At 46.4% G+C, this 55,892-nt stretch overlaps 1 protein-coding gene across 1 annotated transcript; it reads left to right on the top strand.

Annotated features, from left to right (window-relative positions):
* Positions 1-2,777: 2,777 nt before the first annotated feature.
* GPAT4 (glycerol-3-phosphate acyltransferase 4) lies at positions 2,778-53,386 on the top strand. The gene is made up of 14 exons (XM_056116817.1): positions 2,778-2,878; positions 28,349-28,873; positions 29,010-29,301; positions 39,583-39,652; positions 39,823-40,123; positions 40,737-40,811; positions 41,568-41,657; positions 41,831-41,924; positions 42,534-42,649; positions 43,558-43,613; positions 44,079-44,164; positions 47,544-47,672; positions 47,750-47,829; positions 49,485-53,386. Exons 3-14 carry the CDS (start codon positions 29,137-29,139, stop codon positions 49,591-49,593), a joined length of 1,371 nt encoding a protein of 456 aa, XP_055972792.1. The 5' UTR covers positions 2,778-2,878; positions 28,349-28,873; positions 29,010-29,136; the 3' UTR covers positions 49,594-53,386.
* Positions 53,387-55,892: the final 2,506 nt, after the last annotated feature.

Here is a 55,892-nt window from a genome sequence, read left to right as displayed (position 1 = left end):
CTTAGCTGCTTGGCATGCATCTCCTCAGATATTCTGTCGTGAATCGGTACAACAGGGACAGTGAGTCAACATGGTGGAGCCTGTGAAAGCAATTTTTTTTAAAAAATACACCTTTGCTTTATCCTATTCTTGGAAATAAATACTGTTGCTTCTGGTTGTGTGGCAAACAGCTGTGGCTCCTTTTCTGTAGTGGTGGTGGCAGGGGGATGACACACTACTTAAAAAATGACTCCATTTGGCATGGTTCTGGCATCTATGGGGTGTGTGGGGGGAGGGGGCGTGACAGCTGTTGCAGTTGTTGAGGGGGTCAAATACTGGCAGAGAAGGTTGTGAATACTCAAGACAATGTGGAGGGGTCTTGGGGACTGAACTCTGGGCTTTACACATCACACACAGCTTTTGTTTTGGCCCCAGGGGTTGCACACTTTGTTGCTCTATGGAAATCCCACTTGCTCTCATACTGAAGATCTTACATTCAGTGATGTGAGTGGTATAAGGGATCAAAGTTGACCTCATTGGTTCAGGTATGTGCTTGTCACTGTGTGCGACTTAGGACCAAGGTGCCATTTCTGAATGTCAAAGGTTTTATATATGGAAGAGGTGACTGTGTGTTACAGTGTGTATGTGGAATTATTCTACATGGTATCTTCCCAGCTCATGGCACTATGTGTTACAGCATGTATGTGAAATCATACTACAGAGTGTCTTCTCACCTCATGGCACTGTGTTATATAGCATTTGTGTGGTATTCTACAGGGTGTCTTCCCAGCTCATGGAACTGTGTGTTATATACACAGCAACCATTGTAGAGATGCACTTTGGAAAATAAACCCAAGGTTAGGATAGGAGGGGGAACTGGTTTATTTCTCATTGCCACAAACACAGTGGTTCTTCATTTTAATAATACATTCTTTACCGTGTTTGTATTTGTTTTGGAGCCACACCCAGCTATGCTCACACTCTCCTGGCTGTGTGTTCAGGGCTCTATGCTAGAGGTTTAGAAAACCATATGTGATGCTGGGGATCAACCCTGGGTCAGTAGCCTGTAAGGTAATATGACAGATAATTAGTTAAGGTAACAACCTGCTGACCAATCTCTCTGGCCTTTTATCTTTTCTTATAGCTGACTTGTATTCAGTTGTGCATATATGCTACAATTTCTGTATCCACTCATCTGTGTTTTTTTTTTTTTTTTTTTTTTTTTGCTTTTTGGGTCACACCCGGCGATGCTCAGGGGTTACTCCTGGCTCATGCACTCAGAAATTGCTCCTGGCGGTGCTCGGGGGACCATATGGGATGCTGGGAATTGAACCTGTGTCGGCCATGTTGGCTGCGTGCAAGGCAAACGCCCTACCTGCTGTGCCATTGCTCCAGCCCCATGTATCCACTCATCTGTTGTTACAAGTTTGTGTTATTTCCAGGTCTTGGCCATTGCATATAGACTTGCAGTGTACACAGATGCACATACATGTGCCATGATACATAACAGCTAACTCTACTATTGGTCACTAAAAAGTCAACACCATTTCTGTTGATTTTCTAAATGTATAAAACTCTGTAAGAGAGCCCGGCAAGCTACCGAGAGTATTCGATATGCCAGACACAGTAACAACAAAGTCTCCAATGGAGACGTTACTGGGCCCGCTCGAGCAAATCGACGATCAACGGGAGGGCCTTTACCTTTATATAGAAAGAACCGGAATAGATGGTAAGAACTCTAGAAAATGTAAATATGGATACAGACAGTAGAGCAGGTGGATGAACTGCTGACTGGTTCTGTGACAGAGAACTCACAGAGTGTTTATGACAGCCATGGGCTCTTTCAATCTCCACCCCCACTCTGGGTACAACACAGAAATAGATGCTGTCCAGTTTTCTTTTGAAGGTTAAGCATGGCCATGCATTATTCAACTTTATATTACTGGGAAACTAGCAAAAAACTTGGCTTTATTGTAAAGACTCAATGACTATTTGTTAAATGAATGGATAAATGATTGGGTTAATAAATATGTGACTGGTGTTGGAGTGATGGAGTCGGTAAGGCACTTGTATTGCACATGGTGGACCTGAGTTCGATTTCCTGGCACCCTATAGGGTCCCCCTGGACACCTCCAGGAGGGATCCCTGAGTGCAGAAACAGGAGTAAGCCCTGAGCACAGCTGGATGTGGCCCCCCAACAAAAACAATGTGATAAATACCAAATGAATATGCTAATTTGGCGATGAGTGTTTTGGAGCAGTGTCAACACTCTGTTTTTGTTTTTGTGCCATATCCGGCAGTGCTCATAGCTTATACCTGGTTATGCACTCAAGAATCACTCTCGGCAGGGCTTGGGATACCACATCGGGTGCCGGGACTGAACTCGGGTCAGCAGTGTGCAAGGCTGACCTCACCCACTGCGCTTCCTCTGCAGCCCCAGTGCTATCATTCTCACAGTCCTGATCTGAAGTCTAAGGACATAACCGTGACCCTGCTGACCTGTACTATTCACATGGCTTCATATTATTCACATGGCTTCACTAGTAGGCAAGTAAGACTCCAGGGTGGCGGCGGCGACGATGCTGGTGACAGTGGGGGTGGCTGGGTCGTGATTTGGAAATGCTGGTGGCACCGGGGGTGGCGACGTCCGTGAACATTCCTTGCGCTTGCTCGAGCCCGGGCTGAGAACTGCACCTCGCTGCAGCCTCGCCAGGTCCCAGGCAGGCCGCCGGGGCCCCAGGCGCCCGGGGTCGCCGCCTCCGGGAGGCGCCGTACGGGGGGCGCGGGGCGGGGCCGCGGCGTCAGACAAAGGCGGGCGCGCGCACGTCCTGACGCACGCGGGGCCGGGCCGGCGCGGACGGACGGACGGACGGACGGACTCGGAGCCGCGCGCCGGGCGGTGAGTAGGCGGGGGTCGCGCGGGGCGCCGGGCGGGGGTCGCGCCGGGCGCGGTGAGTCGGCGGGGGTCGGCCCGGGCGCCTCCCCGGACCCCAGACACGCTCCCCGCGGCGCCCCGGCCCCGAGACCGCGACACCGCGGCCGGGAGCCCGGCCCGACTCGCGCCCCGCCCGGACCCGCCGCGCCGCCTCCACCCGGCCGGTCCCGCGCTCGCCGCGCCTCCTCCCGCCCCTCCCGGCCCGCGCCCGCGCCCGCGCCCGCGCCCCGGCCAGTCGGCCCGCCGCGCCGCCACCCGCGCCCCTCCCCACGCCCCCTCCTCGCGCCCGGCCCCGCGCCGCTCCCCGGCCCCTCGATCCGCGCCCCGCGCCCGCCCCGCGCTCTCCCCGGCCCAGCGGCTCCTCCCGGGCCCAGCGGCTCCTCCCCGGCCCCGCGCCCCCAGCCCCGCGCCGCCTCCACCCGGGCCGGCCAGCTGCTCCGCGACCCCGGCGCCGGCTACCCGACTCCCCGGGGGCAGCCCTGCGGATCGCGAGAGGGCCCCGTTCACCTGTGTCATCTGCTTCTGCTCTTTGGCTTCTCAGAGATATGTCTATTGTTCCTTGCTTCTTTTTTCCCAAGAAACCCCATTTTAGAGAATATTCCCCTCCCTCCAAAGGGCGCGGTCCCGTGCCTGTCCGCCTCATCCCACGCCCTAAACACGGGGCGCCCTTTGTGGCGGAGGGCTCGTCTCCCTGCTCCGTCCAGCACATTGGGGTTTCCAAGTTAGTGACCCTAAGGACCTGCGAGGAGCTCTTGGGAGCAGACTGAGTGACTCCTCCGGAGCCAGGGAGCTGAGGTCTTCTCAAGGATTTCCTTTCTGGTTCATCTTCCTTCGTTTTGGCTGAACTTAGAGTACCTTTACTGAGTTGGTGCATGTTTTGTAGATTTTATCTCAACTCCCGGGAAATGGTGTGAGAAACGTTTATACTATGCCAAAGACTGCAGGGAAGAGGACTGGGATGGTCCCAGTCTGGAATCCTCTCACTGCTGTGGTGCCTTTTCAGCGTGGCATTATGGAGCATTCAGATGAGAGCAGGAGAGTGAACCGGCCTAGCCCGACTCAGCAGCTCCCTGTGGCAGAACCTGCCCCATACCCCCCTCTCCCACGGATCTCTGGGATGAACATTTGGTGTCAAAACTTGACATTCAAAATATAATCTTATAAAGCAGCAGAGATCTCCAAATTTATTTGGTCCCCTTTCAGGAGAAAAAAAAATCCAGCTCTCCCCCTGGAAATCTACCGCCTTTAGGTGAACAAATAGGTCCCCCAAGGCCCCCCAAGAGGCTGCTGTGCAGAAACTGGTATGGTGGTGCTCAGGGGTTCCCAGCCGCACTCCCAGCTTGCTGAACTGGACCTTTGAATGTGTAGGGACCACCAGAGCCACACCTACTGGGAGTGTGAGGGGGCTGTGGGAATCCGTGCAGGCGCGTGTCCTGATCTGTTTGCCCAGCCAGGCTGTGAGGTGATTCTAATGACACAGTGTGCTCTGTGTTTGGGGGCCACACCTGGCGGTGCTTAGGGCTCTGGCTCTGCACTCAGGCAGCACCCCTGGCAGGCTTGGGGGACCGCATGTGGTGCTAGGAATCAGACCTCGGTTGGGCACATGCAAGCCAAGTTCCTGAGCCTCTTGTCCTGTGGCTTCCGCCGCCAGTGGACTGTTAAAGGGACCATCTGGGAGAGCCACCCCAGCTTCATAGGACCACAGTGGGACGTCTAAAATGACCCAGTGGCTAGAAGACAGGGTAAAACCATCTGGACAAGAATGTCTAGGTTTTGTTTTGTTTTGTTTTGTTTTGGGTCTTTATACATCTTTGTTTTGTTTTGGTTTGTGTTTGGGTCACACCTGGCGATGCTCAGGGCTTACTCTTGGCTGGGCACTTGTGGAGTGCTCATGGGACCATATGGGATGCAGGAGATCGAACCTGGGGTCAGCTGCGTGTAAGGCAAATGTCCTTCCCTCTTGACTATCTCTCCAGGTTATCTTGTCTAACTTTTTAATTTATTTGCTGGGGGAGACCTAATGGTGCTCAGAGGACTGGAAGGCCGCTGCTGGCGACTCTTGGCCAACCAGGCCGTCATTTCAGTGTAGGCACCCTGAGGATATGTTGCTCCAAGGGCCCTGTGATGCAGGGCACCTAGTGATGCTTTAGGGACCCTGTGGTGGGAGAGATTGGAGCTTGAGTCACTCCCAGGGGGCTGCCAGGGATCAAATACAAATCAGCCCAGTGTAAGGCAAGCATCCTGTCTGCTTTACAATGGCTCCAGCCCCGCCTGTTTCATTTTTGATTAACTCAGTATTGAGAGTTTGGATGACTTGTCCACAGGTAGAGGGTATTAGGCGCTTAGCAAAGTTAGCACTCATATAGCCATCAGGCTTTCTGTCCTGTCTCCTGCTGCCTGCCTTTTGGAGTGCAGTTGTGTACAAAGAGAAATTGTGGAAAGCCTGGGACTGGGAAATTACTTTGGAGGGTTTGAATGGTTCACTAAGATATTTTTACCAAATTCCAAAATAATAAAACTCGGGATATCTTAATAACTTCAGTTTTTAAGCTGGGTTTGGGAAAATGAGAAGATATTATCATAGCTTTTAGAAAACCTGGAGAAGATCAGACCTTTGGAATAAGGATGAGAAGGGTAGGGTGATGGTTCAAAGGGTTGGAGCACTTGCTTTGCATACAGGAGCCCTGTGCGTAATCTCTGGTGCCCCAAGGGGAGCCCTCTGGGCACTGCCAGGTGTAGACACCTTCCCCCACCTTCCCCCCACCCACAGTCTAGCCACTGAGGGGAGATTGCAAGATTTGGAGTGTATCTCTCATGTTTCGCTCCACAGCAGTATAGTAATGCCTAGCAGCCACCCCTAAAAAAAAAATTATTTCTTGTAATAAACAGGTAAAAGTTCTAAGTTTATCTTGTAATAAACAGGAAATTATCTTGTAATTATCTTGTAATAAACAGGTAAAAGTTAAATCATAGTATGCAGCCGTATACTACCAAGTTCCCTTTTCTCAAGGAAGACGTGTAATATTAAATACAAACATTTAATATATGTACTTAAGCTCCAAATTCCTTCCCCTGAATCGGGGAGATCCCATACCCAGGGAAGGGGAGATCCATCTCCAGGGAAGGGGGAGATCCCATCGCTAGGGAAGGGAAGATCCATCTCCAGAGAATGCTGGTAGCAGGAACCCTTGATTCTGTGAGTTTCCTTCTATGTTTATTATAATGTAGCATAATTGTTGGTAAATTGATTTTCAGGATGAGATTTGTTTTGTCTTGGAGTCACACCCATCATGCTCAAGGCTTCCCTGAGTTTATGACTTAAACACTACAGTTGTCATGAACATCAAAGTGACTTCCAGAGATTTATTTATTTTTCGGTTACTGTGTTTTGAACCATCCCTGGTGGGGTTCAGGACTTATTCCTGGCTTTGCACTCAGGGATCTCTCCTAGTGGTATTCAGGGACCATTGGGGGTGCTAGGGATTGAACCCCAGTCAGCTGTGTGCAACGGAAGGGCCCTACCCACTACATTCTATCTCCAGACCCGTGAAGTCTTGTTTAAATTACATAGACCTGAGAGTAACAGAGTTGTACTTCAGAAAGACTTCTAAATTATGATTCCAGAGAGATAGTACAGCAGCTTGCCCTGCACAGTGCAACCCGGGTTGGATCCCTGGCACCCCATATGGACCCCTGATCACTGCTAGGTATGGCCCTAGCCCAAAACGGAACAACAACAACAAAAAAAACTCAATTCTTTCTGGACTTACTCCACTGCACCTCTCTCCTGTTTGAGAGGATTAGGAAGGGGAAAAGTACTCTGTAAGTCTTTTTCCTTAAGGGGCATAATTGTTTGTTTAGAGTCATATCAACAGTGGTCGGGGCTTGCTCTTGCTCTCCAAGGGGTCATTTTCTTCTGGCTGTGTTTGGGGGAAACCATGCAGTGCTGACCGCAGGTCAGCCACACCCTATGCACGATCTCTCCAGCCTGAGAAACGTTACTTTCAGCCGAGACAGGCTACTTTTCATGATATTGATCAGTGCTATCCAGTAGAAATATAAGCTGGATACATTATCATTGTGGGAAGATCCCCAGATCTCTTTGTGCTCTGATCAGACATAGCAGGTCCTGGCTGTATGTGGTGTTAGTGATCCAGCCTGGATTGGCCAATGCGTGGTAGGCATCTTATTCACTGGATTATCTTGCTGTCTGTATATAATTTTATATTTTGTGGCAGTCACTTAAAAAAAGGTCAAAATAATTATAACTTATTTAATCCAGATTATTCAACATGTAATCAATATGCATTATGAATAAGATGTTTAATTTTTTTTTCATACTGAGTTATTGAAGTACACCGTGTATTTTACACCTACTGCACCTTTCCACTTGAACTCACCACATTTCAGGTGCTCGTGGGTCACATGTGGTTAGTGGCTGCTGTGGCGGACCACACAGTATCACTGTTAGCTGATGAAGGCTTTTTTTTTTTGGTCTTTTTGGATCACACCCGACCTTTTTTAGGGGTTACTCTTGTCTCTGCACTTTGGAATCACTCCTGGCAGTGCTGGGGGACCATAGGGGATGCTGGGGATTGAACCCAGGTCAGTCACGTACAAGGCAAACATCCTACTCGCTGTACTATTGCTTTGGCCTGGAAGGAACATTTCATATTGCTTAGTGGTACTCATTTCTGAGGTTAAAAGTTTTGGGTTATTTTTTCTCGTTCATTTCTTTTTTCTTTTTACTATTTTTTTTTAATGAATCACTGTGAGATATAATTACAAAGCTCTTATGATTGAGTTTCAGTCATACAGTGATCAAACACCCATCCTTCCACCAGTGTACATTTTCTACCATCAATGACCCCAGTGTCCCTCATGCCACCACCACCACCTCACCCCATTCCCTGTTTCTATGGCAAATTTCTTTCTTACTCTCTCTCTGTACTTTTGGGCGTTATGGTTTGCAATACAGATACTGAGACGCCATCATGTTTGGTCCTTTATGTACTTTGAGCACACATCTCCCATCCTGAATGATTGCTCCAACCATCATTGACTTAGTGATCCCTTCTCTATTCCAGCTGCCTTCTCCCCCAGCTCATGAGGCAGGCTTCCAACTATGGAGAAGTATTCCTGGTTCTTGTCTCTACTGTCCTCAGGTGTTAGTCTCATGATATTTTATATTCCAGAAATGAGTGGAGTTATTCTGTGTCTGTTCCTCTCTTTCTGACTCATTTCACTTAGCATGAGACTCTCCATGACCATTCACTTATAAAAAAATTTCATGACTTCATCTTTCCTAACAGCTGCATAGTATTTCATTGTGTAGATGTACCAAAGTTTGAAGTTGGGGAAGGTGATGCCGCCCATCCTCTTTTCCCCAAGGATTGCTTTAGCTATTCCTGGGGGTTTATGAATTTCAGGAGTGTTTTTTCTATTTCTTTGAAGAATGTCATGAGTATCCTAATAGGAACCACATTGTATAATGCCAATGGGAGTATTGCCATTTTGACAGTGTTAATTCTCCCTATCGATGAGCAGGGGATATTTCTCCATTTCTTCTTGTACACTTTTATTTATTTCTTGAAGTAGTGTTTTGTAATTTTCTTTGTATAGGCCCTTTACTTCTTTGAGTCCAAGGTACTTGATTTTCTGAGGCACTGTTGTGAATGGGATTTTTTTTTTAAATCTTCTATTTCACTATTTGTATATAGGAAAACCATGAACTTTGGGGGTTGACTTTGTAGCCTGCCACTTTATTATATAAACCTATTTTTTTTTCCCTTTTTGGATCACATTTGGCGATGCACAGGGGTTAATCCTGGTTCATGCACTCAGGAATTGCTTCTGGTGGTGCTTGGAGGACTGTGTGGGACATATGGGATGTTAGGAATCGAACCTGGGTCTGCTGCATGCAAGGCAAATGCCCTACCACTGTACTATGGCTCCAGCCCCTCCAAACCTATTGTTTCTAGAAGCTTTTTTGTTTGAGTCTGTAGGATTTTCTAAGTATAGCGATAACTTGACCTCTTCCCATCCTATCTGGATCCCTTGATATCTTTTTGTTGCCTAACTGCTATGTCCAAAACTTCTAGTACTATATTGAATAGGAGTGGCGAGAGTGGGAAACCTTGTCTTATGCCTGATCTTAGAGGGAAGGCTTTCAGTTTCTCCCCACTGAAAATAATACTTGCTGTGGGCTTGTAGTACTTGGCTTTGACGATACTGAGGAAAGCTCCTTCATTTCTCATTTTGTTGATCTTGTCAGATGCTTTCTTTATCTATTGATATTATATGATTTTTATCTTTTATTGATATGATAGATTATGTTGATTGACTTGCGAATGTTAAAGCATCCTTGCATCCCCAGGATGAATCCTGCTTGGTCATGGTGTATGATCTTTTTGATGAGTCCTTGAGTTCTTTTTGCTAGGATTTTGTTGAGGATCTTTGCATCTATGTTCATCAGGGATATCGGCCTGTTATTCTCTTTCTTTGTGGTATCTCTGCTTTAGATATCAGGGTGATATTTGCCTCATAGAAATGGCTTGAAAGTGTTTCTGATGATTCAGTTTCCTGGAGAAGCTTGAAAAGGATTGGGAGTAAGTCCTCTTTAAAGATTTGGAAGAATTCACTAGTGAATCCATCTGGGCCAGGGCTTATGTTTTGGAGAGACTTTTTGTTACCATTTTAATTTCCTCGATGGTGATAGGTTTGTTCAGGCACTCCAGGTCCTCTTGGTTCAACCTTGAGAGGCTATAGGAATCCAGGAACTTATCCATTTCCTTGAGGTTTTCTTGTTTCATGGCATAAAAATTCTCGAAGTAATCTCTGATGATCCTTTGAATTTCTGTAGTTTCTGTTGTGATGTCCCCCTTTTCATTTCTGATTCTGTTTAGTAAGTTTTTTTCTCACTCTCTTTGTGAGTCTTGCTAGAGGTTTATCGATCTTACTTATTTTCTCAAAGAACAAGCTCTTGGTTTCATTGATCTTTTGGGTTTTGGGGGGAACTTCCAGCTTGTTAATTTCTGCTCTAAGTTTTGTTATTTCCTTCCTCCTGCCTGGTTTGATTGCCCATTTACTATTGTTTTGAATTTGTTGCTAGATGAACAAAGATATTTCATACTTTCATTTTAATTTTGGACCACATCTGCGATGCTCAGGGGTTACTCCTGCTTCTGTACTCAGGAATCACTCCTGGCAGGTTCAGGGGACCACATGGGATACAAAAGATCGAATCTGGGATGACCATCTGCAAGTTAAGCACCTTACCCTGCTGTACTATCCCTTAGTCCCCAATTTCACACATTTTTGTGTCTTTGTGATGAAAGGCTCCTCCTCTCATAGGATCAGTCTCATTGTTTCAAACTGCTTAATTATTTTAATTGCCCAATTTAGCAGTATAGTGCTTTCTCATTTTATGTTATGACTCTTCATTCATTGGTAGGGAAAGGGTTTGATTTTTAAAAAAGGGCTGATGGGACTGCCAGGAGTGGTCCCTACGTGCAGAGCGAGGAGTTGAGCACCACTGGGTTTGACTCCCAAACCAAAACTAAGTAAATAAATAAAAGCTTTTTTAGAAAAAGGCTGGTGAGGCCAGAGAGGTAGAACAGAGGTGAAGGCTCTCGTGTTGAATGACCCAAATCCCCAACACCACATAGAGCAACCCCCAACCACAGAGCCAGGAGGAGCCCCCAAGCATTGCCAGGTGGGACCCCAAAAAACCCAGAACAAAGCAAAACGTAGTAGCATGGTTGGAGATATGGCTCATGTGATAGTGCACACGTGCTTTGCATGTTTGACTCTCTGAGTTCCATCCCTGGATGCCGTGCCCCTCATTCCCTGGCACCATTGAATGTGGTCTTGGGAAGGAAAATGACTGATGACAAAACTCAGTAATAAAATAATGAAATAGAAGTAGGCAGAAACATCTAACAGTTCAGCAGAGAAGTCACACAGATGGAGAGGAAAATGAAAGATACATGAAGAAGTAGGACACATGTCATTGGAAATGCCAGTTAGCACAGAGCTAGCTCTTACTCATTAGCATGACTAAGATGATAAGGACTGGATTACGATTACACCAAGTGCTGGGTGAGCATGCAGAATTAATGAAGTTTTTCATACAGGGACGCAATCCAAAGTAGAACAATTAGTGATTTAAAAATGAGCAACTTTGAAGGTTTTTGAGAAGTTGAACATACCTCTTTTCTTGGGCGTTCTTACATATTTTCCTCAGAGAAATGGAAGTAGCTGCCTATAAAAAGACTTGTAAGTTGCAGCTTTATTTATAACAGTTCCAAGCTGGTAAAGCATGGTGTTGCAGGGGTTTGCTAATTGTGGAACTTGAATGCACTGTATATATTGAAACCATACAGTGGAATACAACTTAGCAGTTAAAAGGAGATCTTGACACTTGCAGCAACATTAGTAATTCTCAAAATGTTTTCGTTGGGGGAAGAAAACCAGACAAAAAGGTTTTTTGGTTTTTGTTTTCATTTTTTCTAGTTTTGGTTTTTGGGCCGTCCCCGGCCATACTCAGGCCTTACTCCTGGATCTGCTTTCAGGGATCACTCCTGGTGATGGTGGGGCTGCCATATGGGGTGCTGGAGATCTGTCCTGAGGCAGTAGCACGCAAGGCAAGTGCGCTGTTTACTATATCATCTCTCTGGCCCCACAAAAAGGATTTATTTTTAAAAATAAATTTATTTATTGAGGGGCTGGAGCAATAGCACAGCAGGTAGGGCAATTGCCTTGCACGCGGCCGACCCAGCTTCGATTCCCAGCATCCCGTATGGTCCCCTGAGCACTGCCAGGAGTGATTCCTGAGTGCAGAGGAATCAGTAACTCCTGTGCAATGCCAGGTGTGACCTAAAAATAAAAAAAAATTATTTATTGAATCACTGTGAGAACAGTTACAAAGCTTTCAGGTTTAACTCTTGGTCATATAATGATGAAACACCGTCTCTTCACCAATGCACATTTTCCACCATCGAAAACCCCAGTATACCCCCATCCCTCCCCCTCCTCCACCAGATGATTTCCACATTACTTTCTCTCTACTTTGAGTATATTCAGTATTTTGACACAAGACCCACCATTATTATTTGGATTCCCCCCTCAGACCTGCCGAAAAGGCAACATTATACAATTTGTTTTCTGCTGCTGATTTTTGAATAGCATATGATGTCACATGGCTGTGATAGTGGCCGTACAATTTTGGCCATGTGCAAGGCAAGTACCTTACCTAACTCTACTCTCTCCAGCTTCATGAAATGAGTTTTCTTGGCAGTGTTTTGGTTGGGTAATAAAACTTGGATTTTATTGCCACAGTAAGTCATGTTTTCCTTTTTTTTCCCCCTAATTTTATTGAATCACTGTGGGATAGTTACAGGCTTTCATGTTTAGGTGTTTAGGTTACAATCACACAATGATCAAACACCCATCCCTCCACTAGTGCACATTCCCTATCACCAATATCCCCAAGTATACCCCCCGTTTCCCACCCTCCCCCTGCCTTCATCGCAGACATGATTCCCCATAATCTCTCTCTACTTTTGGGCATTATGGTTTGCAATACAGACCCTAGAGAGGTTATCATGTTTGGTCCTTTATCCACTTTCCGCACACATCTCCCATCCCGACCGATTCCTCCAGGCATCTTTTTCTTAGCAATCCCTTCTCTATTCCAGCTGCCTTCTCCCCTTTGCTCATGAGGCAGGCTTCCAGCTATGGAGCAGTCTATCTGTCCCGTGTATCTACTATCCTTAGGTGTCAGCCTCATGTTATGTTGTTTTATACTCCACAAATGAGTGCAGTCCTTCTATGTCTGTCCCTCTCTTTCTGACTCATTTCACTTAGCATGCTACTCTCTATGTCTATCCATTAATAAGCAAAGTTCATAACTTCATCTCTACTGACAGCTGCATAGTATTCCATTGTGTAGATGTACCAAAGTTTCTTTAACCAGTCATCTGTTGTAGGGCACTTGGGTTGTTTCCAGATTTTGGCTATTGTGAACAATGCTGCAATGAACATATAGGCACAGATGTCTACTGTGCTTTTTTGCATCCTCAGGATATGTTTTCCTTTCTTAAACAGATGTCCCCCAAATACCAAAGAAGTATCCTGTGTCGTTTATTCTTTTACCATTTTATTTTGGTTTTTGAGCCATACCTGGCTGTTGCTTAGGATTTACTCCTGACTCTGCTCAGGGAACCAAGTGGGGTACTGGCGATTGGTCCAGGGATAGAACCTGTGGCAGCTGCATTCGGGCAGGGGCCCTAAACGTCGTCCTCTCTTCCCAACTTTTGTCCTTTCCTTTTCTAGTTTTGAAGACATGTTTCATTAGAGTAAACTAAGTATCCTATTATTTATTATCCAGATCCAACACAAATCTTTTAAGGCAAGGAGTAAGTACTTAAATTCAGGTCAGTATTTAACTAGCCTTAGAGGTATGACACAGCCCCTGAAGCTAAATGTCTCTGCTTCCTGCTGGTGGATTAAATCAGCCTACAGCTTATTGTATCCTGGCTTTGCTTCAGACACCTTGTTTTCTCCAGGGTTGAGTGGGCTGTGTGTGTGTGCTCTATCCTGGTCTGTTAATACCTAGGTTCACTTCAGTGTCTTAACCCTGTGTGTTGCCCTTTCCTTTCTCCTTGGAAAACACTTTTTCTCCTCAGCAGCAGCATCCTGCTCAGACACGTTTCTAGTATTTCACTACTTATCACTTTATCACTACTCCTGATAAATACACTTGACATTAGTTAGATTCATCCCAAAACACATCTTCATGTCCATTTGCTCTTGTTTCTCTGCCTGCCAGCACATCGTGTTTGGCGTTCGATGTGTCTGTGTCATGGCAGAGGATTGCTTTCCCCTGAAGCTAAGCTACCCCAAAGCAATGAAGCAGGAAGCACACAGGACAAGGGATGCACCCTCCGTTACCGCTCAGTTTAATGCTCTGCCCAGTCATTTAATCCCGCAAATGACAGAAAGGGAGAACTAGAATTCTCAGATTATGAGGGTGCTCTTTTTGTTTGTTTGTGCCACTCCTGGTGGTGCTCAGGGATCACTCCTGACCAGATGTGATGCTGGGGATGGATCCAGCCAGGGTCAGCTGTGCAATTCCATCCACTGTGTTGTTGCTCTGGCACCCAGTTATTTAGTTTTAATGCATTCTATTATTTTGCCTCCGTCTCTGTAATGATGATTAGTAGTATCTTGTGCTTGTATCTTGTGCTTGTTGAGCACTTTGTACCATACACTGCACTGGTGGCTAGGTATGCATCAGTCTTTGCGGCAGTGCCATAGATTACATCTTAGTCCTATGTTACACATGAGAAAACAGGTATGGACAGTATTTGCCTGAGGTCACACACTGGAAAGTAATGAAGGCTAATTTTGAAAACACTCTTCTGATTCCCTGTGTGTCCACTGTCTTGCTGTACTGAGTCTGTGACATCCTTGTTGTTCCTTGCGGGCAGGGGGAGCCCTCCTGAGGGGTCTCCCTGTCTAGGGCAGTGCTGTTGCTCAGTTCTGTGGTGCCTTTGGTGGGTTCTAGTGCCTCTAGGCTGCCTGCACACTGTGGGCTCAGATGGTGCCAGGGATCTTAGTCGGGGTCAGTCGTCTGCCAGGTATGCACCGTAATCCCTGTTCTGTCTTTGCAGTCCTGACTTCCTATAGACAGAGACCTTGATTTTGAAAGAAATTTCAAATGACATTTAGTCAAACCGCCATAATATACTCTGCCACCCTGCAGAATGAAGATAGAGGTAAAAATCTTCCCAAATAGCTTTTTCTTTCTGAAGCCAGTATTAGAGTCTTTAAAACAGTTTTATTGAGCTCCAGTACACATACTATTCCATTGTACCATTTTAAAAGTACACATTAAAAGTACATATTACACATTACAATTTTATAGTTACTGTACATAGGATGCTCAGCATGGGTCAGTTTTAGAATATTTTATCAACTTAAAGAGAAACCCAGATCCCTTTTTAGTTATCACTCGTCATTTCCCTGTTACCTGTGACCCATCTAACCATCTACACAATTCAGAATTGTGGGTTTGGAGGATTAAAGCCACAGCTGGTGCTGGGGAGCTTCGGCATCCTTCAGAGAACAGTGGGGTGCTGGGAAGTGAACTCTAAACATTCGCTTACCCCTTTGATCTGTTTCTCAAACTTTCATTTCTGTTATGTCTCTAAAGATTTATATTGTGGAATCAAGGAATGTATTGTTTTTGTGAAAAGCTTGTTTGACTTAGTGTGTTTTTAAAAATATAGTGTGTTTTTAAAATAGTTTTTAAAATATAATAAAAATAATTTATTATTTAAATTCCAATTTTTAATTTACATTTTGTTTTTTTGGCCACACAGCAGTGCTCAGGGCTTACTCCTGGCTGTAGCAAGGATCATTCCCGATGGTGCTCTGGGGACTATATGGGTTGTATCAGTTCGTGGGTACTTATTTTTTATTATTTATTTATTTTTTTCTTTTTGGGTCACACCTGGTGGTGCACAGGGGTTACTCCTGGCTCTGCACTCAGGAGTTACTCCTGGCGGTGCTCAGGGGACCATATGGGATGCTGTGAATCGAACCCGGGTCGGCTGCGTGCAAGGCAAACACCCTGCCAGGCTGAGCTGTGCCATGGCCCCTTGCCAGCCCTGATGAATACACTTAAACTGTTTATATTCTTTCCTGTTTCTGGAGAACTAAACTAAGTTTATTTACTTATAGGTAATTCGAATTCAAAGACTGCTGCTGTATTGTCTTCTGAGTCTCTAGTTGTTTGCTGAATTAGTGATCAGAACCCTTAACAAGTGGCCAGAGTGATAGTAAAGTGGGGAGGACACTTGCCTTGCATGTAGCTGACCCAAGTTCAATCCCTGACATCCCTCCCATATGGTCCTTTGAGCACCGCCAAGAGGAATCCTGAGTGCAGAGCCAGGAGTAAGCCCTGGGTATTGTGGGTGTACCCCCTACCAAACCAAACCAAACCAAACCAAACCAAAACTCTTTAGTAATTTTCAACTTTGACTCTATCTTAGTCTCTTCAAAACAAACTCAGGTCCCACCCACAAAAATTTTAATTTTTTTTTAATGGTTTGCCATGATAAAGTCAGAGGTACATCCTGGGGAGAACTAGTATCCCCAGAAGTAGTCAGGAGAGTGGTGCCAACTAATGGAATGTTGTTCAGGCATCCATATTCCTCATGTCTTGGTCATTAATGCCCAGGTATCTTTAGTGTTTTTAGGCGCATTGGCTTTGATTCTTTTTTTTTTTTTTTTTTTTTTTTTTTTGCTTTTTGGGTCACACCTGGCAATGCACAGAGGTTACTCATGGCTCTGCACTCAGGAATTACTCCTGGCGGTGCTCAGGGAACCATATGGGATGCTGGGAATCGAACCTGGGTCAGCTGTGTGCAAGGCAAACACCCTACCCACTGTGCTATTGCTCTAGCCCTGGCTTTGATTCTTAAGGATTTATTGTACCTGATTCCCTCAAAGGTTTTGTTTTCTGTCAGCATCTTTAGATGCTGGTTGTGACGTGTTTTCCACCCTGTTGGGCCACATACAGTTTTTCTGAGATCATAGACTCAGCCAGCTTAGGAACCATAAGTACCTTAGCGGTAGAGTTAGTGAAAGAGTCCTCGCTGGCATTATGTCCTGACTTCTTGGGAATACCAAGTTTGGTATTAGTATCACGCTATATCTCCTTTCTGGTGAAAGGGGCTTAGAATGACAATTGTTGTAGTTTGAATATTTTGAGCATTTTCCTAGGGGTGGGGAATAGTGCTCAGTTTTTCTCTTTTTTTTTTTTCTGCTCTTTGGGTCACACCCAGCAATGCTCAGGGGTTACTTACTCCTGGCTCTGCACTCAGGAATCACTCCTGGCGGTGCTTGGGGGACTATATGGGATGCTGGGAATTGAACCCTGGTTGGCTGCGTGCAAGGCAAACACACTACCCGCTGTGCTATTGCTCTAGCCCCAATTTTTCTTATTTTTTAAATTTTAATTTTTTAAAAGTTGAATCACAGGGGCTGGAGCAATAGCACAGCAGGTAGGGCGTTTGCCTTGCACGCGGCCAACCCAGGTTCGATTCCCAGCATCCCATATGGTCCCCTGAGCACCGCCAGGGGTGATTCCCGAGTGCAGAGCCAGGAGTAACCCATCACTGGGTGTGACCCAAAGAGCAAAAAAAAAAAAAAAAAAAAAAAAGTTGAATCACAGTGAAATACAGTTGCAAGTTGTTCATGATTAGATTTCAGTCATACAAAGTTCCAGCAGGTGCTGGTCCCCCGAGCACCACCAGGAGTAATTCCTACGTGCAGAGCCAGAAATAATCCCTGTGCATTGCTGAATGTGACCCAAAAAGCAAGAAAAAGTTCCAGTAACCATCTCTTCTCCAGTGTACATTTCCTACCACCAGCATCCCCAGTCCCACCCGCCTGCCTCTGTCTCCTCTTTTGAACAGTTATGTATATATATATTGGTTTCTGGTCTATACCTGAACACCCAGGGCTTATTCCTGGCTCTCTGCCCTGTACTTGTGGGCAGGTAGGGAGGTGGGGACAGGACCATATGTCGTGCTGGTGATTGAACCCAGCTGACTGGGTTTCAGGTAAGCATTTAACCTGCTCTACTACTTCTGTGACCAAAAGTAGTTCCTTTAGTAGCTTAAAGAGATAACTTACCCTGGGTCGCACTTAAACTAGGTAAGCTAGTTAAGTGAAGAAGCCTGCTGTATTTAGGTTTTTGTACCTTGAGATTGTTCGTCAATTGTTATTCGTCGATTGCCTCGAGCAGGCCCCAGTAACGTCTCTTTCATCCTAGCCCTGAGATTATATTCAAGGCTATTTAGGAGAATGAGACCCATCATTGTTACTGGTATTTGGCATATTTGGTACGCCACAGGGAGTTTGCCAGACTCTGCCCTGTGGGCAGGCTACATTCGATAGCCTGCAAGTTTGTCCAAAGTAGGAATGAGACAATAAGATGTCATAAAAAAAGTTTTGATAAGATGTTGCGCGGCCGCATTTGCAGCCGCGCGGTTCCGGGATCTGAATTTTATAGTCTCTGAGTCTTGGCCGCTGATGGGATTACACGGCGCCAGGGGGCCAGGTGGTGGGTGTCACCCCCGCCTACTGGAAGTTGGAGGATCTGGGTGGAAGATGCTCGACTCCAATTGAGATTGTTAACTATTTGAAAAACAATCAACAGTAGTTTTCCCCACCCCACCCCCTTTTTTTTGTTTGGCTCACTTACCCAGACTCTGCTCAGGGATCACTCCTAGTCGGGCTTATGGGATCACATGTGGTGCTGGAGCCAGGTCAGCTGTGAAAGGCTTCACCCATTCTTAAGACCTTTTCTCCCCCAAATGATCCTTTTAAAAATGTGAGCAAGATAAAGTGACCTTTTCTGTTCTTGTTCTGAAGACAGCTACTGTAACCGGTATGTATCTTTCCACAGGAATCCCCCTACCAGTGTCACCTTCCCTCCACCATTGTCCCCAGTTTCACAACCCCGTGCCCATACCTATCCCCTTAGCAGGCACAAATAATCTTATATTGCTTGTTATAACAAAACAGTAAGTGGGATTATCCATAGTTCAGTAAAAGAAAATTCGTGAAAGTTGTTACTACACCTCATAGTGGTGCTGTGAAAGTCACTGGGGATTTACTGAGCTGTGCTGCTGGTTGAGCCTCCTGTGTTACTGCTTTTGTTACTGAGCCCAGTGGACTTCTGTGTTTCTACCGGGTTGTCAGTATTGTGGGATTTCACACCACGCACTTCGGGAGCAACAGGAGCTATAGAAATGGAGTGATTCATGGCCTGCTCCCCTCCAGAGGGACCCCAGAGTGTTCAGCGTGAAGACCAGTGGAATTCACGGGCTTGGAGTTGTGGAACTGTGCAGCTGGCGGTGGTGTGGCTGCGGGGGCTGCTGGCATTTGGAAGGGAGGAGTTGGGTGGGAGCTGTCTCCACACTTGAGGGACCGACCAGCTTCAGTCGGAAGACTGAGGTAGTTATGATGTTGGGCCTCTTCCTGGCTGCTGGATGTGTAGACGTCTTTCTTTAAAAAAAAAAAAGTTATTGGGGCTGGAGCGATAGCACAGCGGGTAGGGCATTTGCCTTGCACGCAGTCAACATGGCTGACACAGGTTCAATTCCCAGCATCCCATACGGTCCCCCGAGCACCGCCAGGAGTAATTCCTGAGTGCATGAGCCAGGAGTAACCCCTGAGCATCGCTGGGTGTGACCCAAAAAGTGAAAAAAAAAAGTTATTATAATACCGTGACTTTCCAAGTTGTTCATAATATAGTTGTTTCAGGCATTAAATGTACATCGTATTGTTACTCAAAAGCAAATGGAGTTATCAAAACTCAGATCAGTAGGAGTCAATTTGTGATCATTGTTATATTGTAACAGTGTTGCTAGTCATTAGGGCCCTGCTATGCTGGTTGGTGCCAGTTAAGCTTCTGTGTTACTGTTTAGGTGGGTTGAGTGTGGTGGGCTTAGCAAATTTCCCATCACATTCCCTGTGGTCCTACTGGACTGACAGTACCATGTAATTTGGAGATGTTGTGCGGTTCAGAGCTATGGTGCTGAAACAATGTGGTGGCTTGGCAGTGTGATGAGGTTCAGTTGTGAAACTGGCTGTTTCTAGTTGGGGTGTCAGTTGTGGCTGTGGGCTGCTGTGTCTTCAGGCTGAGAGGGGGGTCTGCCTGCCCCCATTCAGAGAAGCCCCAGAGTTACCAGCCTGAATTGATCTACCTGAGAAGGTTGGGCGGCATCATGTTCTTTGGGAAATTAGTTGTGGAATTGGCTTTTTGTTTGGTTTTGGTTTTGGCCACTCCTGGTGATGCTCAGGGATTAATTCCTGGTTGTGCTCTTGCGGGTGAGGGACTCTATGGGATGCCAGGATTGAACCCATGCAAGGCAAGCACTCTGCTATCTCTCCAGCCCTCCTTTTTTTTTCCTTTTAAACAGATGAGTGATATTTCATTGTGTCCTGTACTTAATGGACTATGTATTATTTTTCTTTGACATTGCAAATGATGTTGTTGCCAGTAACGCTGCACATATATTTATCCTGTGTTTTCAGTACAGGATTTCTCAACCTCACACATAGTAACATTGGATCCAGATTTTTTTTGTCCTTGCCTGTATGATGTTTAGTACATCCCACTCCTATATACTCAATGCTAATAGCACCCACATCCCAAATTGAGACAACTAAAGTATTTGCAGATAGCACCATATGTTCTCTGAGAGTTTAGACATTGCTGCTAGTTGAGATCCACTGTTTTTTAACTACCTTTTTGGGGAAGGTGCCGGTTTTTGGTCATACTTGGTGATGCTTGGGTGCCACTCTTGGTCCTTCCAGTGTTAGGGATGGAACCTGAGCCTCTTCATACAAAACATGTATCCAGTCCTTTGAGTTAGCTCTCTGGTACTCTGATTTGTTTTTAGGATTCAGTCTTTAGTAGAATTACTGGATTTAAGGTTATATGTATTTAAAATTCTCAATTCTCTGAATTGTTCTTCCGAAAGTTGTACCATTTTATACTCCACTGTACCATATTTGGTTTACACTCCAAACCACTAGTACAGTAATTTATTAAAAATCTTTTTTTCAGGGGAGTATGGTGCCGCCAGCAGGTCAATCTGTACCTGTGAGGCAAGTGTATCAGCAGCCTGATGGCGCCTTCAGACTTCCAGATACCCCAAAATTGCTGCTGTGCCTTTGGCCAGACTTCAAAAGCTTGGGGCAAAGTTTACCAAGAAAGTAAACAGCCAAAAGTTAGGTATGTGGGAAACACACCCACAAACCACCTCCAGCTCAGCTGTATAATTAGAGGCATGGCCTCTCTGGTTCCTGATTGAACTGCTTAATGGCCATGATCCCAGAGACTCAGAAACAAATCCCGAAACCCAGCAGCTTTTGGCAGAAATGTGTCCGGTCCCTGCTGGGCCACCCTAGGTGGGAATAGGTTTTGTGCCTTGACCTGTTCCCCCTGGTGGCCCAGTGGCCGCCATCCTCCAGAGGCCACTGGACAGTCAGGTTTGGGCCCGCAGTGATGAGACACGCAGGACCTCACGGGATGGAGGTGGAACCAATCCTGTCCTCCCCACCCCAACGAGACCCCAAGTCATTGCCCACAAACGGCCTTTCTGGCTCCTGATCAAGCTGCTTAACGGCCATGATCCCAGAGACTCAGGAGCAAATCTTGGAACCCAACAGGTTTTGGCAGAAATCCCTCCAGATTTAAGTTTTAAAATTTCGGAATTTCAAAATCACTTGGCCACTACTGCAGCCATGCGACATCATATGTTATTCATAACCAGCAATAGAAAACAAATCATCTACTGTTGCCTTTTCAGCAGATCTGAGTGTTGGGGTAAAATCTCAAATAATAATGGTGGGTCTGGTGTCAAAATATTGAATATGATCGAAGTAGAGAGAGAATAGTGTGGAAATCATCTGCCCCACAGTTAGGGGGAGGGCGGGGGATGGGGGTATACTGGGGTTGTTGGGGGTGGAGAATGGGCACTGGTGAAGGGACGGGTGTTTCATTGTATGACCGAGACTTAGACCTGAAAGCTTTGTAACTGCTCTCATGGTGATTCAATAAATAAAATTATAAAAAATGAAAAAAAAAGTAAGGTGGAGTTCATGCACAGTTCAATGAGCTAATCAGTGGCTGAATAAATAGCAGTACTCCTACATATAAAAAAAATCTTTTTTGCCACCACAGTGTTTTTAATATATTCATTATGTTACAAACCTTTATTTTCACCTATTTATTTAAAATAAAATATCTTTCAGAGATTTGTTACCTTATTTAAATTTTTTACCTTATTTTTAATAGTAGTTTAGGTGATGTAGTTACTATAGTGTTAATATTAAAAATATTGATGTACAAAGCTACCACATCTTCACCCCCACCCATGTCATCTTTAGTTAGCCTCTGCCTCTCCCCCGTTCCCACTGTTTGATGGTCAAGAGTTTGTCTTGTTGGGATTGACTGTTCCCATGTTTTGTTTCTCTGGTACCACAAGTGAGTGAGACCATCCAGTATTTTCCTTCTCCCTGAAATGTTATTTCAGTTCACATTGGTGCCCTCCAGTTCCACTCCAGTTGGTTGCAAAACTGCTATGGCCTATGAGGGCTAAGGATGGGATGGCTCTTCACTCCTGGCACCGATGGGGGAAGGTAGGGGCACATGGGGTGCCTTGTGCAGGGCATGTGCCTTCCCCACCATACTCTTTCCCTAAGAACTGTGAGCTTTTATCTTTTATTGTGGCATACAGCATTGAATGTACATACCATGACTTTGGGTGCAGAAAGAGCTCCCTAGGTATCTACGAGAGGCCGAGGCCTCCTGGGGACTCTACCAACCAGACTGGTGGTCAGGGTTAGTCCAAGGGTGTCTGTACCACAGCTGCTTTTAGGGAGTAGGGCTGGGCCACTTGGCTCTGCTCGGGGTTCATTCCTGGCAGTATTCAGGTGACCAAACCATGGCCTTACCTCCGTACTGTCTCTCCAACCTTAGCACAACTTCTTTATCCATTCTGCTGTTGTTTCGTATTTGGTTTTCTTTTCATATTCTGGCCTTTAAGTGCTTTTTAATCTTTTTTTTAAAGAAACATTTTATTTTTGTGTTTGGGGATTAGATACCAAGAAGTGGAAGTGGTTGGTCCTGTGGAAGCTCTTTTAACTTTTTGGAGAAATCTCCATACAATTTTTCATAAAGGCTGAGCCAGATGACATTCCCCCAACATCTGAGAAGAGTTCCTTTCACCTCATCCCCTCCCCCCTTTCCCCAAAATGGCTCCTTCCAGACTTTGATAATATGCTCTTCTCCTTGTGGAAGAATAGTATTGTTTTCATTTGCATTTTCTTTCGCAGAATTGGGGCGTACACCCAGTGATGCTGAGGGCATACTCCTCACTCTGCTCTGGGATCACTCCTGTTGGTACTCGGGACCATATGGGGTGCTGTCTCTGTGGCAGGGTGTTCTCTTTCTCCTCTTAGGTGTTGTGGTTTGCAAAAGAGGCATTGAGTGGCAATTATGTTTGGTTTATAGTTTACTTTCAGCCTGCTTCTTCCATCTTGGGGAAAAATGTATTTTTTTAAAGTAGTTTTTTTTTTTAGTTTTTTTTTTTGAGTTACCATGAAATAAAGTTATTATATAAAGGTAAAGGTAAAGGCCCTCCCGTTGATCGTCGATTTGCTCGAGCGGGCCCAGTAACGTCTCCATTGGAGACTTTGTTGTTACTGTGTCTGGCATATCGAATACTCTCGGTAGCTTGCCAGGCTCTCCGAGAGGGGCGGAGGAATCAAACTCGGGTCGGCCATGTTGGCCGCTTGTAAGGCGAACCCCCTACCGCTGTGCTATCGCTCCAGCCCAGTTATTATATAAAATTATTCATAATTGATTTCAGGCATACGTTGTCCCACCACCAATCCCTCCATTAGTGTCCCCAGCCTCCCTCCCGCCACGCACCTGCCACTATGGCTGACACTTCTTCTTTTTTCCTGCCCTCCCAACCCCACCGCCCCCTTTTAGGCACTGTAGTTTACAGTATTGGTACTAATGGGTATCGTGCATGACACTTTAACCTCCTTTCAGAACCTAGCCCCAGGCCAGAGTGACCATTTCCCTTGACTTGAAATGCCCTTCTAACTAGTCCTCTTAAAGTTTGATACGTAGGATTAAAAGTACTACTACTCTGGGTTTTCTGATCACAATGAACTATTAATATATACTTTCTATTGAGATTTACTGTGTGACAGACTTTCTGCTTGGTATGTTTTAAACATTCATTATTATCCTTGTAAAGACTAAGCAATTTAAAAAATAAAATGATACATTTTTTTCAAGTTGGTATGTGGTATCTCTCTGGACATACTCTGGTAAGTCATGGTCTCCTGAAATAGGATGCATCAGAGATCAAACTGAAAAGAAGAGTTTTGTTCGGTAATTAGGAGTCATAATAGCCCCTGCCTTGTGCTTCTGAATTGGTTTAAATGACCTGACTTACATTATTTCCACTTTTATTTTTTCTCCCAGGGTACTTTTATTAATAATTAGCTGTATAAAATCATTACTACGTATACATATATGCTCATTTGCTTAATACTTTTCTCTGGGCATATCTCCTGACCACTAAATATTTCCGCCTAACATAATATGTGGTACAGTGGCATGTGCCCAAAGAATATTTATTGAATCAGTTAATGATTCTAAGAATTGAGGTCCCCTGAAAATAGGGTCATTTGAGGCTTTCAGGACTGTGGTTTGTGCTGCAGAAGCAAGGTGCTAACCTTGCATGCAGCCAGGCTTTTTAACCCCTGGCATTGAGTATGATTCTGGAGCACAGAGCCAGGAATAAGTCCTTAGCATCTCTTGTTATCACCTAGACCTCCCTATCTTCTGTCCCTCTCCCGCCCCTCCCAAATCAAGACCATGATTTTCCATTTGTTGGGTCAAAGAGTTTATTTAGCTTGGCAGCGGTGTCCTACCCTATGATGAGACCATTCTCCTCCTACCTGATTTTATTTTTCTATGGATCATTTGGCAATTTGAAAACTATAGAAATTAAAGTAGAACGAGTAACTTTGTGTTCTCCCTCCCTTGTGCTTAAGTAGTCATGGTTATATTTATTTACGGCAAAGTGACAACTGGATATTGTTCTGTGGTTGAGTTTGTGAGTGGTTTTCTTGTGTTTCCAGAGAGAATTGGGTATCTGATAGTTCCAGTCTGAAGAGGCGGAGGGAGACTCCCCAGCCTCAATGATTGCTCTGCTGGGCCAGCAGAGCTTTAGAATCCTATCTGATCATCGCAGTTTGCTTGCTTTTGTCTCTGTACTTCTAAGAATTTATGTAAGGATTATTTGGAGTTGGCCTGATGACTTGTTTGCCTAGTTTACTGTTCTTTGTTCTGAATTCTGGCTCGCATAAACAAGAATTGAAGGGGTGGGGCAGGACGAGAAGGGGGAGTTCATTACCTTTCATTAGGAAAGAACAGATGGGTCGGGGTGGCACTTGTTTTTTCTGTAAAAGTAAACATTTTAGGCTTGACAGACATGACCTCTGTCACATGATTCTTTGTGTTTTTACCATTCTATAATGATGGGGGTGGGGGGCTCTGGTATAGGGGTTATGGCACTTGCATGCAGCCAGACAGGATTCAATGCCCAGCATGATGCATAGTCCCAGGTATGGCCCCAGGCACTACTAGGATTGATCGCTGATCATAGAGCCCAGGAGTAATCCCTGAGCACAGCCGCCTTGTGGCCCAAAACAAAGAAATAGTAATCATAACTTTTTAAAACAAGATGTAGGAGCTTTGGAGAGAGCTCAGAGTCAACCACATGCTTTGCCTGGCTGGCCCTGGGCTCCATCTCTGCATGGCCAGAGTGTTCCCAAACCCCGACAACAAAAAAGAAAACTAGCCGTCAGAGCACCCAGACGCCTTTAAAGATGTACACATCACGATCCTTGTAAAAACAAGACGTAGGTAGATTTGACCCGTGGGTCATGTTTTACCAACTAGATGAAGAAATTAGTTTATTGCTAAATGTGTTTACTTTTATATCTTGGGGGACGTGAACTCAGAATAATCTTGGGAATTCTCAGTTGATTGTGATCCAGGGAAGTTAGGTCTAGAATCCAACAAGGGTGCAGTGGCTGGAGCGTCACTTGTGGGTCCGAAGAGTTCAGGGTAACCTAGATTAATGGAACTAACGCACTTCACTAGCACTGAGGCTTTTTCCAGCTGCCTCTTGCCCAGAGCAGTGCTGGCCAGGTAGGGTAGGGACATGGGTCTAGAACTCGAATGGAATTAGCTTGACAGGAATATGGTGGCTCATACAGCTAGTTTACCTGATTGAGTCTCTAAAGTATATCTAATTTCCTGAACCTCTCTTGGAATGCAGGTAGAAATCTGGCATGTGCAGTCAGTTTGGCCAGTTTATAAAAATGAAAGAGCAGGTTTGTACCTTGGATTCTGAGAAGAGCATAAGATTCCAGTACATGATTCTAGGTTTGCTGTGTGTTTATCTCTGATCACTGACTATAGAGCGGGCCTGGCATAAAATACGTACATATATATATATATACATATATATATATATATATTTCAAGCTAATTTGGGGGAAAGAGGGTGTTGTGGTTGAGTTTGGGTCTCAGAGATGCGCATATTCATATTCCACCACCACAACATGCTAAACTCTTTGATTCAGAGTAATTTACTTAATCCGCTAAGCTTCATAGGATTGTGAGAGTTAAGTGAGGACAGTATATACAAAATGATGTATTGGCTTGATATTTCTTTTGTTGCTGGTATTCAGCAAACATTAAAAGGCCCTCCCGTTGATCGTCGATTTGCTCGAGCGGGCCCAGTAACGTCTCCATTGGAGACTTTGTTGTTACTGTGTCTGGCATATCGAATACTCTCGGTAGCTTGCCGGGCTCTCCGAGAGGGGCGGAGGAATCGAACTCGGGTCAGCCATGTTGGCCGCTTGTAAGGCGAACGCCCTACCCGCTGTGCTATCAGCAAACATTAAGAATCATAAAGAGGCCCTGGAGCGATAGTACAACAGGTAAGGCGTTTGCCTTGCACGTGGCTGACACGGGTTTGAGTCCCAGCATCCCTTATGGTCCCCTGAGCACAGCCAGGAGTAACCCCTGTGCATCGCCAGGTGTGACCCAAAAAGTAAAAAAAAAAAGAACCATAAAGATAATATGGAGGTTCATGAGATACAAGATCACAGAAACTGAATTTGTTACCAAAAGGTGCCTTTTTATTCAGTAGACATGTGACACAAGAGTTACAAGAATTGACTCTGTAGTTTCCTGATTGGTAAAATTGAAATAACCTGTTTTGGCAAGTTGTGCGATAATATATGAAAGGCCTTTAAGTTCTCTACAGCTTTGGGGAAAAAATTTAAAGTAGAGAAGAAACTTGTACATTTTGTTCAATTTCTTGAACTTGTAAATATGTTGAAACAGAGCCAGAGGTGATTGGTGTGAATTCAAAATGCTTGCAAGGGACTGGAATAATAACACAGCAGGTAGGGTACTTGCCTTGTACACAGCCAACCTAAATTTGATCCCAGCACCCTGCATAGTTCCCTGAGCTCCATAGAGCCACATAGCCCCCTGAGTCTCCTAGAGAGTCCCCAAGAGAGCCCCCAAGAGAGCCAGGAGTGAGGAGGCCTTGTGTACTACTGACGGTCCAAAATGTCTGCCAGAGAGACACAAAGGATGCTCCCGAGTTTGGGGCTTGCAGGTGATTTGTGACTAAGTGTAATTACTATAAATTTAGAATGCTCGTGTAAGATGATTGGAGTAGTGGGATTAAAACAAAAAGTAGCAATAATATTAATGAAAAGAAACTAGTTGAAAAAGCTGTGTCCTATCTGATTCTGGAATATGATGTTCCAGAAAAGACAAAACTATGGTGAGAGTAAAAGCATATGGTAGCCAGGGTTTGAGGACATGAGGAGTGAATCATGAAATGTGGGGAAGTTTTAGGACACTGAAAATACTCTCTATGGGACTGTAAAGGTCAATACATGTCACTTATCGAAACCCATAGAATGTATGACAGTAAGAGTTAGACCCAAATACATGCTATGGACTTGGAGTGATCTTAATGTGTTCATGTAGCTTCATCGGTTGTGGAGAATGTAGGACTTTGGTGGGCAAGATTGATCCTGAGAGCAGCTGTACATGTATGGAGATAGGGTATGCGAAAAATCTCTATACCTTTCTCTTAACTTTGCTGTGAATCCAAACTGACCTTAAAATATAGTCTTAAAAAATATGGGAGGAGGGGCTGGAGTGATAGTACAGCGGGTAGGGCGTTTGCCTTGCATGCGGCCAACCCGGGTTTGATTCCCAGCATCCCATATGGTCCCCTGAGCACCACCAGGAGTAATACCTGAGTGCATAAACCAGGAGTAACCCCTGTGCATTGCTGGGTGTGACCCAAAAAGCAATATATATATATATATATGTATATATATATATATATATGGATGGGGAGATAGTTTAGAGGGCTGGAACCCAGGCCTGCCCTGCACTGAGCCCCAGCTTTGCTCCCTGGTGCCACATGTCTCTGAGCTCTGGTCGTGCAGCTCTGCCTGGCAGCTGTCTTACTCTAGTAGGTGCATAGTTTTGGCCCTAGAATGCAGGGCCAGAGAGAGTGTGCAGCAGGTAGGGCACTCCGCTTGCATGCTGCAGACCCAGGTTCTACCCTCTCAGGTACCCCAACCCCGCCTCGCCTGGTGTCTGACCTTGGTGGCTCGAGAGGCTGCACTCCCGGCTTCCCTCAAACACCCCCGCCCCCGAGCATATTGATGTTTCCCCTCCTGATTTGTGTGACTGATTGCTGTCTCTTCCCACCCCCAGCTTTGGCAGCATGTAAGTGACTTCTTGCCAGAACCCAGGTCAGCGCTGAGAAGCAGCAGCAGGGAGGAGACTGTCCAGAGGAAGCCGATGCCAGCCGCGTCTGGAATTACACTCACCCGCAGGCAGCATGAGACGTCCTGTGCCAGCATAGCTCTCCAGGGGAGGGTCCTGGACGAAGCCTGCCCCTAGAGCCTCGAGAGGGAGATGGGGCCAGACATGAACTCTGTACAGTGAACACAGTCTCCGCTTATGAAGGAGTTCTAAGCGAAGTCATTATTAGTTCCCACAGACTCGAGCTCAGGAACCTTCTCTGTGAAGTGCTAGTGGTCAGCCTCTCTCCAGGACTTACCAGGATTTCTTCTGGCACCAAGTTGAACTCTTCTCGGTACTTCTGGCAATGACAGGTATTCGGGACAGATTTATCTGCTAAGAGTACTTGAGCAGGAAGAAGAAGAAGCAAGACTCGGAAGCACCTGGAGGGGAGTAGCTTGGACGTCCTGCCTCACCACGCACTTTCCAGACACTGTACGTGGGAACTCGCTGGGGATCGGCCCTGCCTCACTCGGAGTCGGTCTCTGCGCGTGGGGACGCGGCAGTTGGGGCTCCCCCAAAGCGGTTGGGACCCTTTTCACTTCTGTTGCCTCCCAACCTTTCTCTTCAGGATCTGGAGTGCCTTGGCATGGGGTCTGCTGTCCTGTGGAGCCTGGCTGCTCCCGTGCTGGCGTGGGGGACGCTCTGAGTGCTGCGCTTCGTTCCTGGCTGAGCTTGGCCCTCACCCACCCTGCACCATGTTCCTGCTGCTGCCTTTCGACAGCCTGATTGTCAACCTCCTGGGCATCTCCCTGACCGTGCTCTTCACCCTCCTGCTCGTCTTCATCATCGTCCCAGCCATCTTTGGAGTCTCCTTTGGAATCCGAAGGCTTTACATGAAGACTCTGTTAAAAATCTTTGCGGTGAGTTGTGTTGTTTGCCCACGGTTGTTTTGCCGGGGAGGGAAGAGGTGCTGGGAGGGTTGGCCCTGCCGGATTGTTTTAACGTCTTCCTGTGTATGGAGAAAGCTAGCCTGGGAAAGTCGCATTTGGATTCAAACTGAATTTGTACTTGTGAAACCTGTACGTCTTCCTTTTCCCAGAGGTACTTGTAGTTTGAGCAGAGGAATCTATTCCGTGTTCTACACTTTGCCTGTTTATCATTTGGGTTTGGGGGCCACACCTGGCAGTGCTCAGGGGTTGACTCCTTGCTCTGTGCTCAGGGATCTCATCTGGGGGTGCTCAGGGAACTGTGTGTGGCGTTGGGGATTTGTCCTAGGAGAACTGCGTGGACAGCGAGCGCCAGTGTCCTTTGGCTCGCCTTTGCTTACAGTGAAGTTCAGAATGAAAAACGTCATTCTCCACTGCCTGAAACACGCTGCTGGGGACATACTCATTCTTTATAGGTGTGGGATCGTCCTCTCTCTTGGTTCTTGGGCTTCAGACAGAAAGCTATTACAGGTTACCTCCACTCTGAAAGTGTGAGTGTTTGTATTGTGGTTGGTGATTTGTGACTGGGGGGAGGGGTGGATATCTAGTCTGCGAATGCTAAAGGATTCATGTCATTGAATGGAAATAGTGTTACCCAGAAATTTGATGAATTGTTTTGTTTTCTTTAAGATTGAGGAGAAGTTTAATAAATATTTCAGTACTTAACTAATTATAGCACTGAACTGGTCACAGTATAAAGCAAATGGGTGAAAAGTATTATTGCCGAGAATTTGATCCGTGCCACAAGATATTTATTATCTATCCAAAGATTTGGTGATTCATTAACACCATCTGTCTTCAGTAGTCACAAAGTCTTAGATATTTTTCCTATATCTGAGAATTTGAGAAATGCATACAAAATAGTAAAAATAGTAGTAAAACTGTTCATGTAAATTTTCAGTATAATTTTGTTAATTTTCCTCTGGATTCTTTTTCTTGGGTTGGGGGCAGGCTTAGTGCTCCAGCTTACCCCTGACTCGTGATCTGGTGGTACATGGGGGACCATCAGCATTGTGGAGGGATAGAAGGGGACAGAACTGGGGTCCACCCTGTGAATGGAACAGTCTACATTTAACCCATGGGGAAATCTAGACTCAGGATGATTAAGATAGAGTTCCGTGAAATAATTACTTTGTAGTAGGGAATATTTTTATGTTATGTATTGATACACATATAGGTATATATAAATACCTTAGGGTATTTTCTTAGTATTTAATATTCCTGTGAATTTTTCACATTCAAAAAATTGAGGTGAAAGTAAATTTTTGGGTTTTTTTTATTTCTTTGTCTTTTTGGGTCACACCTGGTAATGCTCAGGGGTTACCCCTGGCTCATTACTCAGGAATTACTCCTGGCAATGCCTGGGGGACCATATGGGGTGCTGATCAAACCCAGGTCAGCTAGTGTAAGGCGGACACCCTCCCTGCTGTACCATCATTCTGGCCTCAAAATTAACTTTTTTGGTTCACACCCGGCAATGCTCAGGGGTTACTCCTGGTTCATGCACTTAGGAATTACTCCTGGCAGTGCTCAGTGGACCATATGGGATGCTGGGAATCGAACCTGGGTCGGCGGCGTGCAAGGCAAACGCCCTACCCACTGTGCTATCGCTCCAGTCCCCAAAATTAACTACTTTAAGTGAACAGTCAAGTGAGACCATTTTCATAAAGACATTTAATTCTTTAACCACCACCTCTGTTCAGTCCAAAGAGAGTTAAGCATTCTCATTAAGGAGTTTGTGTCCACTCCTATTTTCCAGACCCCAAGTCAGTGTTCCGTTGATGAATTCACCTATTCTGTATGTTTTATGCAAATGAAATCATATGAAATATGCTCATTTTTAATAACTAGCTTTTATTTAGCATTACTTTTGAGATTCATTTATGTTCTAAAGTGTTTTAATATTTTTTAACGGCTAAATAATACTGTTATATCTTTTGATAGTGAGATTTTTGAGTACTTCTCCGCTGGGTTTTTCGAGTTCCTTTCATTCATTTTATTGAGCTATTTTTGGTTTGAGAGCTACACCTGTCCGTACACAGGCCTTACTCGAGACTCTGCTCAGGGATCCCGTGTGGTGGTGATCACAAACGCTGTACTGGGGATTGAAATGGGTGGGATGCATGCAAGGCAAGGGCCCTAGCCACTGTACTATCTCTCTGACCCTCTAGTTCCTGCATTTGAGAAGTCTGTAGGCCAGCAGACAAAGGATTTATTTCCTGACAGCTGGTTTGAGACAGAGGTCTCAGGCCCCTGCAGATCTACTGAATTAGAATCTGCTTTTAATAATATCCAGATGACTCAGAGGAACACTGAAGTTTGAGAGGTGGTCAGTTGAGTCACTTTTTTACACATTACACATTAGCTATTCTAACGTGTAGTGGTTACTTTAATGAAACAGGAGATGTAATCTTCCAAAATTTGATTTTGAGAAAATCTTCAGGAGAACTTAGGGGTTCCTTTGAATCTACAAGTTACTATCCATGACTTTTTCCTGCTGTGAAAAACTTAGGAATGGCATTAGAATAGCTGGTAGATTTTTGGAAGAAAATAGTGAGTGATGTCTAGCTATTCATTCACGTTTATAAACTGGGGCTTAAGCTATAAGCTGGGACTGGAGCGATAGCACAGCGGGTAGGGCATTTGTCTTGCACTTGGCTGACCTGGGTTTGATTCCTCCGTCCCTCTCAGAGAGCCTGGCAAGCCACCGAAAGTATCCTGCCCTGCACGGCAGAGCCTGGCAAGCTCCCTGCGGTGTATTCGATATGCTAAAAACAGTAACAAGTCTCACAATAGAGATGTTACTGGTGCCCACTCTAGCAAATCGATGAGCAATGGGAGGACAGTGCTACAGAGCTATGGAAATCTTTGTTTTCTTTTTTCTTTTTTCTTTTTTTTTGGGGGGGGACATACTCAGCGACGGTTGGGGCTTACTCCTGCTGGTAATTGGGCGCATATGGGGTGCCGGAGACCAAACCCAGGGCAGCTGTGTGTAAGGCAAGTAAATGCTCTTATGCCATGGACTGTCTCTCCAGCCTTTAAAATCTGTTTTTAAAACATAAAAATAGGAATTACAAACCTAGGGTTCTTCATGGTAGCTAACATTTTTTAACTTGAATGTATTTCGGTTGAAGGAAAGGATTTTGTTATGTTTGTTTGGGCCACACCGGGCGGCGCTCAGGGATCGCACCTGTGTGGTGCTGGGCAGTGGGTGTGCGTCTGCTGCAAGCACAGCAAGTCCTTACGCAGTGTATGGATGCTCTGGTCCGGGACAAAAGGATGCTTGTATTGTCTCTGCTTCATTTAGAAAATGTCCCTCATATTGTCACTGTCACTGTCCTCCCGTTGTTCATCGATTTTGCTCGAGCGAGCCTAGTAACATTGTGAGACTAGTTACTGTGTTTGGCATATTGAATACGTCACGGGTAGCTTGCCAGGCTTTCGCTGTGCGGGCGAGATACTCTCGGTAGCTTGCCGGGCTCTCCAAGAGGGGCGGAGGAATTGAACTCAGGTCAGCTGTGTCATCTGCGTGCAAAGCAAACGCCCCAAGAAATTCTGGTTGTTTTTTTTTAATTTTGTTTTGGGGCCACGTCCTAACTCTGCTCAGAGATCACCCATGGTATGCTCAAGGGGTCCTCTGAGGTGCAGGGGATCCAACCTGGGTTGGTTGCCTTGCAGGGCAAGTGCCCTAGCTGCTGTTTTTAAAAGAGAACCCTATGGCATAATATTCTTATGACTTTGGTAGATTAGAGTTCTGTAGTGGAATAATTAGTGTGTGTTGTTAGGTCATTTTATGGGACAGGTGGTCTTGATCTGTCAAACTTTTGGTAGCCACGTCTTGAAAATTGCTAATTTAGAAGTGATGGGAAAGGTAATATGTCTGTTGAGTTCCCGTTTGTCTGTTCACATGTATACATATATGCTTCAAGGTGCCTATTTGTGACCTCAAGATGTAGAATTTTAAAAATTACATTTTTGTACCTCTGAGTTTGTTGGTACCCGAGGGGTCTGGATAATTGTGGATCTTCCCTGCAGAGTTTTCTGGACAGTTCCCAACATGGCTCTAAGCTAGAGTCAGGATGGCTTAAAAGGACTGATGTGTACCCAAGCTCTGTGTGGCTCAGACAAAGTCCAGCCTCTCCTCGCCCAGAGTGGCTGTTAAGAACTGAATGCTACTGCTCTCAGCAGCACTATCAAGATAGAGTCTTACCAAACTGTCTCAGGTTTTGGAAAGTATATATTTGCATATCCATGTATATATCTGAAATGCTGTAGATGTCCTTTGAAAGAGAAGATATATTATTTTGTGATTCCCCCCTTCACTCCCCCCCCTTTTTTTTTAGCCTTTCCATCCCTTCTGTACATTGTAAGTTCTAGAACTCAAGAAGGTTCAGAGAAGGTTCCTTGGGGCTCTCCTCTGCACATTTAAATCAGGAAAGCATTTTAATGCTTTTGCTTGTGGATTCTCAAGGCTCCTGAGAGTCTGATATAATTAGTGTAGGTGGGCTTTTGAAACAGCCCCCAGTGGAGTCCTTTGGACCTCCTCTTGATTGGGACCCCGCTTCCATCTCTCTAACATTTCTAACATTAGAATGTTAGAATGTGGGGGCATCTCACTAGTATGTGAAATTAGATTTGAACTGCAAGAAGTAATGTAACTTCTGCTTTTCTCTGGTTACAGGTCTCTGGAGTCTAGGTGCCTTGTTCTGAGGAAGACCAGGCCAAATCTAGTTCACTTCTGGAGTGGTTCTGACAGCCATTCTTGGTACCTCCCAGTGAATTTCACTTTCATAGTTATGAAGATAACTATGTTCTATATCATTCACTAGTAAAATCCCAGAGTGGCTGATGCTGCCCTGGGGCGCAGGACAGTGTGGAGGAGTGTCCACTGCATATTTGGTTTCTGTTTGTCCCTTCAAAGATAGATTTGCACGGGGATGGGGGGGGGAGTGTGGACTGTGTTTGGTTGTGTGTGTGTGTGTGTGTGTGTGTGTGGTGTTTCCTTGTTTTTTTTGGGGGGTTTTTTCCCCCTAAAAAAGGCATGGTAAACCAACTAAGTGTGAGTTCCCTGATCTAAAGGAAGCAGAGGGAACTATTCGCAGGCCTGTGGGGGGAACTAGAAAGACAAAGGGTGGGTCGTGTCTTCTGCTCCCTTCCTTGGTGTACTAAACTCTGCGTGGTTACTGCTTTGTTGCTGAGCATCGTCATGTGTGGGGGCAGCGTTTTCTAGATTTAGATTTTCCCTCGGCACTGTGGAGATGGTATTATTTTGGGTGTAAGTCCTAGGAGTGTACTTTCAGCTGACTTCAGGATGGTGTGCAAAGGGTCGGGGGAAGCTGGGGTGAGAGGTGATGGCCCACGTACGTTTTCCTGCCTGCTGTGAACAGTCAGGTTAGGCGAGAAAACGCACAGAGACCATCACGAGCAGATGGATAACGTACCCAAGGCGGAACTGGCTGCAGGGGAATCACAGAAGTAAGAGGTGGTTTAGTGATGGTGTGGGGTAATGGACTTTGGATCTTGGCATTAAAAGGCACTTGGGTTAAGAAGAGCTTTTCTTTCCCATCCTGAAACCTGCACCTAAGTCTTCAGATTTTTCCAGTCTGCTCGAGAGTGGGGTAGTAATAGTTGCCTTCCCTTGTTTGTCTTAAAAGTGAAACGGGAAGTGCAGTCACTGCATCCTGCCTGCCCGAGGGAGAAACGGTGATCTTAACCTACCCTTGAGGGGCTTCAAGGACAGAGTGACAGATGAGAGTGTCTGTGCTCAGGGAAGTCTTAAGTTTCCCCGTCTTAGGCCTGTCTTTGTCTGTGGAGACCTTGATAAAGAGAATCACTGGGAAGTAAATGTAGTCCTTAGGAGAACTCAAGTAGCACACTGGGGAGGTGTTTGCCTGGTGTTCAATTCCTGGCATCTCCTATGGTCCTCCAAGCACCACCAGGAATAATTTCTGAGTGCAGAGCAAGGAGTAGCCGTGAGCATGGTCAGGTGTGACCCAAAATGCAAAAATAAGTGAAATAAAAATAAAATGCCAATGTAGTCCTTACTGACCTCACTGTCAGACTGTGTTGGGATGTAAGTATAGGCTCTATCCCTTATGGTGTTTAGTAGGAAAGACAAATATACACATGTATAATGCAGACTGTGGTGCCAGCTCAGATGACAGGCAGCTGGATAACTGCAGGAATGGGGTAGGTAGATAACTTCATTCATGGCACTTCAGCTGAATTTTAAAGAATTTTAAAGAAGTGTGATGAAGAGGAGAAAGGACAATCTTGTTTTAGATAGTATGTAGTTCAGCAGAGCAAAAATACTAGTATCTGAAAAAATTAGGTTCTAAAACACCATTTATTTATTTTTTGGCCTTTTGGGTCACACCGGCGATGCACAGGGGTTACTCCTGTCTCTGCACTCAGGTATTAATCCTGGCGGTGCTCGGGACCATATGGGATGCCAAGGATCGAACCCAGATTGGCTGCATGCAAGGCAAACACCCTCTCTGTGCTATCACTCCGGCCCATCACTCCAGCCACAACTGTTTTTCTTTAAATACTGAGGAGTTTAAACATTGAAGGTTTTTGAGCGAGGAAGTTTTGGTCAAGTTGGCAGTATGTAACATTCAGATGGATTGGAGGGTGGGAAAAGCCATTAAGTAGCTGTTGATTCAGTGTAGATAAGAGAATGAAGCCATGAGTGGGTGTGTGGACAGCGCAAGAGGCAGTCGGGGGCAATGGCTGGGGAGAGATTTCTGGGGAGCATCCTAGACCTTGGTGACAGGTGGGGCCGTCAGAGGAGGTTTAGGGAGTGGGTGGCTGGGGAGGCCACGTGCTGCTTTTGCTTCTCCATGTGTGAAGTGGTTGGAATTGGAGCCTAACACATGATTGGAAATGTGCAGTTGGCACTTTTATTTTGAAATCAAGAAGTGATCAAAGACATGAATTTGATCAGGGCCGCCTGAGATTGCAGCTGAAGCCAGGAGAGGGAAGAGAGTTGGTCTTTGTGGGGGAAATTAGTGATGAATATTGGGCGCCTGAGGCTTTGAAGGGTCTGGATTCCTGTGGTATCTCCATGGAGGCTGACTGAAAAGTGTGTTTATGGTGGGGTAAGAGCTCTGTTGAAATTAAAGTGTTGCTCAAACCACAAGACCTTACTCAAGTACTTAAGTTATTCACTGTAATGAATAACTAGCCAGAATGCAGCATCTGCATTTCTAAGGCCTGGCCTGCGTTTCACCAGTGTCTGCACTGTGCAGAATGTTACCTAAGAGAGCAGCATTGTTAATTTCATAAACGGTCTCCTTTTTGTCTGGGAGGAGCTGGAAAGGGGATAATCACGAAGTTTGATGTTCACTAGCTTAATAAACGGCTTCAGAGGTGGTGGGAGCAGACTTCTTGTAAAGGAATTCTGAGCCTAGAATTCTCAGTATTATTTGAGGCATCTGAACACTATCCTTCGTAAAGTGACAGCCCCCCAGAAGTGTGTTGTGTGTCAGGGGCTCGCTGTGCTACTGTCATTCAGTCCGCATCGAGTAAAGTGATCAGGCTCACCGTCAGCCATTCCACAGCAGGGCATTTCCAGTAACAGCTTTGCCCAACCCTTGCCCTCTCTTTCCCAACTCGATGACTTTTAACCTTTTTTTAAAAAAAAATTATTTATTTAAATACAGAAGCATTGGGGCCAGAGTGATAAGTACAACCAGGTAAGGTGCTTGCCTTTCTCACTGCCAACCTGGGTTCAATCCCCAGCGCCCCATATGGTCCCCTGAGCCTGCCAGGAATGATCCCAGAGCACCGCGAGGTGTGACCCTGCAGACCCCCGCAATGCAGAAGCATTTTGTAATATGCCTGAAGTTTGAAAAAGTAAAACACATGGGATTGAGAGACAGTACAGTGGGTAGGGCACAAATCTGGCATGCAGCCAATCTAGGTTCAATCCCTGGGATCCTATGTGGTCCCCCAGCACCGCCAGGAGTGATTCTTAAGTGCAGAGCCAAGAATAATCCCTAAACATCTCTGCGTGTGGGCAAAAACCAAGAGAAAAAAGAAAACACAGAATTCACATAGGAGAGTGTCTGTTTGGTGATAGAGTGATAACTTTATACGAGAGCATCTCCTTCAACGGTCCAGCAGTCTGCTCATCAGCGTAGAAGCCAAGGGCCTCAAGTGTGCCAGGGGAGCAAGGTCCCCGTTATCTGTCTTTTGCAGTCCCTTCTCGGTGTCAGAATTACCAGTGCCAGATGGAGTGCTTCTGAGCGTGACTTGGCTTGCATTAACAGCTCAGAACCTTGACCAGTAGAAGCACTGGCAATATAAACAATGGCAGTTTCTTGTTGTCAGCCTTCTTTGAGTGGGTGAGTCAGTGCCTTGTTTTCTCCTGGACAGCGGTCTCTGGTCTGAATGCCCAGATGAGAGCAGACTGTGAGCTGCCTTTTCTCAGCTTGACTGTGCACAGCCGTCTTGCCGAAACTTTAGCTCTGCCAGCAAATCAGCACCAAATGCCTTGGGCCCTGTGGATTTGCTGTGTCATGGAACATAACAGGTTTCTTTCTGCCTTGCATAACTTGAAGCAGAAGCTTGAAGAGACCCCTTTTAAAATATTTGTTCTATGAATCATTGTGAGCATACATTATATTTGATAACATTCTAATTGGAAACAGTTAACTTTATGCTTTTTTCCTCTCATTTGATAGTGGGAGGTAGCTAGCCTGACTCTCCTACTATGTTAGAAGAATTTATTTTTTTCTTATTGTTGTTTTGGATGACACCTGGCAGTGCTCATTGCTCCTGTTCTGTGCTCAGGGATCATTCCAAGTGGGGCTCAGGGACCATATGGGGTGCCAGAGTTCAAACCCAGGTTGGCTGCTCGCAAGGCAAGCACCCAGCTCTCAATATTATAGCTCCGTCCCCTGTTAAAAGAATTTTAATGAAGGTAGAGAAGTTTCAAGATAAAACTTTTTTTATGTTTCTTCTAGAGTTTATTATTTTAGTAGTAATAAGCACAATTTAAGGTATCATTTCACTTGATCCTAAGTGGGCTCCTGAAGTAGGAGATTGATAAACGGATTAGTCTTTTTTTTTTTTTTAAGATAGACAGTATCCACAGATTAGGGATTAACATAAGGGACTTTGAGCCCAGATTTTAAAAAAACTTCAAATAGTGTGGGTGTTTGTTTAACTTGTTTTAAAATAAAACAGAAAACTTTGAAGAACAAATCTGAACCTTCTGACCTTTTTATTGGTTAGTTATATTGAAAGGCAATGTCAGGTTGTGTGGACAGTCCAGGACATGATGTTTTGTTTGTCTTTTCTCGGTTAGGAGCTGGGACTGGGGCATGTCTCAGACTGGAGTGCAGCAGCGCATGACGGGTCTCCCAAACACCATCAGTTTTGTTCCCCAGCCAAAAAAAGAAAAAAAAAAAAAGAATTGTTGCTTTGGGGAATATTTGGGAAGATAGGCAACCTTGGGTGGTAGGCATTAGCTTAAAAAGATGCTTAATTCTGGGGGCCCAAGACAGCACAGGAAGGATGTCGCCCACGTTTCATGCTGTCGACCCGAATTCCGTTCCTGTCACCTCATATGGGCCCCTGAGCACTGCCGGGATAAGCCCTGACTACCACCAGGGTGTGTCGTGTGTCCCATCCCCTCCCCCCCCCCCCCCCCCCACACCAAAGAAAGAGTTTAGTGACCTGCTGTTTGTGAATTGATTTTATTTGGGCAGTGGATGGGGACCATGTTAAGTCAGTGTGCTGTTATGTTACACGTGAGTTCCAAGTAACCCGCAGACAGATTTTAGGCAGTGAAGGTGTGAGAACCCCATTCCTGGGTCTTGCAGCTCTTAACCTTTGGCCCTAGGTATGCTCCATGAACAAAAGGCTGAGTTTCCTTTTAGATATGTGCTTTGTTTTTGTTTGGGGGCCACACCAGCGGTGCTCAGGCCTGACTCCTGATTCTGTGCTCAGGCATCACTGTTGGGGGTGCTGGAGACCATATGGGGTAGCGGGATGGAATCCAGGTTCGACTCGTACATGTGAGTGCCTTACCTCCTATATTCTGGCTCTCTGGCCCAAATGTGTATTTTCTTGGCCAGTCTGATTCAGGCACTGAGGTCTTCTCATGTGGACTTGAGTCTTTCACACGTCAGAAGCAGGGATGTTTGCTAAATGGAAATCTCGCTCATTCTTGCTTGTTGCTCTCCTCCCTTCCACCCCTCCCCGCAGTGGGCTACCTTGAGAATGGAGAGAGGCGCCAAGGAGAAGAACCACCCACTCTACAAGCCCTATACCAATGGTGAGTCAAGTCTTGACCCGTATCTTGAACTGAAGTCTCAGGGAAATACCTCCTCGGTGCGTTTAATTTAGTATTTACGCACCATTACTTAAAAGTTAGACTGTGTACCTGAGCAGTTTGAGCGGGCTATGTGACAGCGCAGTCATTGGCAGAAGTGTTCCATTTTGCAGGAATCATTGCAAAAGATCCGACTTCACTTGAAGAAGAGATCAAAGAAATTCGTCGGAGTGGCAGTAGTAAGGCTCTGGATAATACTCCGGAGTTTGAGCTGTCCGACATTTTCTACTTTTGCCGGAAAGGAATGGAGACCATTATGGATGATGAGGTGACAAAGAGATTCTCTGCAGAGGAGCTGGAGTCGTGGAACCTGCTGAGCAGAACCAACTACAACTTCCAGTACATCAGCCTCCGGCTCACTGTGCTGTGGGGGCTAGGAGTGCTGATTCGCTATTGCTTCCTGCTGCCACTCAGGTGAGGGCCGGGCCCGTGCTGGTCAGCTGCCCTGGGCTCCCCTGTTGGGTTTCTGTGCTGGCTGAGCCTGCATGCAAGACAAAAATAATGGCATGCCTTCAGGACAGATTGCCTGCTGCAGATGGGCCAACCACAGATCCGGGCACACAGCGTGCTTTTGGCCACTTCCCCCGGAAATAACTGATTCTCCCTACAGCCTGCCTCTCGTACAGAGACAAGGTTGCCCTCTCCGTTCTCTGTGTCCTGTGCTATTGTTAGTATTATCTCCATGGATGCTGGTCCTCTCAGGCTCTGTTTCCTGTTGTCCCACAGAGCAGCCAGGGTTTAGAGCCAAAGGGAGAGGTGACACAGCAGGACGGCAGGGCCCAGCGTTCTGGCTGGATGCTGAGAGCCAAACGCACTGTTACTTAGGAATCCAAATCCAGACTAGAGCTGGGCCTCTGGTTTTTATACGTCTGTTCCCCTTTCTGGGTGGATTCTTACTCTGATCGCCTCTTGCTCTCCAGGTGACCACCTCTCGCTTTTTTGATGGTCTCTTTGATTTTCACACATTCACTTCTGTACCTGGTGCGAGGACTTAACTCGCTGAATTTTTCTTGTCGTATTGTTACAGGGTCGCTCTTGCTTTCACGGGGATCAGCCTCCTGGTGGTGGGCACGACGGTGGTAGGGTACATGCCGAGTGGGAGGTGAGTAGCCCACACATCCCATCTGGGGCACTGGGTTCTGGGAATGGCCACTCCGAAGCTTCCTTGGGTACAGCAGATCCGCAGAATCATAGGTGGGCAAGCTAACTCAAGTGACAGCTGTGGCGTCGACATTAAGATCTTGTATTTTCTGTTTTAACACTATAATTTGCGAGTTGTAGGTTTGTTTTGCTCTCCTAACCCTCATACTCTTGTTTTAAAGAAGAAAAAAAAAGGAATAGCCTTGTTTGGGGCATTTAGTTTGGGGCATTTTGTGTTGATAAATTGGTAAAATGATAGGAAATGAGCTCAAGTGTGTTGTCTTGCTCCTGGGAAGTTCTGGATCCAGCACATCAGATGGGTGAAGGGCTTGACCTTCCTCTGCCTCTTGCTGTTGACTGGGAAAGCGAGGAGACATACTTGGCCAGGATGTTCTAGAACTATAGATATTTCCTTTTAAAAATTATTTGGAGACCACAGCCAGAGATGCCACAGTTGGGTGACACCAGCCTGTAACAAGGCGAGTGCTCCACTGGACCCCTGGCTGGTGCTTGGCACGTAAAGCAACACACTGTTTCTTCATTTTCTCACTTGTGACATTAGAATTCCAATACTTGGTATGATTTCTATCAGATACAATTATAAAAATACTTGACAGTAATTTTAACAGTCTGGCAGTAATACCAAGATGTTAGAGTTAGCTGTTTTATCTTCCTGTCTGTAAAATTAAAGGGGGAAAAACAATCTGTCATGTTGCAGATTTAAGGAGTTCCTCAGCAGACACGTTCACTTGATGTGCTACCGGATCTGTGTGCGGGCCCTCACAGCCATCATCACGTACCACGACAGGTGAGGGGACGGTGTGACGCGGAGGGCAGTGAGGCTGGCTAGATCCAACTGCGGCCTGCTCAGGGGGCTCTTCTGAGCTTCACTTAGCACTGATTCAGCTGGCGAGGGCAAGGTGATTGCAGAGAAATGGCTTCACACTCACTGTTCTTGTTTTGTGGACATTTTCAACACAGGAAAAATAGGCCCAGAAACGGTGGCATCTGTGTGGCCAACCATACCTCTCCCATTGATGTCATCATTTTGGCAAGTGATGGTTATTATGCCATGGTAAGACCCTTATGTTCTTTCTTGAGGCGAGACTTGTTACTTCAGACTTCTGGGGGCTGGAATTTTTTAATTTTTTTTTTTTTTAATTCATAGTCAGTCTATATTAGGGTAACACTCTTAATGAGAGGGTGACAGGAATACAGTGTTGCAACACTGCCCCCTACGGGAGTGTTCCTTTCCTGCACCATTATCTTAAGGCACCCCTCAGGCTCCCTGTGCCTCGGCACTCCAGGGGGAGTCTGCCTCTCCGTAGGGCTTTCTCAGGGGACCGCAGGCAGACTCGTGTTCTGCTGTGGGCCCCTCTTGTCGTGACGGGCAGCTCAGGTCCCAGAGGGCCTGAGCAGCGTCAGAGTGCGGTTTGTGGTTCGACCCAGGAGAGGGTGGTGTAGAGTCTGCCAGGGGGCAGTGCTTACGCAAGGTGCTTTCCTGTAGGGTTTTCAACGGGGCATCTACCCAGTCGTCATGTGGGGTTGAAGGTTCCCGGCTGACAGTGAGAAAAAAGGTTCCCAGTCAGATGTTGGCAGATGAGAGATTGGGGTACGCAGCTTGCAGGAGCCGGGCTTCCCGCGTCTGCTGAGCATTTGTATCTGTTCTTTGGTCTGCGATTAGGTGGGCCAAGTGCACGGAGGCCTCATGGGTGTGATCCAGAGAGCCATGGTCAAGTCCTGTCCCCATGTCTGGTTCGAGCGTTCGGAAGTGAAAGATCGCCACCTGGTGGCTAAAAGGTAATAGACCAAAGTGCTTTTGTAATCCCCGTTGCTAAATACACTTTTTTAGGACTAGACCGTGATTTCACAGCGAACTGTAGTGTCCTACACTGCTTCCATAATAAAAAAGTTTTCAAAAAAATTAATAGAACAGTTTTTCTAAAACACGAAATAAAAAGGAATAGAAATTGTAGGATTATACATCAAGTTAGAAATTCTTCCTAACCTTTCAGTTTCTCTGTATCACAAAAAAAAAGCAAACAAAGTAATGGTACAGGTGTTACTCTGTTTTCGGGCTTGTTTAAATGGGAAGAATCTTGTAAACTGGAAGGACTGATGCATCAGCTCTCCCCTCCTCCATAGAGCAAATGAACCTCCCCCTAGTTCCCGTCACCGTCTCTCAGCCAGGGGGCCTGGAGTGCAGCCCAATATGGCTCTTAGGAGGCCATTTGCAAGGGCCTGTAGTCGGCTCACCCTTTGGACAGTCCCACATGTTAGGCAGTGAACTCTGGGTACAGTATTTACTCGAACAGTTGTATGAACTACAGAGGAATTAGTTGATTTTCCCTGTCCTTATAAATTCTGTCTTTATGACATGTAGGGTGAGTTGTAAAAAGGTAGGGTCATGGAGCCGGAGCAGTAGTCCAGTGGGGAGGGTCTTTGCCTTGGGCGCGGCCCTCAAACCTGGGGTTTGAGCCCCGGCATCCCATATGCTCTCCCAAGCATGCCAGGAGTGAATCCTGAGTGCAGAGCCAGGAGGAAGCCCTGAGCTTTGCCGAGTGTGGCCCGGAAACAAAATGGGATCACATTTTTTCACCTGCTCTTGTGCCACATCTAGCACTATATATGTATCGACTTGTTGTGCATGCATTAGATCATGATGGGCTAGGACTCTGACCTTTCACTGTTGTTTTCCTCTGCTAAAGACTGACCGAGCATGTGCAGGATAAAAGCAAACTGCCCATCCTCATCTTCCCTGAAGGTAAAAAGGGTTGATTCTACACTCTGGGGGTCGGGGGTCGTGAAAGGTGTTACTCTAGTGTTGCTGCGAAATCAAGGGTAAAATCAAATTTAACCCTTCTTGGGGTTTTCTATTTTCACTGAGTGATACTAAGTCCACTTTAATTTGGACGAAGAGCTGAATTTCAGGGAAATTCAGAATTTGGATTAAGTATGATGGAGTGATCTTCCCTGTTGGAAGAATCCTTGGAAGTATCGCTGACGAAGCTGTTGAGCAGTATGCTGATTGGGGAAAGTGCTCTGGGAACAGAAGATTCGAAAGCGTTGTGTTTCGCTCACCTCGCCTTGCCTTAAGTGTTCGTAAGCTTGGAGGAGGACAGATTGATGGAAGTCATTAGAACGTTTTTATTATTTAGTTCTTAAACTCTTAATACCTGGAGCAAAGGACCATTAAAAAATTAGAATTTTACTCTCTCCTGCATTTTAGGAACCTGCATCAATAATACGTCTGTGATGATGTTCAAAAAGGGAAGTTTTGAAATTGGAGCCACAGTTTACCCTGTCGCTATCAAGGTATGAGATCTCCGAGGGTGCATGTGGCACTAGCTCACTGCCCTGAACGGAGTGCAGCGGGAGAAGGTGAAGGGAGGGAGGGTCCGAATCATTTTAGCCCCATTACAAGGGACTGTTGTCCACTGCTATACACTGCCACCATGTTTAAGAAATGGCAAGACCGGGCCAGGGAGGTAACTCTAAGACTGGAGTGTATGCTTTGCATGTGGGAAGACCTTGGGTCAATCCCTGGTACCATATGGAACTGCCAACTTCTTCTTTTTTTTTTTTTTTTAATTTTCAAAATTTTTTTTTATTGAATCACCATGAGATACAGTTACAAAACTTCCATGTTTGAGCTTTAGTCATACAGTGATCAAACAGCCATCCCTCCACCAATGCACATTCTCCACCACCAATGTCCCCAGTATTACCCCACCCTTTCCGACCCTCCCCCTGCCTCTATGGCAGTTTCTCCCATACTCTCTCTCTACTTTTGGGCATTATGGTTTGCAATATAGATACTGAGAGGCTACCACATTTGGTCCTTTATCTACTTTCAGCACGCATCTCCCATCCTGAACAATTCCTCCAACCATCATTGACTTAGTGATCCCCTCTCTATCCCAGCTGCCTTCTCCCCCAGCTCATGAGACAGGCTTCCAACTATGGAGCAATATTCCTGGCCCTTGTGTCTAGTGTCTTTGGGTGTCAGTCTCATATTATGATACTTTATATTCCACAAATGAGTGGAATCCTTCTATGTCTGTCCCTCTCTTTCTGACTCATTTCACTTAGCATGATACTTCCCATGACCTTCCACTTATAAGCAAATTTCATAACTTAATCTATTCTAACATCTGCATTGTATTCCATTGTGTAAATGTACCAAAGTTTAATCTTTAATCAGTCATCTGTTCTCAGGCACTCAGGTTGTTTCCAGATTTTGGCTATTGTGAACAGTGCTACAATGAACATACAGGTGCAGATGTCATTTCTACTGTGCTTTTTTGCACCCTCGGGATATATTTCCAGACGTGGTATTATGGAGTCATATGGAATATCAATTTCTACTTTTTAAAGGAATGTCCATATTGTTTTCCAGAAAGGCTGGACCAGTCGGCATTCCACCAACAGTGAAAGAGCATCCCTTTCTCCCCAAACCCATGCCAGCACTGGATGCTTTTGTTCTTTTTGACGTGTGCCAGTCTCTGTGGTGTGAGATGATATCTCAGTGTTGTTTTTGATTTGTATCTCCCTGATGATTAGCGATGTAGAGCATTTTTTTCATGTGCCTTTTGGCCATTTGTATTTTTTTTTTTGAGGAAGCTTCTATTCATTTCTCCTCCCCATTTTTTGATGGGGTTGGAGGTCTATTTTCTTGTACAGTTCTACTAGTGTATTATATATTCTGGATATTAATCCCTTATCAGATGGATATTGGGTAAATATTTCCCATTCTGGGGCTTTCTCTGTATCTTGGTCACTGTTTCTTTTGAGGTGCAGAAGTTTAATGTAGTCCCATTTGTTTATATTTGTTTCCACTTGCTTGGTCAGTGGTTTTTCATCCTTAAAGATGCTTTTAGCTTCACTGTCATGGAGGGGAACCCCCCAACTTCTACAAACCAAGACACATAGAATTTCTAAAACATGGAATTTAGAATCACTAAAAAGTACTCTAAATTTAGAAATTCTGAACTTGTTGGTTTCTATGGGTACCCCTGGGAGAGCCCTCGAACACTGGGAGTAAACCATGAACACCCTCAGAAAGATCCTAAAACAACAAAGCAAAACTTGCATGTTTTAGGAATGTATGCCTCTGCTTTCAGAACTTGCCTCAACAGTTGGGGGTCAGACGACTGACCAGTTTCCCCTTTCATTTCACTCTCTTCCCCTTCACATCACCCTGATGTGAACAGATTCATCCTTTATGTACTGGTATGAAGAAAGATCAGTTACATTATCACTTCTAAAAACACAAAAGATTGAAACCTCAGATCATGGTAAAGAATGAGTACATTTGATTTGGTTGTGCTTAAAATTAGTCTTCCTCCTATTGCCAGTCTGTTGTCTGTGAAGCATTTCGTGGAAATACTGCTTTCTGTCGGGCAGTGCCACTGGTGCAGCCGGAATTGAGCTGTTCCTTCCGACAGAGCAGAGGAAATGCCGCTTGCCTCTTCCCAGGTGGGGGTGGCAGCTGAGCAGAGGTGAGAGGGTGACTGTACCCTGGCTGCGTGTGGAACGAGAAGAAACGCAGGCCTTGTCTCGCCTAGATGTCGCAGTCGGAAGTGGTGTCTGCATCACTCACAGACATGCCGTTCTGCATTTCAGTATATTAACGGTCCAGTGAGTCACCATATGTGTTTGCTAGAAACCAGCTACTACACAGGAGCCCTCAGTGCTTACTCCAGGGAATTACACTTGAAGCTTCATTGCGTCAAGCGTCACCAGGGTGTATAGTGAAGATGTGGCTCTCGAGACCTATGCCCAGAGCTCCTGGATCAGCATCCCTCACCCATTCCCGGGTGTTGCTGACGTGACTTGGAACCACACCCAGCCCAAAGTATAAATTTGCCAATTTCATACATTCACATATTAAAGCCCACAAAAAATTAATTTGTAAGAATTTTAATTTTTGTGATTGATGATACCCATTAATGGCCAACCTTTATTGCATTTCTATCAAAATGCAAGTCATCTGACTTTGAGAAATTTCATTGCTATTTTGATGAAATAATCTCTAAGCGAAAGACTCCTCTCTGAAATACTAAATTTCAAAGTTGGTAATTATTTGTTCTGGAGCAAATAAAATGTACAGAGGGTAGTGTGCTTGCCTTGCACTCAGCCATTCTGGTTCAATTCCCAGCACCCGATGTGGTCCCTGATCCCTACCAGGAGTGATACCTGGGTGCATAAACAGGAATAAACCCCGAGAACCACTGACTGTGGTTCCCAAACATAATAAAACTTCCATAATTATGTATGAAAATATATTTGAGGGAGGTACATGAAGTATTTATAAGTACGTGGAGAGAATCTCTGAGAGGGGAGGAGTTAGATGAAGCATGAATGGCGAAATGTTGGGAACTTTTTAATCTAGGGAATCTGGCAGGATAGTAACCTGTTTTGAGCTATTTTTAAAAACTGTGGTAATAGGATTTTCATGCGCCTGTGGTTCTGTATATAGATGATCAGAGGGAGAAGGAGCCCTGAGGAAACCTGCTGGGAAGCCCTCCCAATCTTGCGGAGAACTTGGTGCTGCTGGAGTCAGAGCAGCCAGAGTGATTCAGCAGTGCTCACTTCCGGGCAGCAATCACTAGTGCTCCCTGCGTGGGCACCCAGCCCCTGCCCCCCCCCTCCCCCCGAGCTACCCAGTGATTCTATTGATCTGTGTTTTCAGTACGACCCCCAGTTCGGTGATGCCTTCTGGAACAGCAGCAAGTATGGCATGGTGACGTACCTGCTGAGGATGATGACCAGCTGGGCCATCGTCTGCAGCGTGTGGTACCTGCCTCCCATGACCCGAGAGGTAAGGCTGCAGCAGGCCTGGTCTGTGCGGCAGGGCCCGGCTGTGCCGTGGCCCAGATGTCCTGCTCTCTCTTACAGGCAGACGAAGATGCTGTCCAGTTTGCGAACAGGGTGAAGTCGGCCATTGCCCGGCAGGGAGGACTTGTCGACCTTCTGTGGTGAGTCTGATCTGTTGCACACAGGTCTGGGTGGGCCTGCATTGCTGATGTGTTGCAGGCTCGCTGGCTTCCAATGTGTCCCCATTCCTATGCAGACTGGGCTCCTTGGTTCCTTCCTCTGATTCTGACCCAGAGCACCTTTTGCTGGCACAGTTTTCAGTTCAGGGACACGTAACTAAATGCTTACAGAGATCATGAAAAATTTGCCTTAAAATACATTTAAAAAAAAATTTTTTTTTTTAGGTAGGGGGCACCCCCAGTGGTGCTCAGGGCTTACTCCTGCCTCCGTGCTTAGGTATCAGTCCAGGAGGGGCTCGGGGGATGAGACGGATGCCAGAGTTAAACCTGGGGTGACCATGTGCAAGTAAGATCCGTGTCTGTGTGAGTCACGGTCAGTAGTGTTTCGCCTACCTGTCCCATACATCTCCCAGGGTCACCACTGGGATATCTAAGATGCCCCATCCCAAGGGCTGGTCAGCCAGGGCCAGTCCCTTGAACTTGCAGGCTCAGCCCTGGAAGTACCTCCCTGGAAGGGCGTCAGAAGGAAAGAGAGTGAATTTGAGCCTGTGGAGCTGTGGATTCTTTAGCCCTCCCCTCAGATATGGCCATTCAGAAAACACTGACATGTCGGGGGCTTGGCTTTGCCAGACACTGTGCTGAGAGTTTCTGTGTGATAATCTCACTTCATCGTCACAACTCCATGACGTCTAAGCACGGGTTTTACAGACAGACTGGAGTTTGGAGAGGTTAAGGCACAGCGTAGTGCTGGGACCCGGCCTTGCGGTCAGGCTGAGGAGCCCGAGGCCTGAGTGTTTTTCTCGATCCTGGCCCCACCCTCGGGCTGCTGAGGAGAGCGGCATGCGTGTGGCAGGTCTGGTCTGTGCTGGGTGTTAGAGTGGAAGGCAGCTGTCAGGTCTGTGAGATTGGTCTCGGGGTGGGTTTCAGAGACTTTGCCCACCACTGTCTCCGTAACTCAGGCAGAAAGATTGAGTGTAGGCTTGAATTTCATTAGTCAGTGAAGGGGATGAAGAAGTCCCACCAAGTGTAGTCTGGGGAGGGAGCTGGGTACCCGGCCCTTGCTCTGAACATTGCCATCCCTTCGTGTGAAAGAAAGCAGAACTTGTTTTTTTTTTTTTTTCTATTGTTAGCCTTGGAGAATTCTTGCTCTGATTGTTAGAAATTTTGTTTTACAGATTAGTTTTACAGATACAAAGATGTGTATTTGACTCATCTTGGGGCTGGAGCGATAGTACAGCAGATAGGACATGTGTCTTGCACACGGCCAACCCAGGTTCAATTCCTGGAACCCCATATGGTCCCTGAGCACCACCAGGAGTGATTCCTTTGTGCAGAGCCAGGAGTAACCCCTGAGCATCACCTGGCATGGCCCATAAGAGACAAAAGCATTGATCATTGTCCTTACAATATGTCGCCATTTTTTTTTGTAAAGTGAAATGAATTTGTTAGAGTAGAACTTTAAATACAAAGTACCTTAAATGCTGGTAATTTTCGCCCTGAGGGCAGGAGTGAGCATCATGGAGTCAAGGGACAGAGTCCACTGCTGCTGATGTGGGTTGGGGTGTGAGGAGAATGGGCATCTGCGCTGATAGCTGAGAGGAAACCTTTGCTGCTAGACTCCCTTATTCTCTCCTCAGGGATGGTGGTCTTAAGCGGGAGAAGGTGAAGGATACCTTTAAAGAGGAGCAACAGAAGCTGTACAGCAAGATGATCGTTGGGAACCACGAGGACCGCAGCCGGTCCTGAGCGGCCTGGGCGCACGCAAGCTGCCAGCCCTGAATCCCGAGAGAATCAGCTGGAGCCGCCACCCCCACTGCTGCCGCCTTTCTTGACCTGGGGCCGCTGGGGCTGCTCTGGATGTGGGACTCGGCTTCTTCAGAGCCACTGGGGTCGCCCCCGGACATGAGGCCTTCTCTCTCCCAGTAAGCCTGTCAGGACCCATTAAAGTCCGCCCGCCTGTGCACGTGCGGGCCGTGGCGGGAGTGTTGGTCACGGGCCGTGTCTGGACATTGGGGTGTTCCTCTGCAGAGACACACGCCAGGGCCGGGCTGGGGGAGGGCCGCCCCCAGTGAGCAAGGCGGGGCCAGGCGGGGGCTTGGTCCAGCCCTCCTGTCACGACCCCCACCTCACCCAGCCTCAGACCTCTGCAGATGGGATGGAAAAACAAAACATGCACCTGCAGGGCATTCGGCAGAGAGGCCATCTCCAGCCTGTGCTGTGCCCATGGACAGTCCCCCCAGGGGCTGTGAAGCGAGGGGACCAATGCCAGTGCTAAGCCCCAACCCCCATGTGACTTGCTCTCTGTTAACACGTGCCTCGGTTTCCCCGTCTGTAACCCGAATCAGGAGGGGATGGTGGTAATACCTACCTCACAGGGTTGGTTGTGGGGATTGAAGTGCTCTAGCGTGACGGACGGTGGCGCTCGGTGTTGGAGGTGCAGGCTCCTGGGACGCGGCAGGATGAGGCTGAACTCAGCTGCCACTCACGGCATTGGATTTGTTCTTACGAGTCAATAAAATTGTCTTTGATGGTGAATGAACTGAGGGATTTCTCCCTTTACTTCTCCCACAAGATGTGGTCTTAACCAGTGGCTTTTGTTTTTTTATGTCAGCCAAGCTCCAATTCTTTAATTTGAACTTAACTCGGGGACTGTGGGAATCCATTTGGCTTCTAGAATGAGTGATAAAATTATGCAGAAACAGGTGAACTGTGCACACTGGGTGTTTGCACACACTTCCCCATGAGTTTAGAGTATTCAGACCAGAGCAGATCGGGGCTTCCTTCCTCGTTGGGTTTAAGGAATTGTGGATGACACTGTCAGGGTGGGGATGTGGGAGATGGGAGGCCACCATCTGGACGTGAGACTTTGGGGTGAGTAGGAGCAGCCCCTGATGCTCCTGGGGGTGACGGGTGGGGAGGGGCTACTTGATGCATGTGGGTGACTTTCAAGGACTTCTCAGAGCCGGAGAGAGCCACATCCCTGAGGCCCACCTGGAGAATCATAGGCAAACCTCAGGCCCTTCTGAAGAGAGTACATGCGCAGTGGGGCACAGACAGCCTATCTGGCTGCATCCAGTCTCACCTGTGCGGGCAGCGTGGGGTGTGGGTGGAGCGAAGCCCGCTCCAGCAAGTCCTGTGCCTTGGCACTGTCTGAGACTCCACCCCCACACTGACCTCCACCCCGGGTGCTGACCAGTGGAAGTTGGTTTTCTTTCAAGTACAAACATTGACAACTGTCAAGAACTGTTTTACATAAAAAAGAAACATACAAAATGTTTGTGTATCATGGTTTTCAGATTTTGTAGATGGTGATATAGTTAAGGTTTAAATACTGTCTATCTTAACGGTCTTTAAAAATTGATCTTGAAAGTTTCTTTTTAAAACTGCCTTTGTCATTGTCACTGTCCTCCCATTGTTTATCGATTTGCTCAAGCGGGCCCAGTAACATCTCCATTTTGAGACTTGTTACTGTCTTTGGCATATTCAGACTTTGCCGTGCGGGCGAGATACTCTCGGTAGCTTGCCTGGCTCTCCGAGAGGGGCGGAGGAATCGAACCGGGCTCAGCTGGGCTGGCTGCGTGCAAGGGCAAACGCCCTACCGCTGTGCTATCATTCTGGCCCAAAACTGCCTTTAAAAAGTCTTTTTTGCCATTCAGTACATCCACCTCATGGCATGTAATTCCGTGGGTATTTTGAAATACATAATTGGCTCACAATCTCTTCAACAGCTCATCTACTATTGATGACATTACCAATATTATAAGAACCTGACTTACAGTCACAGCTGTGTAAAGAAATACTTGTAGAGACGAAGCAATGGGGAGTTTCCTCTTTTTAGCAAGTGAGTAGAAGGGATGTGAATTACACCCCCAAAAAGAAATCTTTGAAGTTTTTATTTAGTGCTTGTTACAGGCAGGCAGATTCATTAGGCTACTCGATTCTTTTCAATTGGTGACCCTCACAGTCCAATTATTTGTTTTGGGTAACCAAGTTGGTTTTAAGGGGCCAAGCTTTATAGCATTTAGAATTAATGACAAAGAAGCCTGTGAAGCAATATAAACAGTATACACTCCCATGAACCTAGATGTGATGGGCATGAACTTGAACCAGTGGCATTAATTAGTGGTAAGAACATTGGCCAGCTTCTGTTTCACCTTCAGGTGAGTGATGTTTCACCTCCAAACTCAGTTATTTTGACTCTTATTTCCTTCTGTTTCCTCCTTTGTTAACTGAGGACTTTCATCTCTAAAATTTTTGTAAATGGGGCTGGAGAGATAGCACAATTGGGTAGGGCGTCTGCCTTGCATGCAGCCGACCCGGGTTCAATTCCCAGCATCCCATATGGTCCCCTGAGCACCACCAGGAGTAACTCCTGAGTGCAGAGCCAGGAATAACCCCTGTGCATCGTCGGGTGAGACCCAAAATGCAAAAAATGAATAAATGAAATTTCTGTGAATTTTTCAGTCCATTGTTCAGGTATTGTCTTTAAGCTCATCAGAAGTAAAAGAAGTCTGTTTGAATCCAGTTGCTTCCTGCAAACACTGGGGCTCATGGAACTAAATTTCAGTGTGTGCCAAGTGTAAGGGCGAGATCTCTGTTTTAGGTTACCATGGGATTGAAAGGTTTGAGAATGGGACTTGGAAAGACTTTTAACACTCATAAATTTTTTTCTTAACCCAACTAGTTAGAGAAGGAAAACTGTAAAACTAGAAAAATTTCACTGACAAAGGAAGATCAGCAAATATCAGCAAAACCGCGCTCAGCAGGCTCGAAACAGTTTGCGGTGACATCCTTGTGTGAAGTGGAACTGGCTTTGGGGCTTGGCTCTCGTTCGCTCCCTGTGGCTTTCTGTTCTGCTGTGGTGGGAGCGGGCATTGGGGAGACTGAGGCTGGGACAGGCCAGTGCTAAGAGTCCTGGCCCGTTCTGTCGCAGCCCTTGGGGCATCCCTTGGCCTTGCGGTCGAGCCTCTGGGGGCTGATACATCATGCTATTACCTTCTGGTGACTGAATGAAGCTCCGCGATTGGGGAGACCATGCATCCTGCAGGTCCCTGAGCGCATGGGGGTGTCCGGCCACCTGCAGTGCTACTTGGGTGGCCAGACCCCGTTTCTCCCACTGCCCCTCAGCTGGAAGGGCAGCTGCATGCACACTGACTCGGGGACAGGTTCCACCACCACCGTTCGCCCATTCATCTTCTGTCGCACTAACACCCCAACTCCCCTAGTCAATATGTCTCTCTCCGATGGGAAAGTTAATAAATTTTGCTCTAGATTAAAAGTATTGATCATTTCATTTGTAAACGATAAATAAAAAGGGGGAACTTTTCATTGCACCAGGGCTAGCGTCTGGTGTATTTTGCCGGGGAGATTGCGCCGGCTGTCGGCGGGTGGGCTTCTCATATGCATTCCGGCTGGCCGGCTGCATTGATTTCCTATTAGTCTCCCAGCACCACCCAGTAACACATCATTTCAGTACCTGCTATTAATGGTCTTTTGATAAATAATCACTTGTAAGTCAATAAATTTTTATTAAACAGTGTGGCTCTTTGATTTATTAAAATCCGACCGTGTTTGTCTGGGAGAAAAGGGATGCCGAATTGAAGTGGAGGTTTTCATACATCTTCCTGACGCTGAGCACTCCAGAGAAAAACAATTGCATTTTAACAGAAACAAAACAGTTGAGTTTGGAACTTGGGCCCAGGGAAACTTTATCTCAGTCAGACCGAGTCACCCTGCAGGCCTGTGGCACCATCTAGACACTGGTGGTGGTGAGGTGTGGGGCCCACCCCCCACAGTGTTCCGGTGGCACAAACCTCACCTGGCAGCGGTGACTGACGGGCAGATGACCCGGTGGCAGGTGTTTGGGGCCCGTGAGGACCTGCAGACCTTTCTCTAGCTTCTGGCCGGATGTCAGCAGTGGATCTGGGGAGAGAAAATGCTCAGAGATGGTCTTTATCTTATGGAGATCGAATGGGATCATTTTAAAAACTGTGCCAATTGGAAAATTGTCGCTGGCATGGAATTTGCTGTGAAAGAGCTTTGGACGCTCTTTTGTTGAGTCTAACATGACCCCAGACTGGTATAGAGCAGCTCGGCCACTGAGGCAGATTTGAGCTCCGTGTGGGAGGCTGGGGCAAGGGGACAGGCCAGAGCCGCACTGGACTTCGCCCCAACACCCTCACACTATGTGAGACTGACAGCAGCAAGTCTCTCCGAGGTGGGGCTGCTAGTAAATCCTCAGGGCAAGCTTTTGTCTTTTTTAGTCACTTGTTACCTAAGTTGTATTTTAGAATGTTTGAGGGGAAAAAGCATTAAACCTGCAAAGCCTTGTTTCCCAGATTCCCTTTCTGCCTAGTCTTAAGGGCAAAGGCTCCTGTGCTTCCTGGAGGCATTGGAGGTGAAAGGGTGCTAGAGAGAAAACAGTGGCCTGCCCAGTGCTGATGTAGACAAGGGCCCGGAGTGTGGTCCACATGCCGGGGGTCAATCAGGAGCCTGGAGCCTCCAAAGTGCTCAGGCCTGTGTGGAAGCCAGAACCCCGCCCCCGCCCCCCCCCCCCCAGGCTTTAGGGTTAGGGTTCGGTTTAGTAGTGACCCTAACCATGCCATGCTCTGCCAGGAAGCTAGACAGCTTGCTAGTGCTGAGTGGCACCAAGGGTGTCTGCACGCGGTGTGGAAAATTTAGATCCACTTTGAAGGTAAACTAGAAGGGTGTGATGTTCCCTTGGGCATTATCTGGAGCTTTTGCCAATGACTCGCTATACTTCCCCTGTCACAATCATTATCTGTTCTTAAGTCATCAGTTCTACAGATCACAGAATTATCCTAAGGTTTTCTGCACTTGGGTTCACAAAATAATGAGACTTTCTGAGCCAAATATTACAAAACTGAGGAGTGACTAACTGCAGTATTTTTTTTTTCCCAACAGCTGCTGGGGGTGGGTGAGGTGAGACTGGCTCAAAGGAACAGCTGATGGTTAAGGGCCATAGGACAGGCACCTGCGCTCGCGGGACAGCCAACAGGGACCATCGGACAAAAGCCTGCACTCGCAGGGACAGCAGACAGGGACCATTGGACAGGCACCCGCGTTCGCGGTGAACAGGAGACTTGTGGGGACCTCGTCCAGGTGTAGCCAGGCAGGAGGAGGCGCAGATGAGGTTGGGGGGGCTCACCCTGCGTAGAAATGGCAGAACCCAAAAGTTCTCTACAGGACAGGTCTGGGGAATCATGACAGGGTTTGCTCCGTGTAGCCCCATGGCTCCCAGATACGTTTCTATCACACTGACCTTTCCACATGCTTGGACTCACTCCGGCTAGGAATGAGCTCAGGAGGTTAACTTGCCCCTTCCCATCGGACCCTACCAGTGTCCCAGGCCAAGATCTGTGGCCCTTCCCCCCCCACCCTCTGTTTTGGGCGGGCAGCCCTGTTCGTTCCCAGGAGGGGAGCGGCCAGCGGGGGTGGCTGGCCTGAGGGTCCGTCCCAGGGATGCAGCTCGCGGGGCAGCCCTGCACGCAGATTGATCCGCCAGCTGTGATTTGTCATTTCTCCGCGGCAAGCGCTGTTTTCTCTTGCTCTGAGAGGCCCCTTCGACACCTGCTTTATTTTTCTTCCTGCGCTGACGTGACGGGAGACAGGTGTTAAACTACTTAATCACTTTAAAATTGTTTTAATTTTCTGTTTTTTATTGATCTCTCCAGCACCAATTAATCAGCTCACTGGACCAGGCAGTTAGTACATTAAAAATTGTCAGGGAGGCCGTGCATCTTGCAAAATGTCTAAAAAATATTCGGCTAGCAAATTTCGTTTTTCTTTGGCATGCAACAGCCCTGGGTCCACAGAGCTCACATTCAGAGAAGGCCTCTTGGGCAGAGGGGCGTGGGGAGGGTGCCGGGAGGGCTGCTCGGGGCAGGGGAGCAGCTCTGCCCTCCTGCCCCTTCGTTCTCTGCTTCCTGCACCTTGTCTTGCTGTCCTCTGAGCCTGGGGGTGCTTGTGGAAGGGCACTCTCGCTCTGAGCCATGTCCACCCCCGCACGGGCACCAGTGAGCGGC

The sequence above is a fragment of the Sorex fumeus genome, unplaced genomic scaffold, assembly GCF_029834395.1.
Source record: "Sorex fumeus unplaced genomic scaffold, SorFum_2.1 ptg000033l, whole genome shotgun sequence".
NCBI lineage: Eukaryota > Metazoa > Chordata > Mammalia > Eulipotyphla > Soricidae > Sorex > Sorex fumeus.
The sequence above is the reverse complement of the archived record's forward strand: the minus strand, read 5'-3'. Positions and strand labels throughout refer to the sequence as shown.

Excerpts from the sequence above, each read along its gene's own strand:
- GPAT4 (XM_056116817.1), top strand. The coding sequence starts at position 29,137 with ATGTTCCTGCTGCTGCCTTTCGACAGCCTGATTGTCAACCTCCTGGGC. Across the intron at positions 41,658-41,830 it reads ATCATCACGTACCACGACAG|GAAAAATAGGCCCAGAAACG; the intron begins GTGAGGGGACGG and ends TTTTCAACACAG. Across the intron at positions 41,925-42,533 it reads GTGATGGTTATTATGCCATG|GTGGGCCAAGTGCACGGAGG; the intron begins GTAAGACCCTTA and ends GTCTGCGATTAG.